At 43.7% G+C, this 51,463-nt stretch overlaps 2 protein-coding genes across 2 annotated transcripts in view; both read right to left on the reverse strand.

Annotated features, from left to right (window-relative positions):
• Positions 1-10,449: 10,449 nt before the first annotated feature.
• Positions 10,450-16,896, reverse strand: CHRNA9 (cholinergic receptor nicotinic alpha 9 subunit). The gene is made up of 5 exons (XM_058804150.1): positions 16,827-16,896; positions 14,423-14,568; positions 13,450-13,604; positions 12,267-12,799; positions 10,450-10,994 (listed from the first exon to the last, which is right to left on the reverse strand). Exons 1-5 carry the CDS (start codon positions 16,894-16,896, stop codon positions 10,450-10,452), a joined length of 1,449 nt encoding a protein of 482 aa, XP_058660133.1.
• A 30,757-nt stretch (positions 16,897-47,653) lies between these two features.
• The window catches only part of RHOH (ras homolog family member H), a 13,724-nt gene continuing 9,914 nt past the window's right edge, over positions 47,654-51,463 (reverse strand). Inside the window, exon 2 of the mRNA XM_058804145.1 lies at positions 47,654-48,448. Coding sequence (XP_058660128.1) covers positions 47,654-48,229 — 576 coding nt within the window. The 5' untranslated portion in view covers positions 48,230-48,448. The remainder of the gene's footprint in view (positions 48,449-51,463) is intronic.

Genomic DNA, 51,463 nt, shown 5'->3' on the forward strand with positions numbered 1-51,463 from the left:
CAGCAGACTTCAACACCGCCTTTCATAACCTGAGATGTGCCAAGAGGTTGAGCTATGGAGGCCAATCTTTATCTCTGTGACCTTTACCACCAGGAAAATTTACAAATGGCAATTAGTAGATTCAGAGGCCAAAAAAATTAACTCAGACAGAGAGCATGTAATAAACCTCTAGCATTTAAGTCGGCAAGGTTGAAAGCAAAGAAGGCAAGACAGAAGTTAGGCTGTGCAACATCCACCAAGAGCAGCAAAAGGAATTAGTATTGGTGTCAGAAGAGGTATGCAAAACACCACTTGTTGTATACTGAGGTCATAAAAGTAAACTTATTCCACATGGGATCCAGAGCTGCTGGACAGTATTTAAGAGAACAAAAGCAAACTACAAGGGATTGTATAGCTCCTTGATAAGATACTTTTTCTCTCAGTTTTGCCATGAACCTTGGAACTTCTAGCTCCCTACAAGAGTAAAACCCTTTTCTTTCAATAGCATGCAATTAGGTGAATTACCTGGTATAGATAAAGCTGCTCTTTGGAGAGATCTTACTTAGAGTGAGACAGCATGAGCCACAGGAGCAATAAAAAGAGGGGAAGCTCACATACCAGGTAAAAAGTCAGAAAATTCTTACAAAGTTCTGCTTTGTTTGACACCGCTCCCCACCACAGCTCTTCCTGGACTAAATGAAGTCCCTATTCCCTTTCCCTACAGATTTAATCTCTTTTAAGAGAAATCTTCATCTCTTTAATAAAAATTGCCTGTGTTTGTTTATTCATCAGTAATGCCTGGGTGCACCTGCAGGGTCAACACTGAGAACTACAGAGCTGTAGGAAAGCCTGCCATACTTTTGGGATAATTCCAAAGTGCTGATCCTGCTACCAGGGCATGAAGATCCTCAGCAGGATCCAGAACTTAACCAAAGCAGCTACTCCAGCACAATGCTCTGCTTCTACAAATGCCATCTCTAAACTTGTCAAGAGATGCTTAATTTTGAAAGGAAAAACAGCTACAGTCATTAAATAAAAGGAATTGGGAAGTCAATACCAATACAGAGTGTCCTAGCTAAGCACCCCCACTAAACACAGTGAAGCAGGGAATGAAAAAAAAACCCAGCATCTTTCTGTTCTGTCTTGCATTCACCCCCATCTAGAGCAATTTATTCATACATCCTACTAAAGAAAAAAAACATGGGTTGCTTGCTGATGTGCAAGCCACAAGAGCAAGCCTCGGTCACAGTCCTCAGCAGCAGGACCATGGCCCAGACCTATAATAACACTTTGCTGCCTCATCTTTAAACAAGCATCTCATTAAAACTAGATGCCACAGCACTGCAGACCTGCCCACTGGTTCTCTCCAGTCTGTGATAAAGCCCCATCACCTGTGTGCAAAACCTGCAATTTTTAGGTCCCACAGCATTCTCACAAGGTTTCCTTTTTTCAGTTAATTGCTTTTCTGATGTCAGGAATTTCTGAAATCAGTATTTGTGCCATGCTCCTTCTCCATAGGGAAGCTTTGTGTATTTCATGGATTTAAGACAATATTGATAGAGGTCTGATTAACGTTTACCTTCTTGTTCCAGCTATTTTTTTTCTGTTTGTAGGTTTTTTAAAGAAAAGATAAGTTACAGAAGAGCAATGTAGCTGTCACAGCAGCAGCACAGTGGGAGTGAACAGTGGCTGATGTTTTGCTGCTGCACAAGATGAAGTCCTTGCCCCCAGGCTGGTCATATCACCATGCCAGCAAGTACAGCCGGACTGATGACAGAGCCTGGTGGTGTCTGCAGCCACTCTGCCTGCTGAGCAGCACTCCTCCTCCCCTCTGCCATGTGCAGGAGAGCTCCAGGTGTGAGTCCCCTGGGATGCAGAGGGAAGGAGGAGCCACCTGCCTGGCTGGGCTGAGAGCACCACCTACAAAGCACATCAGCAGGGAAAGTGGGAACAGCGTCATGGGGGAAGGTTAGAGCATAAACCAGGCCCAGGCTGCAGTTAGAGTGCTCTGGGTCTCTTGAGCTGGACCAAATTACCTCCAACACAGTCTTATTACATCTGTCACTTCTCAGGAGCACAGTCTCTACACTTCAGGAATTCTCCAGAGGATGGTAACCTGATGCAACAATAAAAGTTTAAGTTGGTGTGGTGGGTTGACCCTCACTGGACACCAGGTACCCACTAAGTCACTCTTACCATTCTCCTCCTCAGCAGAAGAGGGAGAGAGAAAATAAGGTGGGGAAAAACCCCTCATGGATAAGGAGAAAGGCAGATTAATAAAGCAAAAGCAAAGGGAACAAAAAGCATGGAAGCAAAGGGAACAAAAATATTTGTTCTCTACTTTCCATCAGGAGATGATGTCCAGCTTCTTCCTGGGGAGTAGGGATTCAGAACACACAGAAGTTGCCATGGAAGAAAAATTCCTCACCCCCTCCCTACCACCACCCTCCTTTCCTCTTTTCTCATAGCTCTTATAGAGGAGCAGATGTCTTGTGTTATGAAATACCCTTTGATCAGTAGGTCAGCTGTCCTGGCTGTGTCCTTTCCCAAAATCATGCCCAGCTCTGGCCTCCTTGGCAAGGGGAATGTTGGAGAGACAGACTGATGCAATGAATCACTGCTCAGTGACAGCCAAATCTCTGGGGTGTTAGCCACACTTTTCTATCCACCAATGCAAAGCACAGCTTTGTGAGGGCTCTTATGGAGAAAATTACCTTCACAGCCTGGTCAAGGGCTCAGGTTTCTCCTGCCATAGCTCCAATTGCCTCCAGCAGGCATTTTCCCTTGGTCCCAGCAATATACCAGACTATTCTGACCAAGTGTAGGGATCAACCTCCACTGCTCATGAAAGCTCCAACCTGCAGTGCTTCAAGGACTAAGAGCCTAGCTCAAATCAGATCTCTTCCTAAGAGTGTTGGCCCCTGAATCACACTATAAATTAAAGCATGGCTTTTGAGGAAGTAACGAAGGAGCCTTTCTGGATAGCAATCTTTGCTCTTACCCATAGGATAGAATCCTTTATTTACTTAGTCCTTAATAAAGGATTAACAGGAGCAGCTGTGCTAGCAAGGCTGCATCACTTGTTGCATCTTGGAGAAAACAGCACATTCAGGGCTAAGAGCTACTTTTTTTGTTGGTTTATTTTTGTGGGGTTTTTTTTTAATTGCCTTCAAGCCTGGCCTCAAAGCACCCCAGGAACTAGAACAGTACTTGTATGACCCCTAGAGGTCTCAGGATTCAGATGAGGAACTATCTCCTCAGAAGGAACTTTCACAGCAGACACTTGGGCCCTGGACTTATTCTTTCCACCACCCTTCACCTCTCCACCGTTCCCCTGAGGGCAGGACCCCCAGACTGGTTTGCTGCTGGTGCCTCAGCAGTCTAGGGCCCCAGCATAATGCTCCTGGAGACACAAAATTTGCTGGCTTGAAGCACTGCTGAGGATTCATGCAGCTCAAGGGTGCTGTCCCAAATAACCCACTTATCCAGCCCAGTCCACTTTGAACCAAGGTGTTGAGAATGCTCTTTGCTGCAGGTCAAACAGCCTCTGCAGGGTAGTGGACATGGCATTCCAAAGCAGAGCTGAGACACTGTACCTGAAGGTGACTAAGTTTTGCCCATACCTGAGCAGCATTTGCACTCCACTACTGTTTCAGAGTGAGGGAGTAAGAAGCCAGTTCACCCTTGGGTTTGGGATGTTAATGGTAAGCCTTTTTCATAAAGTTTTTCATGAATTCTCATCCTTTGACTATGAGGAAAGAGATTACCTTGTGACCACCATTCTGTTTTCAGCTATGTTAAAAACAGTAGATAAAAGTAACAGAAGTTTAATTCACCACAAATGTCTTGCTGGCATTCACCTAGAATATTAAAATGCTAATCAAAAGTAGGCACAACCTGCAGGACAAGAAAATACACCCATAACAGCTAAGAGCCATGTCAGGCCTCCTGTGGAGGAAGCTACCAACTTCCTGTGAGAACATGGGTGAGCTGGACAGAAAATTATTTGAACAATCATGGTGCCAGAAGGAACTTAGTGCCATCAAGTAGCCCAGAGAAAGCCAACCTTCCAGACTATAGAAATTACAATTTTCCTGCTGAAGGCCACCAGACACTTTTGGGAACTGAGCAGAGAGATGAAGTAGATGTTCTTTACCAGGAGGTGATGACAGTGGGTCCTCAGGGTCCCACCAATCCATCAAGCTAGTGAAGGCTTGGACAGCTCATCATGATTTGGGGTAAGCTGGCACCTTGTCCTTGACTGAGACAGCCACCCCTTACCCCTCAGCAGAGCCCCTGCTGGGATGCAGCCCCAGGGTTGCCAGCAGCCCACCTCTGTACACAGCTGCCCAGTGAATGGCACATGGAGAACTAAAGGAGCTATCCCACTGCCTGAATGTGCTCTAGTGAACCCACAGGTGTTGTTCAATAGTCTCAGTAATTTACATTTTTCACTCCATATTTAGTTAGCTTTTCCCATCTCTTTCCTCTTCTTCATTTTGCTGACATTCTGTGGCATTATTTTGCAGCACAGCTGTGTCTGCTACCATCCCCTAAGCAATTGTGGCTCTGTGGAAGTCAAACCAACACTTCCATCCCCATTGAACATGGACTCCACATTGTAGCCAAATGCTTTCTCTGTAAAGGTCTTTTCTGACTGCTGGAGACTGCTCCAGATGACTTTACCATCTATTACCTTTCTTGTTAGGGTATGCTTTTGCTCCAATGTAACATTAACAAAAGGCACTCTTGTCACTGCAATGTCCTGAGCAGCTTGGTAGTGCTCAGCTAGAACTGAAAACACAGAATGAATAAAACAACCAGATCTATGACTTATCTATGGCACACTAACAACAGAAGAATGCAGATGTGTGCATTAATGATGCTATCATTCTTTATTTGTTCATATTATATTGCCTCAAAAAATTTCCTGATAACTTGTTGTTAAGCATGCTAATGGAGAATTCAAAAGCAAACAAAACCAGAGTATGATGTGATTATACAGCATTTAAGACTGCTATTAATCAAGTTGTCTGTTAGTGATGACAGACGCATAGAAAGCAAATACCCAGTGAATCCAGTTTAATAATTCTATTCAGTGAAACACTCTGCCTACAATAATCTGGGTTAAATTTAAGTATTTTTTTAAAAGCATATAATCTTTTGCTCCACTCTTCTTTTGACATCTCTGGCATCACATTTAAATTAATCAAGTGAAATTAATCATTTCACTTATTTTTGAAGAAAACTAGTGTTTTCTTCAAATGTAGGAAAGACTGTGATGTGCAGTCTCTCCAGCACTCTCAACACCATTTATAAAATCTTGTTCAGTGAAGGGTGATATAAATAAAAATAATGACCTATGAAAATCTGTTTCAGGTTCTTTTAAAATAGAGATAAAGATTTGTTGTGAGTAGCTGTGTGAATGCCAAGACACAGAAGATGATAATGGCAGAGGTAAAAACAATACCTGCTCCCCAAAAAAACCCATGATCCTAGATGGGTTACTTAAAAAGTAGTAGTGGATCACTTTTAAAATAAATATCTTCAGAAAGCAGAATAGAAACCCAACTTGAAATTGCAGATGCCCTTTTTTAATCTCAGTTTGCATTTCCTGGATGTTCAGTAGATGGACTTCTACTCTGAAGCAGGGATACCAAAGAAGAGACGACAGCAGTTCCAGATGCCAGCTTTTTCACAGACCCTATTTTCCACCCTGCTATGCTCCTCAGAAGCTTACAGCCCACCCTCTACAGTTACATTTGTATTCAATCCTGATGAAATTCACCTCTGAAAGGTGCCTCTGGGTTGTCTTCTCAACAGCAATGGCTAGAAGTGCCCCTGACAGGAGATCCAGTGCTGTCATGGCCAGACAGAGCAGCTGATGTGACTTAGGCATGACTTAGCTCACCACCAGCATCCATCCCTCAGCCCAGGGAGCCAGAAGGCACCACCTGAGACCCTCACCTTGGTGCTGCAGTGTCCTCCTGGTGGTCTTGCAGATCTTCAGTGCTCTGTGGCCTGCAGACTGGGAATCAAATGCACAAAAGTGTTTAGAAAGGCAGACGTAAGAACAAAAGTGAGCTAGGTACTCACTATCTCTGTTACTCCTTACTGCAAAGGTAAAAGGGAGTTCTTAAAAAGTGTCTGGACACAATGAAGACCCAATTGGCACAGCACAAACTAGATACAAACACCTTCACTACCTTCTGTGTCTCTTCACAGAGTTGGACTTGCCTCTAACAAAGAAGAAAGATTTCTCCTTTTTAGTAGACTTCAGAGAACAGTGGGAAAATAGATGTTCAGCCTTTAATTGAGCTCTAGGTCACTCACTCTGCCTGCAGGTACAAAGCACACAAACTACAGAGGTCGCCTTTGGTCCTATATATTGCCACTGATTAAAGCATGTTAAGAAAGAAAACAAGAGTCAATATATTCTTTTCTTCAATGAATAACAGAAGTTTGTAAGAAAAGATGGATTCTTCACACTTCTGTAAACAGAATGAGAGGACTTGCCTTTCACCCCATAGTCTCCTTTTCCTGTCTCCAAAAGAATCACACTCAGGTGGTCAGCTTCTCAAACTGGGACTGGTGCACAATCAGGAATTATTGCACACTCCTGCATTTCTTGAGAAATGACTGTGAGACGTATCATAATTCTGGCAGTGTCAGAGAACCAAGCTTTGCTAACCAGTGGACAAAAGATGTAGATGCTTAGAATGTGACATCTGAATTCCTGAAACATAGGAAATTCCTCTTCTCTCTCAGAATCTCATTTATTGTTCAGGATGATCCTTTTTGGTTTAGTCTGAACCCTCTTGCTCCAATTTCCATGAAAACAAACAGATTTCCTAGGTTAGGAAAGACCATCTTCTGCCTTTCTGCACCATTGAAATTCAACACCCCAACATCCCATTACACTTGAGCTCTGTAATTCTGCTTGTGAAAAGAGCAGTGAAGGCATCACAAGAGACAGTTCCTATTTTTCCTCATTTCAACACTGCAGTGACTCAGTACAAGAAAGGAGAGTTGATCTCTCTGCCAAGAGATGGTGCAACAAAAGAATCTGTCAGCTCATCCCTCGAAGGCCTCTGCAGCACACAGAGATAAAACAGTGTTTTTACAGCATCATCATTCTCCTCAGTAAATATACAGTCACCCTGCTGCCTTCATGGTAAACAGAGTTACTCAGTGCATAAATAGCTAATTTTCTGTTATAGAACGATAGTTATTAATTTCTGGAATTCATCTTCCTCAAAGATTACTGGATCTGAGCACAAGGCACACAAAGGAAAGAGGAAGAGACCAAGACAGATAAAATTAAATTAAACAGTCCTGTCTCACTCAGCACTACAGCTCCCACGTGCAGTTCTGCCTAGTCACACACAGCCCTGATTTAGTTTCTTCTTGATGGAATTTCTGCATGGAAAGGGTTGCCCAGGGAGTGGTGCAGTCACAATCTCTAGAGGTGTTCAAGAAATAACTGGACTTTACATGATGATCTCAGAGGTCTTCTCCAATCTAAATGATTCTGGTTTTTTGCAAACATTAAGGCCTAAGCTACTGTCCCCACAGTTTAGTCAGAAGCCCCTGAGCTAGCTTTAAACCAGGCCGCCCTTGCACGGCAGCAACATGGGCCGTGGGTCAGCCCTGTCACCAGAATCATGGCAAGCAGAGTCACATCATGTTTTTTACCCTGAATGATGATCAAGTCCAGGGACATGGCTCAAGGGTCCTAGCATCACAAAAATTCAGGGACCAGCTTCTACTGGCACTCATCATCTTCTACTCACAATCTTTATCAAATCCAGGGCTCTTATGAGCTAAAAATGGAAAAGTCTTTCTTACAAGATCAAGAAAAATCACCTTATGTAAACAAAGGGTGAAAGAAACACTTGAGAATGTCTGGTGATCCAAAGAAAAAGATAAAAATTTAAAAGCAAATTTATTGGTTAATAAGCTGAATCATCAGAACTATTTTTCAAATCATGTTCTTGCAAGGAAAGTATTTCTTATACCATCACATCTTCACATAAAAAGTATTGGGCAATTGCAAAGCATGGTTTCAACATCATCATCCAAGCATGCCGAGTACTGAAAAGCACCAGCAGGACAGAGGCCCACAATCCACCTAAGATTGCAAACTTTCCTTTACACATGGAAAGCCCACAGCTGCAGCAGTTTGTTTTGAACAGAGTGACACAGACAAATCTGAATTTCTAAGAAAGATATTCTGAATCAGACTAAGGAGCTGTCTAAATCTGGAAGCTGCCTTCAGTGGATGCCATCAGTGGGATGAAGAGCATTGAAGAACATGTAGTCATGAATCCCTAAAATATTGCTCCTCCTTTAAATGCTTGGTGACTGTATTTAGAAGTATGCCAGTAGATTTTTCTTTTATTTTTTCCCTCAAGTCTTGAAATCCATATAATCTTTTGGCATTCACCCATCCTGTTGCAAAGAGTTCATCAACCTCATCACATGTTGTACAGACTCTCCCACTGCCACACACTGTGTACATTTCATGTACCCTGTTCCTATATTGTAAGAGACTGTGAACAGTAGCTCTTTATGCCACCCATAAGCCTTAAATAAACCCTTGGTCATCAGTTTTCCATGCTGAAGGCTCCTGTTCTGAATATTTTACCCTTATCTTTAAATACCTTACTCCCTCAGCTTTCCAGACAATAACTTTTTCCACAAGGTAGAGCAAACCAGTTTCCTCAAGCAGGCAGTGTAAGTGCCAGACCCTGAACTATGTGGCAAAGGGATGCAATCATTTTTCTGCACAGTGAACGAAAATGAACAGCTTGTCTTCTAAAGGAGCCACTCAAATTACCCTGGTTGAGTGGGAACTGATAATACACAGGGAACACACTTGAGACTTTTTCCACATACTGAGTTTTTTCTTGGCTAGTCACCCAGTTTAGCTTTACATTAAAACCTGGACTTTAGGCCTGCATTATGTATGAGAATCCAGATAAGTTTACAGTGCTAATTATTCAGCACAAAAGAAAACCTGCCATTAGCAATTCAATGCATCATTTACATCATCAAAATAAAAAGAACAATTCCCTTTCTTCTAATAAATTTGGGCATAACAACTGCATCACTTTACCAGTTTAGCTCCTTGCTCTTAAGTTACTGATTTGCAGGTATGCTCCTATTAACTGCAACCATTATGAAAACTAGCTTTATCACATGAACTTTTGACTGGGATCCATTACAATGCCATTCTACCTCTCCCACTGCATCTAGAATATCATGGTTTCAAAGTTCAGGGTGCTTTGCAAAAGCAATTTATTTGCCATGGGCATGCCTGTGGTACTGGTTCTTACTTTACTGCAAGAGACCTTCTCCAGAGCTCTATCAGTCTGAGAGGGTTAACAGAAATTAACACACAGAACAGGGGTTTTTGGTGCTGTCAGCAACTAACATTTCCCCATATATGTAAGAACTAAGGTGCTGAGCAAGGAGCGTTGACTATGGCACTACTTTAAAGAGTCTGTAAATCATAATTTTGTGCTAAGTAATGCACAGAGCAACCTTGGCATTCCTGTAAACTGTTTAAAATTTAAGCATTAAAGAGCTTGTAAGAGTGAACAAGGGACACAAAGGGTGAACACTGGCAGGTAAATACAGTGAGAGAAGACAGAAGTCACAGCCTCCTATTTTAGCAGTCTCAAGTAACATTTAAATGCACATCTTGAACAAATGCCCAGGGCAATGAGACACGTAGGAAGGACAGGAGAAGTTCTTCCTATTATTAGGCTCAAGAGTAAGAATTGAAAAGAAGCTCTTTGTCTCAGTGAGGAAGAAATCTTGGGAATCTGGTTTACTTGAGCCATGGTAACAACCCAGTAATATTCTGCAGCAGAAAATGATAAAGAGGAAGATCATATTCAGTAAGTTCAACCATATTAGAAACTAAAGGCACAGCATGTAGAGCCTATGAAATGAACAGTGATCAGAGAGCTGGAACAAAAACATAAGTTTTCAAGTCAAGCTAAAATAAAAGGGGGAAAGGCAACGCTGTGAAGTGATGATCTCCAGAAAATGTCACCATATCACAAATACACTTTTTCCCCTGGAAGAGAGAAAGGGCTGATCAAATTGCAAGGGGCAGAGGTGCAGCCCTGTGAATACAGAACTCCCTGGTGGGCTGTCTGCCCCACTGCCGCAATACTCTGGCCCAGAGAGGCTGAAGCCACAGCCGCCTCCCACCAAGGTGAACAGTGGCTGCTGATCCTGCAGCCTCCCTAGCTCACCCATACTGAAAGGCAAGGACAGCCACCAGCAAAGTCCTCAGCTGTGCTGTGTCTCAACTCACTGTCACAGCCTACGGAAGCAATTTGTTTATTGTTACAGAATGCAAGACAAAGATCTCAAAAGCACCCTTATCACTGAACTCCTCCTAAACAAAGTAACATGGAATATTCAGATTTACAAAAGGAACATATTCATTGTCAGTTAAGCAGCTTTCCCAATGATCAGCACACTCATAAAAAACACCATGATAAAGAAAATCCACATGAAAAACCTGTCCATCACTTTTGCAACTTTTTTCCACTCAATTCCTTTGGCCCGGTTTGCTTTATGGTCTCTAACACAATTAGCAATATACTCAATATTTTTAATCAGCATTTTGTAACAAGAACAGCAATTAAGATTTTCACCATGAACTCCATAGCTTTTATTCCAATTTCCATTGAGCTTCTCCTTGAGATTGCAGTCATCGTTCCTAGTGGAAAGAGGACTCCTTACCTCTTGGTGCCTCCTCTGACTCCCATCATCCCCCTCTAACCTACATTCTTCTTCTTTCTCTCTTTTCGGACTTGTGCAATTTTCACCCACATCATAAACAAAAAATATTTTTGACATATAGTCCAAAATAACCACCTTGGCCCACTGTGGAACAGGTTTTGCTTCTGAGCCACAATGATGGAGATTCATGATAATGATTGTCAATGCAGTGGAAGCTGTGATCATGGTCATCGTTGCTATGTAGTACTTCCCTAGAACACAAAATAAAATTATATTAAAGAAATTACTCTAATAAAAAAAAATTCAATGAGAAGCAACAACATGATAACAGGTGCTAAGCATAAATGCAAGAGAAATAAAATTTTAATCAACCTAATTCTCTTAGATCAGGATTCACCATTTAAAAACAAAGATAAAAGCCATTAAAATAAAATCTCATACTCATTATTGGCATGTCTTTATCAGATGAGTGTGTGACTACTGTATTAGCATGGTAAATATTTGCAAGCTAAGACCTCTGATTACTCAATGTTTCTCAAGAGCCTTGTTCTTTTCATAGTATCTGCAAAATCCCCATGCCAATGGCTTCACACAGCGCCTTGGAAATCCCATTTCCTCAGGTCTTAACAACAGAGATGACCACACTTGGTTTGAGCTATTGATGCAGCCCACGCCAGCAGATCCAGTGAACAGGCAGACCTTGCTGGCACCCACAGCCAGTGTGCTGCCAGCCCCAGGTCAGAGCACGGGGCTGGAGGGAACACAAGCTGTGCTCCTCTGCCCTTGCTTTGGCAGCCGAACCCAACACAGCTGAGCACCCAACCAGGCTGTGCTGAGAGAGAAGCAGCTCCCAGCCCTGCTCTGCAGCTCTCCAGGACAAGCAGAGCTGACAGCAGCAGCACAGACAAGTGTGCCACAGACAGGTGTGAGCGAGCCCAGTTCCAAAGGGATTCGGATGGATGGCAAGGGAGAGTGTGGGAATAGAGACAACAAGCTGAGCTAGGTTCCTTTCACTGCACATGAACTTTCCTGAACTCCCAGACAAAAATTAAATTTCAGCTTAATGAATTCCCAGGAACTATAATCCAATGTAGCAATTGTCAGATATTAAGTCAACGGTGTGTGTGCCAGTCAGGCCATCCAACCTTCTGCATCTGACAGAAACATATCTTGAAACAGTCTGACCTTGTGCTTATAGCTTTTGATTATACTTCATGTGTTAGTTCTAAAATTGTTTTCAATTACCAGCTTTACTTCAAGATGTGATAGCATCATTTGAAATCTCTAACTATATTTAATAAATATAAAACAGCTGGCTAATGTATAATTTAAAATAAATACAAAATAACTTCTAAAAACTGCAGCATACCTATACAGATTCCACACATATTTTAAGTACTTCACTATGCTTCAAAAATGCAGCAATTTTTTCTTCCCAGAAATCACAAATTACATGAAGATTCACTGACATACAGCCCTGCTATTAATAAGTCATGCTTAAAGACAAAGTGTGTAAAGCTCACCTATCAAAGGTACATTTTCAGATGGGGGCATGATCTCTGCAACCATCAGCTGGAACACAGTCAGAGCAAGAAGAACTGTAACACCCAGAGACACTTTCTCACCAGAGTCTGCAGGGAGATAGAATCCCAGCGGGGCCAGGAAAGAGATCAAAATGCAGGGAAGCAGCAGATTAAATATGTAGAAAGAGGACTTCCTTTTCAAAATCAGCGTGAAGGTCACATCTGGATAAGGCTCAGAGCAGCAGCCATAAGTGATGACATTCTTAACTGCTGGCATACCGTGAATCTCCCATTCCACATCTTCTATGAAGTCAGAGAGGTCACCACTATCAAGAGAATTGATGAGGTCTACCTGATTACCATTATAGGTCCAGGACCCAAAGGTAAGGTTGCACTGCTGGCTGTCAAAAGGAAAATATGACACATCCACTACACAAGAGCTCTTTGTGATAGCAGGTGCATCCCAAGTGATTTTTCCGTCATATCTCAGCACTACATTAGTATTTACTGGTTCTGAAAAGTCATCATCAGCCCTAAAAGACAGAAAAATGGCAATCAGGATTGACAGACAAAAACTTAAGGGTGAGGGCCAGAGAAGGTGGGGAATGGGGAAGACCCTCCTTTCACACCATTAAAAGCATGTTCCTGAAATCATATTTACACTGCATTTTAGTAGGAACTTACTAATAACCATTATTTACAATGCCCATGAATGCCAAACATCAGTGCTGCTGAGTTATGTTGCATTTGTTGGCCATAGTTCCTTCAAACTTGACCTCAAACAGAAGGCAGTAGGATAAGAGTCCATTAAAGGATGAAAACAGTCTGCAGGTCAGTACTGGCCTGGGAGAGCAGACAGGGAGTGCAGCCTTTATGTATCATCTTTTTGTGGGCAATCTTCCAGAGTTCTCAGGAGCCTCAGCAGAAAGCACCTCAGACAGCCAGGGTATTCAATTCCCAGCGCAGAGAAATTCAGAAAAGCTTTGCTATGTAGCATAATTTTCAGATCTTGTCTATAGCTTTATTGCAAAATATTTAGATTATCAACAACAAATGTTAAGACAACAAACATACCCCTTGCTAAGGTAAGTAGAGATGAAAGTTCAGACTCTGTAGGCCAGTTCCTCCTTTAACCCCCTCCCCCCCTCAAATATGCAAGCTGATTTTCTCCAGCCACACTCACTTGTTATACAGGACAATATCTGGTCTCCAAACCAAATTGCTTGGGATCCTGATGGAATCCAACCCATCGTATTTATCTTTGTCCCATCTGAGGTATGCATCATACCAGCTCTGTCGAATCCACAAGTAAGCTGACAAAATTTGGTTCCTTTCATCCTGCATAAAAATGTAGAGATATTTCTAGCTGAAGGTGACAAAATCACATCTTAGACACAGACAGCATTTGTAATGTGCCTTTGATGTAGAGTTCAAAACAGGCCAGAATACTAACAGGACACAAAATAATCTAGGCCCATATACTGTACAGGAAAATCACTGGTCTGGATTTTCACTTGTGCAAACCTTCACCTCTCAGCACCCTCCCTAGTTTTAATCACAGTATCTAATCCTCCTAGTTCTTCCTAATTTCTTTTTGCAAGTTTCAGAATAGCAAATAGCTAACAGATCCAGGCTCAAAAATTCTTTGAGAGCTTGGCGAGGCCTTGAAATTATAATTCAGAAGTCGCAAAAATAATCTTTCCTTCTCCTTCCAGACACATTTTCTTTTTCCTTAAAAGTGTGTCTAAAAAAACCCCCATATTTATAAAAATTACTGATGGCTAATTTTAGGGATTTTATGTAGAAATTATTGCAGCTTAGAAAAAGCATTTGCTGTATTTAAAACTCAGCAAAAGTTGCCTGGAGGGTGTGATACCAACACCTAACTACAAAAGAAGTCTTAAAAATTCAGCAGCTCCAGGTTTCCAGACTTATAATGGAAGCCTTAAGTGATGCAACCAGAGAAGAATGTACAAAATCTGGAGAACAGAACACACCCCCAAGCCCTCAGGGCACCCCCTGTCCCCTGCCCCTGAGGAAGCATTCCTGAAGTTGTCACAACAAACTGAAGGATGCTTTTCCTACTCCAAACAAAAGGCTTACAGCTAGTATAGTCCTGCATATTTTTGGAAAAACAGAACTCTACTTTCACTCACCATGTCTTTAATTTGGGACAATGTGATCTGAAGGGTGACATTCAGTACTTTATCTGTGTCCTCCACTGGTCTCAGAGCATTGGAGTAGTCTTCAAACAGTTCATTAAACAGCATGTGAGCATATTTCCCTTTGGCTGATTCTACAGCTATAAAACATGGACTTGTTCAGTACATTAGATTAAGCACTGAGCAGCATCAGAATACACCTTCTTTCTACTGCTTCAAGCAGTATTTGCTCTAACAATATTTATCAGTCATATATGGTAGAATATCATTAGTTCAGATACAGAAGAGTACCTGATTGAGTTATTCAAATAAAAACAGCGTTCAGCTGGAGCAAGTGAATACTTAACTTGAGCTTTTCACACCCACTGAAAGATAGTGTATACAGCAATCCTTACATTTTTTGAAAGTAAATATAATTACTTTTATTTTACAAATTACTCTCCCAGGCAGATATTACTGACTTACAGTCAGCAAGGTCTGAAATTACACTTACTCACAGGCTAATGGCTTTTGGTATGTCCCCAAATGAAGAACTGGTAAGATTCCTGCTAATTCCAGAATTTAGTCTTTTTCTTTTTAAACTACCACCTGTAAAATGTCTGAGCTGCTTTTCTTCACAAGCTGGCAATTGCTTAATGTGTGAATACATCTGTGCACCAACATCTTTTCCAAACCATGTATTTGGAGATGCTGCTTGCTATCCAAACTTAGATACTAAAGATAATTGACTGAAACTTGAGGTTTGAAATTATACTTTTGCTGTTTCATACTGTTTTGCACATCACAGTTTCTCTAGGTAGCCTCTTTACATAGATACACAAATTTCTGCAAGCAAAGGACAAGGACAACAGAACCACTCTGTTACAAGCCACCCCTGAAGGTGGGGTAACTGAGGTTCTTCGTGATAGATCCCTTGGGATGCGCAAGAGTGAAACAACACTGAACGACTGGTTGTGTATAAATGCACATATTTATGTATGGCAGGCGTATTTTAGAGCAATTTGATGCAACGCTGCCACTGAAACTACAGGGAAAACAGAAATTCGCCAACTCAGTCTTTTCCATGTTGGAGAATTAGACATCATTATTATTATTATTATTATTATTATTATTATTATTATTATTATTATTATTATTATTATTATTATTATTATTATTATTATTATTTCTTGCTCAGAATAACATCCTTTATTCTGGGCAGGATGTTTTTCTGAGCAGGACCTGCAATGGAAATTACTTCATCCACACATGCTCGGGTTGTGCAGTGAAAATCATTCCATCCTACATGGTTCTTTACCAGACTTTTCACTTATTTACACATAAAAACCCCAAAGAAATTCGCGTTCACTCGTTTTAAATTACACCGTCCTTAGAGTTCAATCTTTTATTGGTTATTGATCCCTTCACCTCCGATACTCATTCGGATCTCATTCCTTGGTTCTCTTATCAACCTTTTCCCAGACCAAGTGTCTCCGGGGCAGTAATGTCCGTTAATGTTCCTTTATTTCCCGGGTACCTTCTGGCTACTCTCCACCTGTAGATGTTAAACCCATCAGACCTTACCCGGCGAACAGTCTTTTGAAGACTAACTTCAATTCCCCTCCCCCGGGCAAAGGCGAGCAAAGCCCTGACTAAAGTCACCGAAAAAAATTTAAAAGTTGCCTGAATTCCAGCAATGGGAAAGAGGTACATAGTCGTATCGGTTATCAGCTATAGAAATGAAGCAATATGAAAACGTAGAGATTAAGCTTCAGAAAATACAGAAGAAAGAAAAAGAAAGAAAGGATGAGAGCAGATAATGGAGAGGACCGGTATCACCATACATGATAAGAAGAATTATCCCGTCTCACAGGACCTGCTTTTTATCGGTGTTCTCCCTTATCTGGTTCAAAGCCCAAGCTTGTTGCCAAACAAGGGTTAATTTGTCCCGCCGATCTCCGGTGATGGGCGCTCACCCGCTTTGTGCCCACCTTCCTCCCCTCTGTTCTGGGCGCAATCCGGCCTGCCCGGAGCACCCGCTGCTCCTGCAAATGGCCAATTGTCCGGGTCGTTATCGCTTCAGCGCTCCTGCAAGGCTCCAGCAAATGCCAGGTGGCGATTCGCAGGGGACAAGTGCTTTGGAGTACATCTCTGGTGATTCACACCTACTTCCCGGGCTAATTAGGAGTTCAAAGCAAATCTTCCTGACTAAAAAGATATCCCAACAAATCAAAACTTCCCGAAGATCGCTGCAATTCTGGTCGTACATAACCGTTTTGTCTATGCATCAAACACAGAGTTAAACTAAACAGATCAAACACTTCTGGGGCTCAGCCATGTAGGGTAGATCAGGTCACAAGATCCTATGTGAATGAGATAAACTTTGGTGCAACATTTAACTAACAAGCGGTGTTCTCACCTTTGAGTATCGCTGCTGTGCACAGCATCCACAGAGAGACGTAAAAGGAGGAGAGGCTCCTCATCTTCATTTCTGGACCTTAAATAAAACTGTTCACCCAAGGGCAAAGAAGTGTTTGCCACCGTCCAAAACTACCCAAGGATGTAAATCAGGTAGTACAGCAGCGTCTAGGCGCTGGTACACGGGTGCGGTTCCAGAAGCAGCTCGTTCGTCCCTCGCAGCTGTCGGAGCCCTGCAGCGACCGTGGGCTCTGTCCCTGCCGAGCCCTCCCTCCCCGAGTAACCCGAGCGCTGCTGCTCCCCAGCCAGGGCTGAGACAGAAAACAGACAGATTGGGTATCAGTGCAAAAACTGCACTCCATTGCAATTGTACTACAAATGCAAGATTTCGTCCCATTTATGACAAATCCTTTTACAGCTCTTTGGAGGGCTTTGTTTTACTGCACTTATGTTCTGCAATATCCCGCTCAGAACAGTTCTATGGAACTTGTGGACCTTGACAAGAAAGTGATCTGACTCAGTACTTTAATAGGAATAGTAACACTGTACATCACACATCCAATGTCACACAGAAAAAAAGCCAATACCCACGGCCACTCCCATGCTGATAAAACAAGGTTTTTATTAGCGAAGTGTTGCCATATGGAAGAGAGGCAGTTGCACCAAGGGCAGAAAACACATTTAATATTTGCAGTAGCCCAATATATCTGTGCAAACAAGAACTTTAACAGGTCTAGACACTTGGAGACCAGTACTCAGCACAGTGAATCAGGAGTAAAACTGGACTTTGCAGGAAAAATGCCATTTCCCTTATACAGTACAATTTTTCACAGCTGAACTTGACCAAAAAAAAAAATTAGTTACTGGACCACACTTACATTTAGCCAAAAGAGTTTCAGGAGAAAAATGTGAATATGAAACAATACCTTACCTGGCCTTCCATCTCACCCTGATGGTCAGAACTTCAACAGCTCTGTCTATATTACTCATGTTGACAGGTTATCTTCCTAGTACCACAGACATTTTCTTCCAAGTTTCTCAGATGAGAGGAGATTGCTTCCTCCTCTCTGCAGTCCAATCCATCCTTCGTGATATACTGCAGTCCATTCTGCCATCCTTTTAGAACAGAAAACAGAAAACAGTCACTAAAAGAGAAAGTGAAAATATAGAATGAGCTACCAGGAAAAAAATTGGTCCAGAATAGTCCTGATCCACAGAGGTCATAAAATATTGTTGTTTTGCTCTTGCACAGTCTTTTGGCCAGAAGAAAAGTTATCCCTCCATACACATAATTTCTACACAGCAGCACTACAAGCAGTCACTGGCTAATGTTTGTGCTTTTGTGGGATTTATAAATCAATTACATTTATGGCCAGGTTTACTAGGTAAGCAATAAAAAATTTTGGTCAAAGCTCCTGTAATGGAATCCATCTCTGTCATTTAATTTGAAGAATTGTCAAAGGAGTAAAAAAGTGGAAAACTGTTTAGAAGTCAAAAAGGTCAGAACAGCCCCTAGGCAGTATGTAATACCTTGCATTTTCTGTGGGATGAAGGTATGTGATGCTAGATACAACAAATATTGTGGACAGAAGGCGAAAGATTTTTCAATACAGTCAGAGAAGTGCATTCTCAGGGGATAATTTTAGTCTACAATAAATTGCCATTCTGTCAGCAAGGAGCTACTGCTTAACATCTCTTACTGTAATCACTAGGGTGATGAGGAGTACTGCTTTAAAAGAGTTGCTATAAACACTACTGGAACCAGGACAGCCTTGCTCTGCCACAGGCTTGAGACAACCGTGTGACCTGTTACACCAGCAATACACACACGTCAAGCAGTGTGGACTGATGTACTTAAACATACAGACAGGTAAACATGAGCACACATGTATATCAGACATGTTTGTTACATTTGAGATGCTGCATTGAGTGCACAGTGCTTGCAAAAGTAAACTCAAACACCTCCAAAAGCCTTTTCAATATTGAAGACACAAGAAATTTAACAGTGTTAGTATGACAGATCATTTGGCTTCTTTATGTCTGATTTGTATTTTTAAACAAAATATCCCTAATGTATATATTTTGTATGAATGCCGAGCATTCACATTAATTTCTCGTTGATCTGAGGGATTCTTCTACAAACCCACACTTCCTCAGAACATAGTTTTTAAGTTTTGGCGTGATCTAAGGCAATATTATTCCCAGATCAAACATCCCTTTTAACTTTTAATGAAGCTTAAATTCATAGTTAGAGAGTTGTCTTTCTTTACAATAAAAAGCTCTGCTACCAAATCAGAAGTTAATACAAGATACGAAGCCGCTTACAAGGATAATTTCAGAGGAGTGGCGGGTGTTGGGAGGTTAGAATGGAGCCGTAACCCTCCCAGAAGGAGAGCCGTTCCCAGCAGAGCTCCCGGGATGCTGTCGCAGTCCCTGTGCCAGCAGATGGCCCTGTCACCCAGCCTACCGATCACCCAAAAATCCCATCGCGTCTCCGCCTGCTTCCATCAGCTTCGCGGATCCTTTGCCACACATTTGGTGTAAATCACGGTGAGCCAAGACGTTCTTTTAAAGAGAAAGATGAGCAGAAGGAATCAAACCGCTCGGTGGCTGGATCCCGGCTCTTCCCGGACATCCCTCTGGGCAGGGCCGAGCCGGCCCGGGGGCTCCGGGGCAGGGAATTCCAGCCGTGCCATCCCCGGGAGCCGGCGCAAAGCGGGGCACCGGCTGCCTCTGCCCCTGCGGAGACACCGAGGCACGGCGCAGCAGCCAACCCCGCTCCCACGAACTCTGCTCCAACATGGGACTCCGCGGGAATGAGTCTGGGCTGTTAACTCTCAGTGTTATGGACCATTGATTGGTGCACTGAGCTTGTGCACCACTCACATAACACATCTAACTTTTTATGCTTCTAGACACGCATATGCTATTTTATAGACATCATCAAAAATATAAATAGGACAGACTGAAGTAGAGATGACATAAGAGAGATCTCTTTCATATTAAAACTTCCAAAGTTAGATATTTATCTTAGCCAAACTATAAGCAATGTAGGTAAGAAGTGTAAAAACATATTTAGAATTTTCTTTCAATCCTTCTTCTCCTGCATAAAATAATAATTTGCTCTTGAGCCTAAGGTTTTTACATGTACATTTTCAGAATTTTTTAATGGATTCTTACCCTTTTTTGCATAAAAACCATTAAGAGTTTTCAGCCTTCAACTGGAAAAGCTACAGATACTGTACTATCACAGGCCTAAGGCCGTCTGTACCATTTATAATCCATCCCTCCATCAGAGAATAAAGAAGAACAGATTGGTTTCTAAGCACAGTTTGTAAGAAATGTCTCACAGTCTGCTACTTGCCTTCCTGCCAATTTTTCCCCACAGAAGCTGTTGCATTCCCTTTCTTCACAGCATTTGCTACTGAATATTATCTTGTGATAGGGTCAAGCAGCACACTAACTGTTCAGTCAGACTTCTCTCCTTAGACTAACTGCTCTTAACAGCACGGGTAACAACAGCTGAGAGCACACAGCTCTTCATTTAGATGCAACTTGTTTCTCTCCACCTCATTTTTTCTCACCCACCTACTGCCTCCTCCTTCCTTCTCTCTAAAAATCCCCTACCACCCGAAACCAACACACTCATTCATATTTTCTTCCACCCTGCTGTACACACAGAAGATAGGAAATGCATTAGGAGAGTTCACAATTCTAGCTCATGAGATAATGAAGAATATTAGCCACATTTTCCAGAGATGGGAAATCCTCATTTGCATGTTACAGTTCTAGGGTTTTCTGAATATAATTTTTTTTATGCATGTACACAGGGAGTTCTGCCAACCACCTCCCAGCCCCTGAAGAGAAACTTTCTGAACCTAGAAATTGGAGAAAATTGGCTGATAGAGTTGCTGAGCCACATTCTGTGATATTTGAAAAGAGATATTTGAAAAGTCAGGTGAAGTCCCGGATGACTGGGAAAAGGGAAACATTGTATCCATCTTTTAAAAGGGTAGAAAGGGGAAACAGCCAACCTGTCAGCCTCAACCTCTGAGCTTGGGAAAATCATGGAACAGATCCTCTTAGGAGCTGTGCTAGGGCAGGTGGAGAACAGGGAGGTGATTTGAGGAGCCAGCACAGCTTCACCAAGGGCAAGACCTGCCTGACCAAGCCAGGGGCCTTCTACAATGGAGTGGCTGCCTCAGGGTACAAGGGAAGGGCTACAGACATCATTTATCTGGATTTCTGCAAAGACTTTGACAGAGTCCCCCACAACATCCTCCTGTCTAAATTTGAAAGAGATGGATTTGATGGGTGGACTGCTAGATGGATGAGAAATTGGTAGAAAGGTCACATCCAGAGGGTAGTGGTCAATGGCTCAGAGTCCTAATGGAGATCAGTGGTGCCCCTCAGGGATCTGTACTGGGGCCAGTGTTACTTAATATCATCATTAAGGACATAGATGAAAGGATTAAGTGCACCCTCAGCAAATTTGCAGGTGACACCAGGCTGAGTGGTGCAGTTGACACTCCCAAGGGACCCAGTGCCATCCAGAAGGGCCTGGACAAGCTTGAGAAGTGAGCCCTTGTGGTTTAACAAGACCGATACAGGGTGCTGCACCTCAGTCAGGACAGCCTCTGGTATCAGCCCAGTCTGGGGGATGCACAGACCCAGAGCAGCCCTGCCAGGGAGGATTTGGTGATGCTGGTGGATGAGAGGCTGGACATGACCCAGCCATGGGCACTCACAGCCCAGAGAGCCAAAGGTGTCCTGGGCTGCATCCAGAGCCCCGAGGGCAGCAGGGCAGGGAGGGGATTCTGCCCCTCTGCTCTGCTCTGCTCTGGTGAGACCCCACCTGCAGGGCTGCAGCCAGCTCTGGGGCCACAGCACAGGAAGGACATGGACCTGTTAGAGGAGGGCCACCAAGTTGGTCAGAGGGATGGAGCACCTCTCCTATGAGGAAAGGCTGAGAGACCTGGGAGTGTTCAGCCTGGAAAAGAGAAGGTTTAGCGATGATGTAATTGAATGGAGCCTAAAAGAAAGATTGAGAGGGATTTTTTACAGGATCGTGTAGTGGCAGGACAATGGGAAATGGATCCAACTAGAACAGTAGGTTTAGATTAGATACCAGGATTTTTTTTTTTTCACTTTGTGAGGGATAAGGTATTCCCAGAGTTTCCCCACAGAACTTGTGGATGCCCCATTCCTGGAGGCATTGGAGGCTGGGTGGAGCTCTGAGTAAATTGGTGAAGTTAGTAAAGGCGTCCCTGCCTATGGCAGAGTGGCTGCAACTGGATGGTCTTAAAGATCTCAACAAAAAATTCTATGTGATTCTATTATTCTATTACTTCCCCTTCATTCTTGAAGAGTCTAGCTACTTAAATTAACAATTAAAAACTCTAGAAATTTTAAGAGTTTGAACTTTCACATGAATGATTCACCAGTATCTGCACATAATACAGTGAAATCCCACAGAAGAGCCATCAGTAATACAAGAGTGTCTTGGTTTGAAAGACAGGTGTCTGTTAAGGAAGAAGGAGCTTCTCTTGAAATAGAAAATGTAAACCTCCTCTTTCTGAAATATTATAATTTTGAAATTAAGGGACTTGCAGGCAAAGATATGAGAATAGAAATAACAGGTTTTTATTAGGAAAATTAAAATAAAAATGTAGTAATACAAAACAGCACTGGCAGAGTCAGAATACAGCCTGGCACCCTGTTGGTCAGGGTATTGGTAGCAGTCAAATTGAAATGGTGGCTGCAGTGTTTTTGGAGTGACAGATGCAGTTTTGTTGAAGCAGTGGCCTTGTAGAAGGCTGCAGTTTTCTTCTGAAGGTCTAGTGGTGGTGTAGATGCAGTGAGACTTAATGGCCTATTAATATTTCCTTAGACAAAGGATGAGTCATGGAAGAGATAAAGAAAACTACCCTACTGGGTTTTGATAGCTGGCCTATTCACAGAGGACATCCCCCCTGGAGTTATGGGTCATGGAAGAGATAAAGAACACTGCTCTGCCTGGTTTTAACTGATGGTGATAGAACACTTTTGGTTACATCTTGCATTGCAACCTAAGACAAAGGGGTTTTCAGCTTTTTCTAGTCAGTACACTTAGCTTTTCATCCTGAACATGATAAAAATGCATGAAACCATTAATTGACATGGTAGGGAAAAATGTGAGTTGAAGTAGTTCCCTACTTTACACCTTGAAGTAAATACCCTTCTTATTGCCTATTAATTTTCTATACTGTAGAACTGCTAAATGAAAAGAACTAGTGTGTTGGGTTTGCATGGCCAGGTTTTAGTAGCAGGGGGTTAAAGCTGTGGCTTCTGTGAGAAGCTGCCAGAAGCTTCCCCTGTGTCAGGCAGAGCCAGTGCCAGATGGCTCCAGGACAGCCGTGCTGCCGGCCAAGCCTGGGCCAGTTAGAAATGGTGGCAGTGACTCTGTGATAACATATCTGAGGAGGAAGAAAGAAAGTTATCGTGCAGATGTAAGTGTGGCAAGAGAAGGGCGAGAATATGCGAAAGGAGCAACTCTGCAGACACCCAGGTCAGTGGAGAAGGAGGGGCAGGAGTGCCGCTTCTGAGGTTTTACTTCCACTAGGGAGTGGTACAAGATCAAAACTCTGGTTATAGGTATAAAATGTAGGCAGAAATAAGAGCAAAGATAATCCTTTTTTCTGCTTCGTGCATCAGAGACATAGAAATTACAGATAAGGCAGACATCCACTTTCCCAATATTCCTGAGCAATCATCATGACATTTGTTTGCCAAATACCAGGTTCCCCAGAAGACAGACTTATCTAAAAGCTTTCATAACAGCACCTATATTAAAGGTGCAAGCATTAATACAACCATTGCTGTCTGCTAGGACAACTATTTGTACCCCTAAAATGCTTGCAAAAAACTTTCCTGTATCCCCATTTGGGAAACACAATTTATTGCTGAAATCAATTAAAAGGAAGAGTCCTAGCAGTTAGTTAAATTGTCAGGCTGTTAAAAAATATTTGGGTACTGGGAGTAACAAAAGTATGAATGGGGCAGCCCCTTTTACCTCTTTCTACAGAGCCACCCCTGCAGTTCCCCCTCCCACCACGACTAAAGCTGTGCAACACAAGGCCAATACACAGACCTTTCACAGCAAGGTGAACAGAAAACACCAAAAAGCAGCCTGCCCAGATGGAGCACCAGCCAGTGAGCAGACACATCACATACACAGGGGACAGCAAAAACCCAAAGCTTCCACGGAGCACAAAGCACTTCCTTAGGCAGGTGTGTTCTAAGTACCTGCTCTGCCTAAAGAGCCGCAGCAGCTGGTGGGCACCTCAGAATAATTCCTGGGGAGATGCTACTTTTGCTTAGCTCTATTTACACTGAAGATTTCATGCACAGAAATGGAAATTATTGTGCACCTTTGTTCAGGTGAACAAAGGAAAGAAGTGAAAAAGACAGCTTTTAGCTGCTGTCTCTGATATCAGCACAACCACAGAAGTGTTGTTGTGCTGTAGGTAACTCCCACAGTGACCCCAACACTGTGCACAGCAGAGACTGAGGGGCTGCCCTGCATGGACAGGGTGTATTGCAACTAAAACCAAAAAGTCTCAGAAATCACGGCTGATTACCCACATGGAGATGAAGTCAGCATTCAATTTCAGCCAGCTACCATCTTTCTGTTCCCCATAATAATTTCTTTGTTAGAGAAGAGTGTAGTGCAGAGCAAGATACAAAACCACCCTGTTGAGCTATAATCATAGTACAGGATGGAAGCAGTGATAGGAATCAGGGTGATCTAAAAGGCTTGCTCACCACCGTTCTCAGACAGAGGATTGTCTGACTCACCAACTCCTGTCCCCATCCAGCCATATGATGAAAAATATTTTCCACCAGAGGCTATCAAAGTGCTACAAATGCTATTAACACCAAAATAAGAAATTGTACTTCAAGTTCAAGCCATTGTACTTTATGGTTATGGTTGAAAACTCAATTTAAAAAAGTAGCTTAAAATTCAGGAAAAAAAGCAGGTCAAATTAAGGCCAGCATATAGCACATCCTAAGGAAATCATTAACTGTTAGGTGAACCATGTGCTATTTTTGTTATTTAAAATACTGATTAAGCTAATTATGCTCACAGGGAATTGAGTCTGGAAGATTAAATTAAATCTTTTCAGAGGCAGAGTTTGATGAAAAGCTACTATCATCCATTTAAACAGCAAAAGGTATTATTTTGAACATTTTATGATGATCAACATTTTAAGAAGATCATCCTCTGGTGTCTGTTATTTGGCTAATAATGTAGCTTATACTTTCCTTTTGACCTTAGTGAAATGTTAGTGTCAAAACGTGTAGAGCTATGCCAAAATACAATACTATTTAACAGCTTCCTCTTTAGAACTAGTACCTTAAAAGCTCTGTTTTCCTTTGAGAACAAAGAATGACAAACTGAGAAAATTCAGTTTGTCATTCTTTGCTCTCAGTGCCACGATTACGATTTCTGAGTAAATACCAGCAATAGTACTAGTAGGCAGAAACTGTTTTTAAAAAGGCAATATTTATTATCTCAAGATAATAAGGATACTATACAAGATAAAAATGCAGTTCATGCACAAGGGTTTAACATTCCCCCACCTTAAAACACAGACAGAACAAACAAGTTCTGTGTTAATTTAGGATCACCCCACTGTGAGGTAGAAAATTAATTTCAGGTGTTAACACTAAATTCCTGTCAAAAGCTATAAACTATACAGCTAAATTTGACTCTACATAAAGAAGATGATTCCTTAGCTTCTATTCTCCCGTTGTTCTCCTCGGCAGGAATCTCCCTGGGATCACGCAGGGCCATCTTGCCAGGCGAGTGACCTCTTCCCTGGGGTATCCGCAGCGCGCCGCGGTGAGGGCAGTGCCCAGCCAGAAGGAGTGCGGGCCGTAGTGCTCCGGGGGCAGCCCCAGCAGGCACAGGGCGCGCCTGAGCACCGCCCGGAACTCCCGCCGGGTCACGGGCCGCGAGTCCGAGCGCACGAAGAGCGGCCCCTCCTGCCGGGCACGGGCTGCCAGGTAGCTCCGCAGGGCCAGCACCGGGCACACCCACGGCTCTCCGGACAGCGCCAGGGTGATGACATGCCTCTCGTGATCCACGGGAGAATAAGGCAGGAAAAGCAGCGCCTTCCTCTCCATCAGCTGGAGATCGCTCAGGTACAGCAGCTCAGGCTGCAGTACATCACGGTGCTTGGCCACAATCTCTCTTATTCGAAGTGCCCCAAAAAAAGCCACAGTGAATAATGCACGAAACAATAAGCATTCATAGTGAGTTATGCATGCAGACTCCAGGACTCCTAAGAGAGACCGCAACATCTCAATTGTTACAGGCAAGTATTTATCCCTCAGGATACCCGCTCGACGTTTCAACCCTGTCACCATGCAACAGGTCATAGGATCTTCCAGAGGATCAGCGTAACCAGTCAATTTTGATAAATAAGAAAGTGCTGCCACGTATATGAGTGTCTTCGAGGAGGAATAATTAGATTCCACGGCCAAAAACCCTCTAATTTGTTCCACTGGAATTGGCCAGGCTGCAGGCATTCCCGTGCTTTCCCTGAAGACAAGGAATTTCTTCAGTCCTTCGAGGTAGGCTTGCCAAAGCCTACTGTCCCCTGAGTGCTCCAGCAACGACAAAGTCTTCAGAGGCCAATGTCCCAAGGAATGCTTCTGCTGATAACTGATCTCGCCTCCTGCAAGAGAAGATCCATATTAGCACAGGATGACAAGAGGCATAAGCATACTGTTTAAACGGCAATAAAGACTCCAGCACTCCTGAGCGCATCACACCTCACAGATAACGCTGTGAGTTTGTCTCATAGGCAGCTCTCGCACAGGAGCACCGGATATATTTTTCAAATAAGAAACAAGCAACATATCAGGCCCGTTTCAGGCGCTGGATGTGGTAACACTCCGGGAATTTACAAGGCTGCCGAGTAGTAATGAGGACAAATAGAAAGCAATTTTTAAACTAAGGGATGGCTACAGAAGTAACAACAAAGGTCACACAGTCCACTCCCTCCAGTAGGTCCCACAGCCCACTCCCTCCAGTAAGTCCCACAGCCCACTCCCTCCAGTAGGTAGCATTATTTCCCAGCCCGGGAGGGAGAACTCTCCCAACCCATCCCTCCGAACCCTCCAGCCTCACACAAGAACCCGAGGAGAATCGAGGCGCTGCCCGGTGCGGTGCCCCCGGCCCCGGCCCGCACTTACCGCTCCGCGGCGCTTCCCGGCTGCGAGGCGGGGAGGTGACTCCGTGCCCGGCCAGTCTCGGCTCCAGCCACTCCATGCCCGGCTCCCGGGCCAGCAGCGCCAGCATGTCCCAGAAGGGCGAGGCGGCGGGGGCAGAGCAGGCCATGGCAGCGGGACGAGCAGCGGACGGAGACTGCCAGGCTAAGCCCTGGGGGGCCCTTTTATGGAGAGCCCTCCTCGGAACAGCCCCGGTGCGGTCCGAGCGCTGCCCCGGCTGATTGGGTGGAGGATGGGAAGCCGGGCGCGGCCTGAGAACGGGAAGGTGTGAAACGGCCAGGCCTTTATTCGTTCTCTGCCAGAGTCTGAGATGTGAGTGGGTTTAGTGATAAAGTTAAAAAGGAGAGAAATGTACTTATATTACCCCCCAGTTACCTCCTGGACTCTGCGAGACGTGGTGTCCAGGTTTGGCAGAGAATCGCTGAGGGCAGCCGGCTCTATTCTGAATTACTCAGCTGCCTTTCCCCGCTGAAGTACAGGCTGAGATGCTTTTGCAAGTTTCAACGAGACAGCTGCCTTCCCACAGCAGCTATCCCAGAAAAATCCTAAGAAAAAACCAAAGCTACCAGGCTCCTCCGCCGACAACTTAAGCTTTTTGAAGAAAGCTGTCCAGGGACGGCGGCGGCCGCCTTCCCGAGGAGCTTCCACCCCGTCAAGGTCTGACTATTACTCCTGGCCGTCCTAGAGACCTGTACTGCCTCTGTAAGTCCCCCTGCTGCTGGCACTCTCCTTTTGCTAACAAAATGGCACGGGTTTGTGGCAGGGCAGAACAATAGGGCCGGGAACAGATTAAGCCACCCGCGGACACATTCTCTGCTCCTTCCTTGGCCTCAGCTACAGCACAATGGAGGCGCTAATGGGCCGATTAGCAGTTCCTGGCACTGGAAGTGTCGCATTCCAGCTAAGTCCCCCGCAGGGTTCCCCGTGGGAAGAGGGCGGAGGAGGCAGGATGGGGGGCCCGCAGGGACCCTCAGCACAGGCTCGGATTGGGCCGCAGCAGGGCGCGCACGGGGGGCGTTCCAGATGGCATTGGAGGGCCAGGGTATAAAAGGGCAGCACCGTGGCACCATTGAGGAGTTGCTGTTTCGTGCTTCTCGCTGCGGGGCTGCTGTTTCGTTGGTGATGGAGAGACCAGACCAGCTGCCGGCTGCCCCTTCACCCTTCTGGTCGCTGCTGGCGCTGCTGCGGCGGGAGCCCGGCATGGAGTGGCTGCCGTGCGGCCCCGATGGCTGCGCTGGATCGGGTGGCACCGGGGGACTGGAGGCTGGCAGCGGGGAAGGAGCAGGAGGTAACTGTGCCCTTGGGGGCAGGGAGGGGAGGGGGCAGCTGAGTGGTGGGGGAGATGGGTAGGGTCCTGCCAGGTTCTTCCATGAGGTCTGACCACACTGTTGGAAGACTTCTGAGACCTCCTCAATATATTCTAACTTTGTGGTGCCTTTGTCACTCCCGGCCACTCGCGTTTATTGGTGGAGGTCTGAGGTCACAGAAACCTTGCAATTTGGTGTCAGATCTGTCACCAGGCTTGAGATGTTGCTTTAAAGAGACAAATAAGTGGTGGTTTATGGGTTTTGAGAATGTAATCCTCCTCCTGTGTTCTGGCTGTTAAAAAATTCTGCAGATGAGAGTCATAAGAATGCATGGGACAGACTTTTTTTCCCAAAAAGTTCAAGTAAAGGCTAAAGCATGTTGAAAGGGAGGGAACTTCTATCTGCTTTTGTTTACCATTACTAACATGGTTTTCTTTCAGCAGATAAGCTCACCCAGGTTCCTGAGGAGAATTCCTTGGGCCCTTGGCCCCTGAAGGCTCTGCAGCTACTGGAGGACTCGAGAGAGGGACACTTATGGCAAGTCTACCATGAAGGCCTGAAAAACTTTCTTGGCTTTAGAGAAAGCATATCTCTATCTGCAGTCTGGCCAATTCCAGCTGAACAAATTAGACAGTTTCTGGTCGCCATGGAGTCCCAGAACCAGCCTCCCACGAAAATAATAACGTATGTGGAAGGATTGTCCTTCATCTCCAGAATGGTAAATCATCCTGATCCTCTTCCAGATCCTCATCTCTGTCAAATGATGTCAAGGCTGAAACGGAGGACTAGCCATCCAAATGATGAATACTCTCCTGTAACAATTGAAGTGTTAAGATCTCTCCTGGGCACTCTGGAGTCTGTGTGCAGCTCTCCTTATGAGTGTCTGTTGTATCGTGCCATTTTTACTGTAGCTTTTTTTGGTGTGCTCCATATAGGAGATATGGTGGCAAATCACCCAAATATGGCACAGCCAGACCTCCTGTACTTGAGTGACCTCCAGCTGGCAGAAGGAAGTGCAACCCTTTTTCTGCATCCATCACATATGGGCCAACAGAGGTGCTTGGTCCGGCTGAGACTACGCAAAGAGATGTGGGTCTGTCCTGTTGAGGCGCTCCGTACCTACGTGAGAGCACGGCCGCCCGGGGAGGGCCCTCTCTTTGTGCACTCAGACAGCGCGGCTGTGACCAAGAGGGAGTTCCTCGCTGTCTTCCGCGCTGGCCTTCGCTTCGCTGGACTCCCTCCAAACCAGTATGCGGTGCATTCCTTCTGGCTGAGGAACCCTAACAGGAGCTTCTCATGGGCATTCACACAAAGTGATTAACAGAATGGCAAGGTGGTGGTGAAGATTCTGAAAAAGACCTATTTCTGTCTCTGATGCACTTTCTCAGTAGAGGGAATCTTCTGCAATGCACAAATTTTGTACTTCATACAGGCTGAATTTTCAGCACTCTGTAAAGCTAGAGAGAACAGGAGGAACAAGTGGAAGGGAAGGGACTGCACAACTGTGGTGGTTTTGAGAATGAAATATCATGGTTTTAAAACTGGGACTTGTGGGGCAGTGCACGTGGTATTCAGCATGTTTGTTCTAATTGCACTTTGACCTTGTGTAATCTTACATTAAATGGTGTTTTCTTTCAAGAACTTCTCTGTTTTTTTTTTTTTTTTTTTTTTTTTTTTTACACCCTGTCAAAGGCCATTCCTTGCAGTGGTGACATGTAACTTTATACAAACCTGCACACTTTGTACTGTCTAGTGTGATGAGAAGTAAAGCTGAGAGCTGGTGATAATGTGACACCAGCAGTGAAGTTACTCCTCTGTCCAAGTTGCAGTTCCATCACAGCTGCACCCAACCTTACCTGTCCCTGCTGCAGTCTCAGTCTCCTTACCTAGAGAAGCCTTCCCTTGACAATCCTTAGCATCCTTCACTGATCCCTCTTGAAAGGATGTATCAAACCTGGATACATCCCGTTCAAAAGTAGCCTTTGATTGAAGCCTGGCTGACACATCAAAGTTGGCCCTGCTCAGTTCAAAAGCAGCTGAGGACACAAAAGAGATAGCTAACAAAAATAATACTCACTCTGTAATTGGTGCACTTGTTAGGCTTTTAGCACAGATTACACAAGTAGTGTCTGAGAAGCATGATCATAACAAGATTGAGTGTCACCTTTCATACCTAAGGGTCTTTGAAGAAATGGCATCCTGGATAGTGCCTCACGTCAGAGTGCTCAGGGCTCAACTGAACAGGGTGACAACTGGGTGTTCAGGAAACAGCCAGCATCATATTGCACTCCACAGCTCTGCAGCTAGTTTCCAAGAGGATCTTTAGTTCGAGGAAGCTCACTCTGTAGAAACAGCTGTGATAGTAGACAACAATCTGTGAATTCCCTGGCACACAAGGTAGCTCCCTTTCTGCAGCTTTACTACAAGCTGTGGTCCCAGTCATCTTGCTCGTATTTGTGAATGTGAATCTGGATCCCCTGGCATGCTCATCAGGGAGCCCTAATCAGGTTCCAGGATGTGTTCATGCATTACCTGGGGGCTTGCAGCCTTTGGGACACGTTCAGTCCATAGAAGTTACTGCAGCAATTGGATTGCCTTTCTTCAGGGGAACTCAAACCCACAGCCCAATACATGGCTCTTTGGGTGAGGGACCAGCGAGCTCTTACTTCCTGTGGTTAAAAAACCCCAGGTCCCCACTCACCCTCAGCTTCTGTTTCTGTCAGCATAAACCACTCTCCCCATGTAAGGGAAAATCTCCACACATATTTAGTTTGACTCTTTCTGAGTGCAACCATATTCTTCTTGTAATTTAGCCAATTCAGTAAGAATTAAAGGTATTTCTTTGGTAATTATGAGAGGGAAAGCATTGTTAGATCCTTTATTTTGACATTTCATTTTAATTAACAGCCATAATTTTTTCATATCCAGTTGGCATAGTGAGATGCTTTGAATTTAAACAAGTGTACTGTGAGTATCACCTCCTGACCTGTTGCTATAAGGCTGGAAGTTTCATTTGGGGTTTTTCTTTATAGAGCCCAAGTGAACACAGCTTTTTTGGCAGGTGTTTCCGGCAGAGAAAGAAAACAGGTCCCTGTGGTTAAGCCACATAGCATACTTGAGTCTATTCTCCAATCGGCACCGAACACAAGAAACTCCCCCACCTTATCTGAGCCCCTGTGAAAAAGCTCCAGAGCCATGAGAGTATTTTAACACCCACCACTAACCTCTGTACTTAATATCACTCAAAGAAGGTAGCTGAAAAACCCAAACCCACAATTAATTTACTTAGTTTATTGTGACCATGGCTGCAAAAGCTGGGCAAGGGCAGTGGTGCATCAGGAGTTGCCAGCCGCTCTCATGGGTCAGGAAAAGCTTCCCAGGCTTCCCCAGCCCTCTGAGCACATCCCCTTTGCTGGACTTGCTCATCCTAACCTGAGTGGAAGTGTTGCTACCTATCTCCTTTCCATCAGGGAGACAGGAAAAACAAAGAGCTCTGAAGAGTCCTGGAGGAAAACTAAGGAGCAAAATTAAGCTGAAAAATCCAGTGATGCAGCACATGGTAATACTCCCACAAGCAGAGTGCAGCCAAGCCCAGTGTGAGTGCAGAGAACAAAGGAAGGCTTCCTGGGCCAAACATTCAGGAGCATGCCTGCCACTACACATCTAACCATACAGTAAGCACTGATGCAAGTCCAGATTTTTTTCCTTTTTTCACAAAATTTCCCCACCTTGCCCTGCAGAAGCCAGGAATAATATTTTTATTGTTCTTTTTGCGTCTACAAACCCTGAGGAAGGGATCTGGGTGCCTGTCAATTTTAATTGGCACGTGAATTGAAGGTATCATCTCAAACACTCAGTCTCCCATTTCTGCCAGCAGTCTCTTCCCTTTGCAGCTCTCCAGGGCTGACCCGATGTGCTACCTTTGAGTCAGACTGAGACAGCCAAGAACACGGGGAAGCCTGTAGGCACACTATTTGTGATCATACTGTTTCAAAAACACTTGATTTTCCTACTACATGTGCACAGAGGCAGCTTTGTTTTGCCAGTGCATTTTCCTCACACTGCTCCTCACCCACCATCTAGAAACAGGGTGTTCCTCTGGCTAAAAGCACGGGCACATAAATAAATTTAATTGACAGTGTGACTTTACAGCATGTCATTTATTCCATGGTAACTACCCTTGCATACACACTCCTACTCAGCAAAACATGGCAAAAAGGTGTAAATGACTTCACACTTCATCAAAGAGCAAGAGCATTCACCCAGAGGTTTGTAACCACGCAGTTTACTCCACAGTAAGATTTGCCTCTAATCCAGTCCAGATTGTGTCCTTTGAGGGAATTAGCTCCCTGGCAAAGCTAAAGCTTTCACACATCCTCTAATCGAATTATCTGTCTCTATTTTGGGGTGCCATATTTCTGTTCTGTGGTATAAGATAAAAAAGACTTCAATTCCTTTTTAAATGGTCAGGCTCCCACTGAACAGGGTCTATTATCTCCTGTTGAGTGGGAGATAAAAGGGTCAAACAGCCAAATATTTGTTAGTACAGAGCTCAGACTTTCATGGAGCTGTCCAATGGTTTCATTTATATGATAGTGTGTCTTCTCATCCTAGGTAAGAACCAGCACTTAAAATTCAGAAGAGGAGTAAGATTACACAGGCAAGAGCTCTTATCTTGAGCCAAGAATCTTATCTTCAGACTTGGAGATGTACACTTGCAATTGATCAGGCTGAGTCAGAAACTTACAGGTCAATTTAATTTATGTCAAACAGACAATTTTTCATCACTTTGAACCCAGAAGCATCTCACCACTGTCCCCGTGGCATTTATCTCTGAAGGAGGGTTGACAAATGATGAGAATGCCAGTGACAAACTTTTCAGTGAAATATTTTTGTTCTGAAATCATCACTCAGGAAATACTCCAGGAGAAGTTTAATGTAAGGACTAGTGAATGTTAAAGTGGGGGAATGCTATTTGCAGTAGGAGGATCTGCTGGAGACCACACAACAGGGAAGGTGTTCAGTAGCCAGTGCTTGTGACTGCTGTTAGTAACTTTTGGTATAGGTAAGAAAGTTGCCAAAATAAATATAATTTATAAATACATACCATGTATTATAATGTAGCATGCTACATTGTATTATAAAAAAGCATGCTTATAATAAAAACCATTCCCACATCCAAGCAGCAGCTCAGCACAGTGATCTACAGATGTGTGCAGTAAGGGAGAGGGAAGTTCATCTGCTATCAAAGGAGGGACTCTGAGTCTGAGAGCTGCCCCTTCTCTCATTACATCCTTCTGATAAAAGAACAGGAGCACACCCTAATCTCACCAAAGATTTTATACAGCAAACAATGTCTGGCATGCAGGCAGCAGAGGCCTCCCTATTTCACTGCAGTTTCTTATGTGTGTGACCTCAGAGGACAAGACCTGGTCCTTTCAAATCTAGGTCTTGTCTTCCTTTCCTCCTCCATGAAGGGCATCAGGAGTGACACCAGTTGTGAGACCTCAGCTCCTCCATGAGGTACTGTGGACTAAATTATTGCTTGAACTGTGGGTATGATGCCCTCTCCAGCAGTTTCACCTCTCCTCCCCCAAAACCTCAAGTAAAATTACCAAGTGCTTAGGCAGGTAAGAGGAATAGTATTTCATTTTGATAATTCAGCTGGCATACTCTTCTGCAATGAGACCACATCAAAAAGTAAAACTGCAGCCTCATGTGGTTGTTTGCAGAGTAGATGAGCCAGAACCTCTCTCCATGCTGCAGCTCACTAAACCTGTGCTGAGTTTAATAATTTCCATTCCCTTCAGGACTGAGGGACATACTCCAGCTGGGTGATTGCCCAAACACTGTGCACCATGTTGTGAAAGATTTTAATGTCTTAACCTTAGTGAGTGACTGGTGAACATTTCTTCACTTAAATGGTTAGACTTATAACACATCTGCTAAAAGTCCAAGAACTGACGAATTTCACTGTTAACTCAGTGTTAAAATGAACTCTGGATTTCTCTCTGGATGTAACTCCAGCTGCAAAGTTAACAGGGACTCTTTTATGAGAAAAGATAGCTAAAAAGGGAGGGCTCACCCATTTTATTAGCATCAGGCTGTGCCTTCACACTGCACATCCCTCACACCCCATCTATATCCATCCCTGTCTCAATAAATCCTAAATCTGACATTAAGTCATCACAACTGACTTTATGCCCCACTAACAGGAAAGCTCTGAAGTGGCTGCTCTGAGATTAAATGCCTCAAATCTACAGGGCAGAATGTCCCTGTCTTGATCTTGATGCAGAATTTGAACTCCAAAGATTCAGTCCCATATACTTATCTCTGTCTCTAATTCCTCTGAGTTTTATTTGATCCTACATCAAATATACATGATCATACCTTTATGCTGCTTTCTTGTACAGTCATTCCTGGTAGTTTATAGTTCTGCTTTTGGTGGGGAAAAAAGAACCTTTAAAGTTCAATTAACTTCAGAAAGACAAACAATAGCTGTGACAAGTGCTTCTATCCTTCTTGATGACATTGTAATATAAAATAAGGTGTAAATGCAAGTAGAAATCTGTTATATGTATATTCACAGTTTCAATAGCAGTGTCTCAATTGTGTATGATGTTGTGGAATATGGTGTTTGGAACGATTTTTCCCTAGGGATCAGACTAAGCACAAAAATAAGGTGATCACTCTACTCACCTTAATTCCTAGGAAAACAAAGCTGATGTGATTGCTTTCTGCTTGTTTTCTTTTCAATAACCTGTTCATTCATTGGCAAATTTCAATTAAATTCAGTGGAGAAGCAAAAACCTCAGAGATTCTCAGGTATTAAAAATGTCATGGAAATGTGAAAAAGCTGTCATCTGAGTTGGACTCATCCACTTTTGAGACACAGATCCCTGGGAAACACAGCTTCACCCATTCTGCTGTGACATGGAGGCACCACAGCAGCAGTAGCTGTGCCAGGGCTCACCAGACCCATGTCAGAAAAGGCAGGGAGGGTCCCAGAGCTGTGCTTGGTCTGTGGCACTGTCTGGAGACAAGGGTGGAATGAATCTCCCCACCTTCAGATGTCACAGTATGGACACCTAAGGCTGAGCAAGTTGTTTAGACTCCTTTTACAGTTGAGACTGAGCAACACATTTTTCTGGGGCATGGTTCACCTTACCAATGTCTGGAACAGACAGAGGGAATCACATGTCAGAAGCACCTATTTATGTCTGCTCTGCTTCTGGGTTTGCTTTCTGGGAGAGTGGGTGGGAGGCAGGGCAGACTCCTGCCCACGCTGCTGCACATCTGCAAGCGGCTGGCGCTGATGGAGCCCATGAGAACACTTCTGCAAGCAGAGGACAGAGCACAGCCCATGACCACACTGCCAGCAGCTGCTGATTGCTAACCCCACATTTCTTCAATTCTGCCAATGCTTCTTTCCTGACAATACCTCTGCAGTGTTACAGGGATGGACATGTGGGTCTGAAGCACCTTGAAATGCCACCTGTTGGGCCAGCAGCTCTGCTCTAAGCTGTGCTCAGAGTGACGCTGTGCCAAAAGCAAACCCTGCAAAAACCCATTGGTATGTACAGCTCATATTCCAGGGGACTCTGGGCCACCAGAAGCCACCTAACAACTGCAGGACTTCATAGGAGAATGCCAGTCCCCCAGCACGTGCTCTGAAGGCTTTCTGTGTCCCTTTATCTTAGGCACTAGGTGATTTTTACTCCTATCACTCAACTGGAAAATGAGACCTTTGCATGCTTGTCAGGTCTCAGCAACCCCATACCTCCATTTCCAGAAGTTTTGCATCTTACTTCTAAGACGAGGTTACTTCTAAGGTGAGGGTGTATCTTGGAAACCTTTCCTTTAGCAACACAAGGCTACCAAGCCTTGGGTTTCCCTACCAGATCTATAATGTTTGTATTAAATATGCAGGCTCCAAAGCAGACATATTAAATATGCAGACTCCAAGGAAAATATCAGCAATTTCACTGCCACAAACACAACTGCACCCTGACTGCTACCACTTGGTGTCACTGGCTGTCATAGTTCTTGTGCCATTCCACACTCCAGGGCATTCACAGATGTTGTTTTGTCCTCTCTCCACAGCCCCCTGACCCAGCACCACCACTGAAACAGCCATCTCACCTGCTTCTAAGCTCAGACTTCCTCCTGTGGGCACAGGTCCAAGCCCTGGCCCTGGGCAGAGCTGCACAGGCCAAGGGGAACCTTCCCCGTGCCAGTCCCCAGAGCCAAGGACACATGGAGCCAAGGACACATGCCCTGAGGCCTGGACAAGGTCTGGGAGAAGAGCAGGTGGGGAGGTGAACACAGGGCCATGCATGGGTGTCTCAGCCTGCTGCAGGGCAGGTACAAAAAAAATTTGCTTTTTTAAGCGTGCATATTAAACTTTGCTTTAACTCTGCCTGAGAGTGCTGGGTTGGGGGTGGCCCTAGATGTCCTTCTGCACTCTCCTGCATGGCAGACTGACCTTACTGAAGAGTCCTTCAAATAGACCACCAAATGCAAGTCATTCCTCATGTTGTCTTTTTTTTCCCAAGGAATTCCTAGTTGAGATATCACATTGGCTTTCTCTTAGTAGGAACATCAGAATAAATTGTTCAAATGAATTCTTGTGCTGCAAACCACATAATGAACAGTTTTGAAAATAGGAGTGCAGGGCTGACAAAAAGATCCCTTCAGCAACATGGTCTCTTCTCAGCTTTCTTCAGTTCTCAGCAACTTTTTTCACTTCTTACACCCTCAGCTATTTCCTTTTGCTACTCTCTAGCTCCTACCGTTCTGCTTACAGCAGCCCACCTCTCTCCTCTCTCTCCCCTTCCTAGCTTCTTTGAAGACCTTCTTGAGAGCAAACCACATCCTTACAGTCTTCTCATTGTTAGAGCCTCCAGCCCTGCTGTTGTTATGGTTCTTCATTATTTTTTGATAAAGTGGTCTCAGTACAGCTATGAACTTAAGTGCTTTCCAGATGTTCTCATCTGCAGGTGTGCAGACTATCCCAGTAAGCTTATTTTACATATGTTTGAACTATGTTCTCCTCAGCAATGCCATATACAACTCAAAATTGTAAAATTATTCCTTGCAATAAGTTCAAGCTGTCCATGAATTTGAAACTCAGTGCAGGTTTGTGGTCCAATAAAAACAGTTTGCTAAACAAACTGCTGCTTGGACACAGCAAGTATCAAACTGCTGGACACTTCAGTGAAAGAAAAAGGATTATTCCTGTTTGTGCCATTTACTCTGGGCTTAATTTTGTGGCCATTGATGCTAAATCTGTGAATTCTTGGATCATCCAGGGATTATTCAGACTTGAGCTCCCTAAAGCACAGGTACATGACTGAATTCTCATTACACCAACAGCAGCATTTGTTCTTTTCTACAAAGGGCATGGAGAAGTGATCACAAAATCCAGCTTGTGTCAGCTTTTGCAGACTGCATCATCTCTATCCTTCAGCTTGATGGTATTTTTCATTCTGTGACCCTCACCCTCTTTGCACAGTAGAAATGTCGGAGTTTATATTTGTCTTAAGAGAGTTGCCTTGCTGTGTCCAAGCAGCACCTCTGACAGAATTAATCGGTTTTGCAATTTGATCAATATTTGCTACATGAAGAGGGAGCTTTCTCAGTGATCTGGAGCACACTGGAGGCACAAGATGCAGGCCTGACTCTCAGTGATTCACCCAGGCATTCAGCCTGTGAAGGGAAAAGGTTTTTGCAAAGGTTGTACTGCACATATTGGAAGATCATCAGTGGAGGCCTCTGGACTGAAACAGATGGGAATCTCCTGTGCTAAACAGGCCAGACAGGGAGCAAGAAGAAAGCCATATTGCTCTTTTGACATCGTGTTGCCAACGGGTTCAAGGGTGGTGGTCACCATATCAGCAGAATGTGGCTCAATCCTCTACATCTTGTCCCAGACAACCATGAGTAATTGAATGCAGAGGAATTCACAAGGGAGTTTTGCTCTCCAAGCATTTAACGTGGTCAGTGAGGCCATGGTACTACAGGCTGGCTCCCCGGGCCACGCTCTGTTCCTCACAGAGAAGCAGAAAATAGGACTGACTGCATTGTCCAGCACAATGGGTGTTTTACACCTCCAGCTGGTGTGATGAGGCCCATGACAACTGGACTTGCACATCTCCTGCCTCTTAGTTGAGTACAAATACATCTGGCACCAGCCTTGTGCCCTGATCCTCCATCCACGGAGAAAAATGGAGTCCCTGCACTACCCTCCAAAAGTGACAATCCTATCTACCTAGCTGATGTTTTAAAGCTTGATGTTTTTTACCAGATCCCTTCATTTACATTGCCAGTGAATAAAAAGTACTGACAGAAAACCTTTTTTTTTTTGTAGACTTGAGTCTGACCCTGCTAGTCTCTGATTCTGCCTCCTGTTTTCCCTCTGTCCTGCACAATATCTGTGAGGTCAAGGATGAGCAGATTTCTGTCCACCACAGTCACTGCCTGATCCAGCTGTGGCTCCTTCACTCACATCCTAGTGGGAGCACCAAATCATAAAATGCTTGCAGGGATGCAAAGTTCCTCACAGCTGCTTGCTGTCATGTAAAACTCTGCACACACTGGAGGCACACAATGAACTTGTCATTATTTTACTTAAATTCTTTTTTTGTACCTCTTATTGTGATTGCTGTATTATTCTGGCAAGCTTTTCTTGAAAATTTTGGTGCTCCACCACACGTAGTGTCTTTCAGCCCAGTCCCAAAGCCCATTGCACCCTGTTAAATGCAGGTCTGAGTGGGACCTGTTACTGAGGTGAGCCCATCTCTCAGTGCCATATCAACAGAGGTACAAGCTGCCTGCCTCAGGGACCAGTGGCTTTAGCTCAGGCACCTCTGCCTGCGTGGGCTATAGGTGTCCCTCAAAGGGCTGTATCCCACACCCCTCCACCTCAGCCAAGCCAAGACAGGGAATGGGATGTGTCAGACTCAGTCTTGCTGTCAGACATGGTCCTGCCACAGCCCCTGGGATGTCCACAGGGCCTTGGGGACCCATTGCTGCCACCCTGGATATTGACACAGCTCCTCTCTTTTGTTTTGGTCATAGCTTGGGTTTCTCAGGCTGCTGCATATGGGAGACCTTTCCAGCAAAATGGCTGATTCCTCACCTCTTTCCCCTTGGGCTCCAGAGAAAGTGTGGTTCATTTCCCTGTAACCTGTGTCTGCCAGGGAACACCAGCACAGGCTCATGCTTCAGAATCTCACTGTCCATAGTTCCCACCAGAAAATCACAGCATCACCTCCACAGAGCACTAACAGCTTTGGGACCCCCTGGTCCATTCAAAGACTTTTATTTCCTTATTTTCTTATGCACCTGCAAGTCCTCAGAGGCCCTGTATAACTTTTTTCCACAGCCCAGGGATTTTTTCAGGGGTTACTTTAGCACTGCAGTTGCTTTCATACCTCAGCACTGTACAGAAATGAATGTAATTTCCATCCACATTCATGCTGACTTGGCCCATCTCCTGCTGCAGCTTTGTTCACTGCTCTTGTGAAGAGCACCTCTGAGCTGCCAGGCTTTTGCTTTCTCCTCTTCCCATGCCAGGCATCCTCTCTTGGTGCTTGCAGACTCCAATTTTATGATGTAAATACATGATTCACTGCTGCTTCTATATTTCACTCATCGTGCCTGGCACTCCCATAGCTTCTCATGTTTTTCATGATACACACAGCTCAGCAGACTGATTTTGAGAAGTTAAAGGCAGTTTTTTTTCACCCTGCCTTAGCTTTCAGTTTTCCCATTGTTTTGATTCTTCTATCATAGGCACCACACCAGATTACTACCCTGCACACATCTAAGATTCTATGCTTGGTGAATGCCCTGTTAATTCTGGATTTTTCAATAGCATCCCTGAGTGATTTGTCCCAGATCCCAATCAGGTCTTAGTCTTTTAACCCAGTTAACCAACACCTTCTGGCTTGGATCTTTCTTAAACTCACTTGTGTATTTGCTATTTGTATATTTGCTGTTTGTATAGCAAATGCTATACATATGCTATTGTGCTCTTAGCTCAAAGCCATATCCCTCATGTATTTAATAAACAATGTAGTGGTATTCCTCCAGTCTCTTCTGCACAGTTTCCCAAAGACTCAACTCCACCAGCATTGGCTGTCACCTACTGCAGAGATCAGCTGCACCAGAACTAGCTATTCTTTGCAGGGTGTGGTTGGGAAGATGCATTTTTTTGCCAGGCAAGACTCATGGGTTTTCTTTCATCTGTAAACTAAAAGTTAAATTGTGACCTAATTGTGTAGTGGGAGCCAGAAGCACATGTCAGCTTTGAAAGAGGGAAATATGTCCGGTAAGGATGCCTCATTTTCTTTAAATGTCTCTGGATATTCATGGAAAAATTAAAGAGATATATCCCTGCACAATAGGGAGACAAAAACTTGAGAATGCTCTAAATCAAGGGCACTGCATTGGTTTTCTTGGCAGCCAGATGGAAAGTTGTGGAAGATGTGGAGCAGAGTGAGATGCTCCTCCCCTCTAGTTAATCTCCTCAAATTGTGTCTCGTACCTCATTGTGAGCCTGAGACTCTAAATTAGTACCCTTGACTGCTCCCTCTGCAGAAAATAAACCTTTACCATCACAAAGGGCTGTAAGAATGTTCATGATGCACACACTGAGAGCACTCCAGCCCAAACCCTAGTCATTACAGGGAATGTAAGAGCATGCTCCAAAAAGAGGGATAGGAATAACCATAGAGGGACATTCTCTCTACCTTCCCAGCATTCAGCACAACTCTCTCAGGAAGAATTTGATTTCTAAACATGTCATTGATGAACGAGATGTTAGCTCAACCCATACTGATGTTCTGTAAAATCAAAAAGGGAATTATGTTAATTACAAACTGTTAAAGTAGTAAAGCAATTAATTTTTGTTGTATCTTGTCTCTTCTCTTTCTGTCCCTTATGCTTACCCACTCCCTGTGGCTTCAGTGAGTTGAAATTCTGGAAAGTCCTAGTCCCAATATGTGTGCTACAGATCCATTCTGAGCAAACTCTGCAGGTCAAGCCTGTGAGAAGGAACAACTGACAGGCCTGACAAATGCAAAAGTACCCACAAGCAGCAAGATCTTTCATGACCAAATGAAAGTGCTTTAAAAAAGGTCACTGGCCTGTGCCCATCTCATGTGGAGGGCCACTAGTGCCATGGCTTGCCTGGTGTCACCCAGCTGCAGGAGTGGGGCCAGAGACATCCAGTGGGTCTGTGTAGTAGCATTTCATGCTTGCAGTTCATCTCCTGCCATCCACCAGACAGCCACGGGGAGCAGGCTCAGGCAAAATGAACTCATTTGGGTCAAGCTGATCCTAAACTGGTCAGTCATGCCACCAGTCAGTTTGGAGTTGTGTAGCTAAAAGTTAATTGTGCAGGCTTACACAGGTCTGGCCCAGAACCTGGTTAAATTTTAAAGCTCCCCACCTGACCTGGTTGAGCTTGGGCCAAGCTCTGCACAATGGGGGAGGGACTGAACAGCAAAGATCACTGTCTAAGCCAATGCCCTAATTATGAGCCAAGGCTGCAGCTCTGGTTTAGTTGATCAATAATTCTATGATGGATCAGATACCAACACTAATTCCATATACAAGAGAATAATTTAAAATACCTGTATACACTTCAATGCCCAAGACACATAAGAAGTTCTAAATTAGTCTCTTGTGGAATCGTGTGACCTTTAACGCTTCCTCAGACACATGCTGTGTAGAACACTGCATCACTGGCCTTTAAGTGTCAGATCTGGTGTCACGGTGACAGATAAATGAAAGTGATAAGGCAATAGCCAGAAAGACACTTAACATTTCATATATTTTAAAAATGGAGCTTTCTAAGAAAGAGAAAAATCAGCAGTGCTTATGTATTAGAAGAGGTTTGGCATATAAGACACCTCTCTCTCCAGCTGCTTCTACTTAATTCATCGGCTAAGCTGAGAAGTATCAGCATTGGATCTCTCCCCTTTCACCCTGAGAGTGGCTGTGCAGCTTTGGCCACCACTGCCCTGACTGTAGCTAGCAGACACAGCCACATCCTGAGCAGCTGACACTTGCAAGGGATCTTGCTTTTCAAAGCAAAGACATCTCTTTTGAAAGTCTCACTGTTCTGTGGTAACTGAACAGCAATAGAGCATTTTGGGAAGACAGCCAAGGGAGTGAAGGGAGACACCCAGGTCTTGGCATGAGAGTTGTCGCAGCTCAGCTTGTGTCCTCTGAGGCACAGTCCCACAGTCCAGAGCTGCTGGGTGCCAGTGGGAGCCAGTGCCCACTGGAGACTTCTCAGAAACACTGCAGATGCGGCGAGTGAGCGCCTCACACCAAGTGAAGACACCAATCGTCGTTTCCTTCCTCTTTTCCAGAGACAGAAACAACCACAGCACCACACAGAGCCCGTGCCCTGCTGCTCCGCCCTCTATGAATCATACCAGGCTGAGAGGAGCAACGACAGAAATGCCCCTGCCAGCCTTGCGTAGAGTGGTTGTGAAAGACCTGAGACAGACATGTCACTCATTCACTTCATAACCAGAAAGGCAGAAATAGCTATTCTTTTGCTTGCTAATAACTCACAGCTCATGCAAGGCTGGAGGCCAGCTTCCCACTCTCAGGAAGGGATGTGCCACAGGGTTTAATGCTTTGAGACATCAGTGCTTTGAGACATCTCAGTGCTTTGAGACATCCCCCCTCCTCCCACTTCCAAAATGCAGCAGCTGGAGTCCAGCTACCAGTACAACAGCGGCTGCAGAAGCCAGGCCTTGGCAGTGACTTGGATACTGACACTGATTTTAGAAATGGCACACAAAATAAATGCGTTACTGCAGGCCACCTGTAAGTGACAGAAGTCTGACTGAGGCAGGGCCAGCTCTGTTTGCAGAGTAGGGCAGTCACCTATGGTGCAGGTAAGAGGAGTCCTAAGGAGCATCTCCTCTGTCCTGCTGAATATACAGGGCAGCTTCATCATGATGCCCTTCTGCCTCCCAAGTGACAGGGACCCTGCTGACACACCGAGGCTGCAGTGTCACATCACAGTGAGCAAGAGGCCCAGGCCAGTGGAAAGGCCACCACAGCTGTAGGTAAACAGCTATATAATAAAAATGCCTAGATACACACAAAAGTTGTTTTCCCCCTGAATTTTGTTTTCAAATAACTGGCTGCTCAGAGCACAAGGTGAAGGGCACACAGGTCTGCCATGCAAGGTACATGCTGATAGCTGGTCAGCTCTTACCATTGTGAAGGAAATCTCTGAGAGATAAAATACATTTCCTCATACTCAAGGACATAAATTCGTTGTTGTCATTTCAGAGCAAGGGAGTTTGGCTAATCCAGTTGTGGTCATATCTGGCTTGTTTAAGAAGCTGAACTGACTTGTAATTAAGTTAAGGTAGTTAACTTGCTCACAAAGGCAAGAGCAGACAAGCATTCTGATGTTCTGAAATGAAGCTTTTTATTCCTTTTATATTAACCTGAGCTGTGTGCAACCAAAGCACTAAGAGAGAGTGCTAAAAAGACATGGATTGCCCTATTTATTGGAAATTATTCTAATGGCTGCATTCACTCAAATGCTATAGTAGTACAGGAAAGGCTGAGATGTAAAGAGTGCTGATATTTCTTTTTCCTTCATGTCCGATCCCTCTGGTGATTTCTTTTATAATGGTGCCATATATAGAGTCCCTTAAACACATTTTCTTTATTAACACAAGTATCAGCTAGTTTGTGTTCACACACTTTAGTAAACATAGAGTTCCCACAAAAATTTGCAAACTGTTAATTGCAAATATCAGGCAAAACAGTATCAATTCTATCTACCAAGCTTGAATAATTTTCTCCATGAAAAATCAGGGGAGGGGGCAAAAGTGATGATTTGAAACATATTTTTACTGTTTACTGGTAGAAAATATTTGTATTGTGTGCTGCATATCAAGTAAGTTTAAAAGCCTGGGAATTCTGTATTCAAAATAATTATTTTTTAAATAAAACTGTTAACCTGTTTTAATAACAAGCAAAAAGAAGATTGGCAACTGAACAACAAATGGAAAGGGATCTGTTTGAGAAGACAGAAGGAGAATATTTGGGCAATGTCCCTTCTCTCAGCTGAAAGCTTGACCCAACCAAGGCAGGGCTGAACATTTTTTTCTGTTTTTCTGTTTTTCAAAGCAAAAGGAATTGAAAATCCACATGTGTCATTTTAATGTATTTTAAATACCAGAGCCAGATTTTAACCTCTAAACAGTACCCAGACCCTGTTACCCAAGTAAACACAAGCAAAACCACCCTCGAAGGGTTTCACAGGAGACCTCAGCAGTCCCTCGTTGTTCCCACCACAGAGAACAGGGCTGCACTTGTGCAAGCAGCAAACCCCAATATACCACTGGGCCAAATCTTCAGCTGAGTTCTGCTGTGTCCAGATTTCAACCTCTGTTTGGGGCTGCCACACTTTTTGAGTACATGGGTTCTATAGCTCTGGGAAAACTGCATTACAGGCACTAAAATATATGTGCCTCACAGTTTGCTCCCAGTGAAAAGTGCCTTTTGGCTTTGAGAGTCTGAAAATAACCAGGCTGTGAAAATTTGAACTGGTTTTTTTCACAGAGCATGAAACCAAAATCCCCATTACTTTATACTCTTTCCAAATTTATTTTAAAAATCAGCTGACTTCCAGTGGCCTCACACTTTGCACTGGGTCTAGAATGCACAGTCAAGAGTATATCAAGCCATCCCTACATTTCCTGTGTACCCTGTATTGTCAGTTCAGACATCTCAAAGAAGCCTATCCACCTGGCTTCACTGAATTGCAACAGACATCAATTTCTTAATTTTGTAACACACCATAACAAGTTTTGTGAAGCTAATACAGATGAGATTTTCAGTTACATCTTTGTCTGGTTTAGTCTTTGATAACAATTCTGTGGAGCCTTTTGGTGCCTGAATGTGGCACTTTGTGGTAGATACCACAACACAGCATTCTCACCTGGTGATTACTGCTCTTCAGCACAAAAAAACTGCACGAAGTGTTGTAAACAGACTTTAACCCACTGAGGAAAAAAAGAAGACAACTGAATAGAGCATTCTGGAAAAAATATGTCTTAAAAATAGTTGAAACCAGGTATTCAATCCATTATTGGAATAGGGAACATAACAAAAATGTCCCCAGTTGTAACAGATTTGAAAATTCATAACACGACATTTTTCCTGCAATCTTTAATGTTCAAACCGTAACAATGGCTACTTTTAAATTAGAGTTACAAAACATAAGACTTCCAGTGGAGAGGTGTTGCAAGAGTCAACACGTAGAAGAATATTTCTCCCAAAAGCTAAAAGATTTTTAACTGAGGACCGCAAATACTTGGCAACTTGAGTATCTCTACACAAGTACAATGCCATTCAGATTCTTTTACAAATATGTCAGTTTTAGTGTTTCAGTAACAAATCAACACTTGAGAAGAAGAGAAGTAGGAAAGAGAAGAATTTAGGGAAGATGGGTGGTGACAGAAGTCGGTGTCTTGTGTGCTCAGATGCAGAAGTTTGTAAAGATTTAAGGCTGATATAAAAACCTCAGATAAGACCAGGATATTTTTATGATCAGAAGCCTCCCTCACAATCAGGTTGATGAGTGGTAAATATTCAACAGTCCAGAAGCTGGTGGGACAATCACAACTCTGGGTGTTCTGTGTCCCACTGGTAATCAAGGTGCCCACTGGGTAAATACTCGCTCACCTACATCACAGGTGAGATAATCCTACCTTTTATGGCACCATGCTATAACCTCCTCAAAGGTTAGTTCCTAGCTAGCTGAAGGACAGGAAAAGGGACAAAGAAAATCTTGCTGCAGTAAGAAATTCTCTTGGGATGAGACGGATCTGCAAGACCTGAGAGGGGGTGCAGGACCGAGGGGACAGATAACATGAGGAGGAGGGGACCACCACAATTCACAAGGAATGTACAGCATTGTGGCTTGAGCCCACTTCATCTTCTAGCAGAGTTCTCTTACACACCTGAAGTTTCCATTTCCTTAGCCTGCCTTTCTGTGTAGGAGGGTAACTTGTCCCCACTACGTCCATCAGGATTTGGCTCCTAGACTCAACAGGTTCCCCAGGATGTGAAGCCTGGTTCAGTCTTACTTGGATACAACCTAGGCAATTATACTTAGCATGCAAACTCAAAAAATTGTCATTTAGCCATTCTAAAGTCAACCTTGCTTTGTACTCAATCTTTTACTAATGTTGGTGACTGGTTCCAGTAAAACGACTGCTTTGTTTTGTATTTTTAGTACAAAGTGTACTAAAAATATATGAGAATTTAAGTGCTCATGAAAAAATATCTTCCATCTCTGGAGACTGAAATCTTTTGTCTCCAGAATTACAGCAGGGACAACAGAGGTGATGGCAGCCCAGATTCATCCCTGCCAGCCCAGCCATATGTCTAAGCCAACCCTGTCTGCAAGCCCTGGTTGTAAGACAGTGAAGTCTAGGAAGAATCAGATTAGTTTCCCACCTTTGACCACATTGTTGAGGAACAATATTAAGGTAACAAATCTCACAAAACTGCAGGAGACAGCTGTCAAATGTCACTAAGTTTTGATTATTCCTATGCTGGACATACTGATGACCGTTATGCAATGACTCAAGCAAGTCTAAGGCTTGCCTGCAGGCCATTTATTACATGGACAGGACAGTTCATTTCTGTGGTTAGCTAAAGGGAAAACCAACAAAATATTAAAACAAACTTTTGTAATTTTCAACAATATATCCGAGAGTCGTCTAAATAAAATACACATTGGTCAGGTTTTATATACTACATTCTTAAGTAAAAAAAAATCCACAAGGACAGAGGTAGGGGCTGATCCAGGCACAATTTTGTCATTAAATAAATGCAGATGCAGACAAACCAACAACTGAGGAACATTGACAGAAACAAAACCAAAATAAGAAATAACAGTACTGCTGTTATCTGCAGATCTGCAGGCTAGGCCTGCAGCAGTTCAGGCTTGCCAAGTCCAAACACAGGCCTGTGAATAAGGGTATGCACCTTTCATTTTTCAAGATAGCACACGTGTTTTGGAGGGAAGAGGCTCAGATAAAGAGCACACCTGTTTCATAAATAGGCACCTGCACTGTGGTCCTTCCAGGAGCCCTCGTTTGATTCACCTCCCATTCCCTCTGCTGCAGCGTCTTTGTGAGAAAACAGAAAGAACAAACGTGAGCAAAACCACTGCTGACAGTCCTCAAAAGATCTTGCACTCATTAATGGAGAAGAGCTTCCGCCTGTTCTGCCTTTTGGCTTGGTTGACCGCTGTCCTCACAGCATACTCAAACACCTGCTGCACTCCCCTGTTGCTGAGGGCAGAGCACTCCAAGTAGCCCTTGGCTCGCACATCCTGGGCGAGCCGCTTTCCGTCCATAGGGCTGATGCAGGAGGAGCTGTAGGGACCCACGTCCCGCTGGTCAGTCTGAGTGGCCACCACCAAAACGGGGATGCGGGGCAAATGGCTGCGGATCTCACTGATCCATTTGTTCCTCAGGTTCAGAAAGGAATTGTGGTTTGCCACCGAGTAGCACATTAATACCACATCTGCCTGTTGGTAGGAGAGGGGGCGAATGCCTTTAAAGGCATCACTGCCTGATGTGTCCCAAAGACCTAAGCTGATCTGTACGCCATCCATGAAGACATCTACTCCAGTATTTTCATATACAGTGGGTTTGTAGTCATCTGGAAAAGTCTCAGAGGTGAAACGTACCAGGAGAGATGTTTTCCCAACAGCAGAGTCTCCCACCAGAACACACTTGACTGAATCCAGCATTTTATTAATGTCCAAGGCCAAGAGTGCAGTCTCTGTGCAGCAGGAGCGGGATGGAGAGATGCAGTGATCTTAGAAGCCTTCTATATAATTTCCATTTAGTGAGAAACCATCCAAATCTCTTTACTTCTTATGACTCGATTCTGCCACTTGAGACTAAAATTTCATTTTCTCCCACATGACTCTGTTGGTTTTAAATCTTCAATGAGTCAAATGACGTTTCTGGAAAGTAAAAATAAAATGTAACATTTATAACCCACAGAGAACAAATCATTCCTCATCAAGATGAAGATGCCTGGACACATCTTTGGACAGGCATGGCAAGTATCCCTCACTGAGGATGATGACCTTTTCTATTTTCTCCCAGCCAGCTGTGTGTGCAACAGCCATTCACATAAATAACCTTCTTGCTGCTCCACAGGGGCTAACAGTCTTAGCACTATTACCATTTTCCACTGACACAAGCTATTTTTTCCTTCCAATTGTCTAGAGACTAATAAAGTTAATTTAACTTTTATATAACTGCTACTAATACGCTGTGAGACATTCCCTGTCTCTGACTTTCACCAAGACAGAATCCTGAATCCCAAAATGATCAGTTCAGATTCCCTTGAAAATGTAGTCATGCTCTCTAGAGGTAGTCAGGAGAAAAAAAAAAGCTCTTTGCAAACCAATTTTACTATTTAAACAATCCCATATGAAACAGTAACACAGAACCATTTGTGACAATGAGGAAGCAAAGACTTCAGGAGTGAATCTCAATTCACATGAACCTGAACAATTTTTAAAAGCAAAGAAAGATTCACAGCAATAGAAAAAACCAAAAAGAGGGTAAATTTTTTCTTACAAATTGCTTTCAACAATCAAGAAACAGAAGCAAAAGAAAGCCCCACTACAAATGCTTGCCCCAGTAAAAATTTCATTTGAAGGGAATTTAACTGTCCTGGCATTTACTCCCTTGTAAAACTGAACTAAGAGTACTCTTCAGAGTATGTAATTGCTTTTGAGCTCCTGCCAGCATTCAGTCAAATTTTCCTATTTTGAAAGCATTTGTTTCTTCCTCACTGTGTGCAAGATTCACTGCTCACACAGGGTGACACGCAAGATGCTCCGAAAATCACTAACAGCAAAACTGAAGACAAATTAGTTCTGATGAACAAGAGTAATTAAAAAGAAAGTATCACTGCATAATTTCAAAATGTCATGTGTTTTTTACATAAATAATATATTTCTCTTTCCTTCATATATGTAGAGACACATCCCAGCTGAAGGCTATTTGCACAGATATAAATGATGGCCACAAAGGGCATATACTGTATTTTACTGTAATGCTCTCCACTTTCAGTACCCTAACACACCACCCCTCTCCCTTTATTTCTAGAACACTCCAAGCTTTGGCTTACTCCACAAAGGGGGAAACAAAAAGGGAAAGTGCTAAATGAGCTTAAAGAGAACATTTTACAGGTACCGACAACTGCTGCTGCCCTGCTTTCGTTTTGCGCAGAGGCCATGCCCTACCTCCTGTGGCGCTGCGGGCACACCTGCATCTCTCCCAGCTCACGGCCCGGCTGCCGGCAGATGTGTGCCCGCAGCTCGCTGCTTTATAGAGGCGGCCCCAGGCCCGCGGGCTGTCCCTGTGCGCGCTCGGGTTACCGTATCTACAGGAGCCATTGCAACACTCGGCGCTTCCTGGCCTGCCGGCGACACCGCGGCTCAGACTGCCGCTCGCTTCTAGGAACTGGGATGGAGGCTGAGGCTGCTTCACGGCATTCCTGGCTGCCGGGAAACAGGCTGCACTGAGAATTTAAGTATTAGTGGCAGCAGATGAAAATTTGCTTGTAAAGATTCATTACATCTAACTCCACACTCTTGCCTTCTCTGTTCTCCAAACAAGCTCTCAAGGGAACTAAACGAGACCTTTACAAAACACATCTATGAAAAATTCAAAAAGCATATGTAGGATAAACATTCAAATTGCTTATATGAATAATAATCTCTCTTTCAGAGTATTCTATTTCAAAATTGGGTCACCAGTATTGTTTGAAAACACCTCACTTTCACCACAAGACAGTAATGTCCTATTCAGACAAAGATGCATACCCTCAGGAGAAAGTTTCCATGTACCAAGTATCCTTTCCAGAACAAACATTTCTTTGGTGCGAGGAGTAGTCAGTGCCTTCAGATGCATTATTTTGTACATTGGAATGTGGGGGAAATAAGGATGTCCAAAGCATGACTTTTGCAATTTCATAAATGCCAAAACAGAGAAAGACAGATAAAAGGATTGTTCTGGCACTCAACTTGTGGATTACCAGGTCAAATTATGCTGGTTATTTTGAAAATATAAAAATTATTAAAGATTGAAAGAGATATTAAGGACTAGTGAATATGGCTAGTTGACAGACAATACAAGATGCTGAAATATCCCACTGTGACAGTGCAGAATTGTTTTCAAAGCAAATGATATTGTTCTACATTCCATCCAGTAAATAACAAAAAACCCTGGTATATAACAAGGTCCATATTGTGATCCTGTGGACAAATTGCCTTCAATGGCCCTGGTCTTGCATTTGTTAACAACAATTCATGTGCTTCTATATATAATTGGGACTACATATGTGCATATTGAAGCATTATCTGTAATTAGGCACCTAGTTGATCCTTGTTGCAGCCTCAGGGTAAGAGCAGCATTACTGTATTAAAATAATTACACAAGTTCACCTCACTGGATGGAAAATGCTTGATTAAGCATCAACAAAAAGCAGTGTCCTTTAAAGAGCAGTACTTCAAAGTGTCCTTTAAAGACAGTACTGGACACTTCTGTGCCTCAGTATACAACCAGTTTTATAAATATTTGCAAAAGTTTTTGTCCCTTTCTCTCATATTCTGTCTTGGTCCGACAGCACAGTGTGCTACAACCATTACAAGATTGCAGAAAAACTGATTCCAAATCAGAGATGGAGTCTAAGCTGTGGAGGCTTTTTTTTTTTCATCCAACAATTTGATTTTCAAAAATTTACCAACTTTATTAAGATCATTTTGTATATGGAATTCAATATATAAACCTCTATCTTCTTTTATGCTTTTTTGGTTTATGCTTTCATCACTCATAACAACAGAAGATATTATTTGAATAGTAAGGTAAGACCTGTTATAAAATCACTGGGTATAAGAATGCATGTCTTATTCTTGTGTGGTCATGCTGAGTAGTGATCTTCAGTAAACTTCAGGTTTTGT

The sequence above is a fragment of the Ammospiza caudacuta genome, chromosome 4, assembly GCF_027887145.1.
Source record: "Ammospiza caudacuta isolate bAmmCau1 chromosome 4, bAmmCau1.pri, whole genome shotgun sequence".
NCBI classification, from domain to species: Eukaryota; Metazoa; Chordata; class Aves; order Passeriformes; family Passerellidae; genus Ammospiza; species Ammospiza caudacuta.

Bases quoted from the DNA above. Each gene is read 5' to 3' on its own strand.
- CHRNA9 (XM_058804150.1), bottom strand. From the start codon at position 16,896: ATGAAGATGAGGAGCCTCTCCTCCTTTTACGTCTCTCTGTGGATGCTG. The intron at 14,569-16,826 runs GTGAGAACACCG...CATGTTTTATAG, and splicing joins CACAGCAGCGATACTCAAAG to CTGTAGAATCAGCCAAAGGG. The intron at 10,995-12,266 runs GTGAGCTTTACA...TTTGTGTTCTAG, and splicing joins TGAAAATGTACCTTTGATAG to GGAAGTACTACATAGCAACG.